The following is a 72,089-nucleotide window of genomic DNA, read 5'->3' on the forward strand; positions in this document are numbered from 1 at the left end:
GAAATATAATTACAATATTTTTTAGATATATAAAAATTTATTTAATTGGAGTTTTGAAATTTCTGAAAAAACGATATTATTAAATATTATATAAATAAAAGTAATTATAACTAGAAAGGTTACCCCCGCTATACGGGGGCCAGAAGCTTTCAATGTTGTTTCCGATTGATAAATATGACAGACATAGAAAGTGCAAGGATGAAAAGTCCGGGCTTTGGTCCGGACAAAAAATGTAAAAGTTTTGACTGGAAGGACCAGAAGTGTGAAAATTGCTAAAGAATTAAAGGGGTAGGAATTAGAAACTTTTTAGAAAAGGGATCAAAGTTGTCAAACCGTTAAAGTTTTGTGGCCAAACTTTAAATATTAAAAGGTTCCAAAAAAGTGTAAAAATATTGATTGCAAGGACCAAAAGTGTCAAAATGGGTAAAGAATAATGACCAAAGTTGCCAAAAAACATCTAAATTTAGTATTCCTAACTTCCAACAATAATACAGGAACCAATTCTGCCAAAAAAATAGGAAGTTGAATGGAACACAAACAAAAGGACATGAATAAATTAATTAAAAAAGTACAAGGACCGGATATGTAAATCAATGGACCAAACCTGGACAAAGTATCCAAACTTTACTATTCATTTCTTCCACAACTTTAATATATATATATATATATATATATATATATATATATATATATATATAATAATTACAAAACATATATCAGTCCATTTGCATGACTAACTGAAAAAAATATCCCTCCCACATGGAATGAAAATCAGTCACAAGAAGGAATAAGAAGAAGGAATCACATTCCATAATGAATGCTTCATTCTATTTCTTATGAAAACTAAACTTGATTTTTTTTTATTCCGTAGTAATGCTACTTTTCATTCTCTTTGATTCCTACGTACCAGCCACTTCCTTAACCTTTTTTCTGTTTGCACATTACCATTAATTTTTTTTTTAATATATTTGTTATCTTGAAATCTGAAAATCTTAAATTCAAGTGTGTCAAAAATTTTAACATTGTGAAAATTTGTTTTCATTTTTTCTGAAAAGGTTTGAAAAGGAATGAACTTTTCATTTTCAGTTTTCAATGAAAAACTAGAAAATATGTTTGTGTTTTGGTTAAAAATTAATCAAATGGATATGAACCAAAGTGTATGAGAGACTATGATGTTGTAGCTAATATAAGTATCAAATTGAGATCGAAATGACACAAGTGGTTTACAAGGAAAGTTCTAGATCATTGATAAGATCTCCGTCGTAAAACCTTGAGAGGTGATAATGATCACATGTCTTGTTTGATCTTATTGATTTGAATGCAAATTACAAAGATGATGATAAAAAAAATGCGACTACAAGTGTTTTCAGTAGCCCTTGGCGTGTGTGTATGTGAATAATACATGTATAGTTATAATCTAATCTGAATAACTAAAAGTCCGATATTTATGAGATCCTTTTGAATAAGTATTCACACGTTGTTTTCACTTGGTATTTTCGGGTCTTAAGCTTCATTGAAATGATTCTTCGGACTTAAAGAGTCTTTAGCTGACTATTTATGCATAAATGAAGAATAAAAAAGAAATATAGTCATTAATCTTGTTAGGAAATAATGATAATGATCAGGATCTTGGTGTATGTTTTGGGATCTTGAGATTCCTTTAAGATCTGGGATCCAAGGTAGGGTTAAGCATCTTGAATACTAACAATTTCCCCCAAATTATACCTATAAAATATTTTGGATTAATTCCGAACATTTGAAAGAGTATAATTTTATCATATAATTAAATTAAAATAAGGATTCCGAAATTCAAACTCTAACGAATAGAATTCTAGCCATTAACTTAGGCATGATTATCTGTCAAATCACTTCTCTCTCATTTGTTATCTTCGAATAAATAGGGCACGTGGGTTCCCGATTCTTCTTTACTTCTTCTAGATCTCATTCAGATGTTACGGGTTATCTTGAAGGTAAACCACTTGCTCATTTCTTCTTATTTTTCCTATTCGTTGATCATGGGCAAAAACCACTCCGTTCTCGTGCTAGCATCATCACCCCTTCTGACGAGGATTTCATTAACCAAAATCCATGAAAGCAAATGGGGATTTTCCTTCCGGTACTATCTTTAAGTCTTTTGATGCTCTGGTTCAGCCATATTTCGTCTCCTCTACTTAGGTTTGTGTAATGTCTGGTTCCTGGTACGCATTTAATTATAATTTATTCACTTTTGTAGAGCTACTCGATGAGTTGGGAGCCCCAAACTCGTCAAGTAGAAACCATAATTTGACGCGGGTTTTAAGTAATCTACTCGACGAGTTGAGAGCCTCGACTCGACGAGTAGGGCTGCCAGGATGAAACCCTAATTTCGGGGTTTTGCACCCTATTTAAGCATCTTAATCCCATTATGCCAACCTCATTTCCAGCCTCCAAGTCCCAAAACCCTAGCCACGAAACCCTAGAGCTTTGTGTGAGTTGGTGAACCATTTTTAGTGAACTTTGTGTGATTTGAAGCTTGTGGAAGAAGAAGAAGAAGCTAGAGGATTCAAGGAGAAGTTAGTAGATCCAGAGACTTCCTTCCATCCTCATCATTTTCTGGTAATCAAGTCTCTAACTTGCCTAGTAGTTTCTTAGATCTCCTTGTTTTCACTTTTGTTAAGTCTTTGGTCAAAGTAGCTTAGTCCTTGGGAAATGGTCATCCAAGTGATTTACCTTTCAGATCAAGGGTCTAGAAGGGGTTTCATGGCATAAAGGTGCAAACTTTATGACCATGGAAGCCCCATGCAAGCTTTAAGGTGTTATTTTGGCCTTTTAAGCCCCAAAAGGCCATGCATGGAAGGAAAGTCTGAGACTTTATGTGTTCATTTGGTGTCTAGAACCTAGATCTCAGTTTTCATGCTTTGGTTTGGAGTATTATGGCTTTTGGACCAAGATCTAAGTCTTAAAGAACTAGGGTTTGAGATAAACCCATTAAGAAGGACTATTAACGCGTACAGTTGGAAACTTTACCCTTAAAAGGTCTTTTCCAGTATGTAGATGAAGTATGGAGCTTAGATCTGAAGAGTAGGGGCTTAATCCTTTAAGATGGCCCAAACAGACTGAGGAACTCGACGAGTCCAGAGAGGGACTCGACGAGTTGTGTCGTTTTGTCCCGATTTTGTACAAGGAAGAACTCGACGAGTCTGAGAAGGGACTCGACGAGTTGACTCGCCAAATCGCGACTATGAGTAGCCAGGGAACTCGGCGAGTCAGGGGGATGACTCAACGAGTTGGATCACGATTTCAGGATTTTTGATGTATAGAACTTGGCGATTTAATGAGTCAACTCAGCGAGTTGAGTCAGCCCAGGACGTTGACTTTGCCCAGAATGTTGACTTTGACCAGGGGTAAAATGGTCATTTTACCCTAAGAAGAATTATCAGATTTTGAGTAAGTGTTATTGTGATAATGATATTCGGGGAGTCGTTGGAGCAGCCATCAGAGATTGCTCACGCGAGATTTCACAGTTAGCTTACGAGGTGAGTTTTCCTCCAGTAGGAACGGGTTGAAGGCACCAATGCCGGCCTGTTATAGGGTGTTCAGAAGTGATTAGGAGTGATTAAATGCGAAAGAGAGTATTCAGATACGAATAGGGGTAACTGGATGCGAACGGGAGTAATCGGATGCGATTAGTTGTATCCAGATGCGAACGAGAGTAATCATATGTGAATGGGATTATCTGGATGCGAACGAGAGTGATCAGATGCGATTGGTGGTTTCCGGATGTGAACGAGAGTGATCAGATGTGATTAATAATATCTGGATGCGAACGAGGGTTCAGATGCAAACGAGGTTACTCGTTGTAATGGGTGTTCCAATGTGAACACATGGTGGTTGTTCCAAAAATAAAGAGTACGCCGTGCGTAACTTATTCCTATGCATGGTGTAGCCTGAGAATTGGGACGCGAGCTTTTGGTGATTTACGCTGGGTGTACCTGGAGTATGCAGGATGTATACCTGCAACATTCAAACCCTAATTTTTTTATGGTTTAGACCCTATTTAAATGACCTTAAGTCCTTGAGGCCTTCCTCATCTTCAGCCTCCACATCCAAAGCATATGGGTGTGACAAAAGACCAAAACCGAATAAATGAACCAAACCAAACGATGTTTGGTTTATTTGGATCGGGTTATTCGGTTATTTGGTTAATTGAACTTGGTTAACCGAATAAGGATACCTTATTTGGTTTGTTTTTGGTTAAATTTACATTATTTTGGTTAAACCGAAAAAACGACTAAGTTTTTAAATTAATATATTTATATCTATAAATTAGTATTTTATATTTAAATAGATGGATTAGTTACTAAGAAGAACTTTGATAACTCATTATTTTAGTATTAACTGTTATAAATTTATAATTGTTTATATATTAAATTAAAAAGCAACAATTAATTAGTTAAATGTTATTTAACCTTAATTCATTTCTTTTCTCCTCATATATGAGTAAATCTATATTAAGTCGCATCTACAAATTGGATGACTACATTGAAACTTTAAGACAACATATCATGAAAGACCGAATATAATATATTTTTTATTAATGTATTTTTTTTCATTTGGTAAAAGTTGAGTAAGTTTTTTTTGTTAGTTTAATATTTAATTTTATATGCAAAAATTTATTCGGTTTAACCGGTAAACCAAACCAAATAAACTGTAACTGAATTAACCATAACCGATTAAACCGAACCTTATTTGGTTTAGTTTTGCTGTGTTTTATAATGTAAAAAAACCAAAAAAACAGAACCAATTAAACCAAAAACCAAAAAACGACCAAATAACACCCCTACCAAAGCAGTCATTTCAAAACCCTCGCCCCATTTGTGAGAGTTTAAGGCCTTAATGTGGTTCTTGTGTGTTCTTGAGGAGAAGGAATACATTGGAGAAGCCTTGGTGAGCTTGAAGCTTGAAGATCTAGGATTTTCTTCATCTTTACAAGCTCCAGAAGGTATAATGTTCTGAACTTGATGAATACTTCATTAGATCTTGCTAGCTCTTGAGTCTTTGTGCCTTTTTGTCCCATAATTTTTGTATATATGAGTTTGGCTCACTCTAGACCAAATGATCTATCCTTTCAGATGTTTTGGAGTGCTTGTAGTAAAAAAAAGGTGATCTAGGTCCCATTCTCCCATCTATACAAGAGTTATGAAGCTTGGGTTTTGGGTAGTAAGTTAGGGTTTGGATTTTGAGCACTTCCTAGCCATGCAAAGTCATAAAGTTGGAAACTTTACGATTAATGAGGTTATTTGGGGATTGGATCTGAGTTTTGGACGTAATAACTTAAGGGAATAAGCACTTAATGGGAAAATAGGAGTTGACCGAGTACGATGGGCGTACCTTATGAGTATGCAACACATACTAAATGGAGGGCTCGTAATCTGGAAGGCACCCTCTACGCTGGGCATAGAGTTGGAGTACGTAGGTCGTACTCCGCCTGTGTTGACTCCTTGACTTTTTTACTTTGACCTTTTGACCATTGACTTAACCAAGTTTAAATTAAAGGAATTTTGGATAATTTGAATAGTAGTTTGAGATTTAGGCCCCTATTATTTGTATAAGTGATCTATAGAGGCAATATGGAGTAATGATCTGTTCGGCTATTTATCAGACTGTGAGGTAAGTTCTCCTCACCATACTTGTGGGTCGAAGGCACCAATGCTAGCCTACTAGGTCATGTATCCTGGTATTTAGGATGATGCTATGCTGTAGTGATCTGTTAGATATGTATGATTATCTGTTTGCTAGTTATATATTTATCTGTTGCATATGTCGACACAGTGCAGTTGGGTTGAGGCAATACTGCTCTATGCCAAGGCCAACAAACATAGGAGCAAGCCATACATAAGTTGTAGGCTGGAAGAGCAAGCTAGACTTATGCTGTGGGCTCGGGAGCAATCTAGACATTAGCTGTGGGCCAGGTGGGCAAACTAGACTCATGTTGTGGGCTCGGGGGTAATCCAGTCTGATGGTTATGGACCCAGTATGCATGCTGTTATATGTTGTGTGATAGTATTTTTGGGGAACTCACTAAGCTTTGGCTTATAGTTTGATTTTATGGTTTCAGGTACTTCAGAGGACAAGAGAAAGGCGAAGGCTTGATCGTGCACATCATCTAAGATTTTATGTGTTTTGATGATTTTGGGATACTCTGATTCACGATAATGATTTTTTGAAACTTGTATTGTAAAACTTATGGATTTTGGGATGATTTTTAAAATAAAAATTTTGACTTGATTTTTAGGATGTTCTATGTGGCGATTTTAGTATGATCCCAAGGCCTGTTCCTCAGAAGTTGGACGCTCCATCTATAAAGAGTGTCCATTTCCCCATGTTTTCTTCTTCCAAAAGTTGTCGAGTTTCTAATTCTACTTTAGGTTGTAGATCATCACTAAAGTCAGCCACAAAATCTGCTAGTGCTTGTGATATTATTGTGGATCTTGTCTCATATTTAATGTCATATGTACTGAGATTCACCGACCACTTAGCCATTCTACCTGACATTTATGTTTTTCTCATAACATTCTTAATAGGATAGTTAGTTTTTACATGTATAGTATGAGTTTCAAAATAATGTCTAAACTTGGTAGAAGTTGTAACTAGTGCGAGTATTAATTTTTCGAGATGATAGTACCTGGTTTCAAGATCCAAGAGACTTTTACTTACATAGTAAATAGGATGTTGATCCCCGTCAAGATCCTTAGCCAGAAATGCACTTACAACATTTGAATATATTGAAATATATAGGAGGAGTGGTTCCCAATCTTATGGTGTGAGTCAGTCTTTTGTGTCTCAGTTCTTTAGTAGGATTTTTGAAATGAATCTCAGAGAGTTGGAGTGTCCGTTGCGAGTTTCCATTGCCAACAAACATGGGGTTTCAGCTTTGAGCATTTTTCGGGATTGTACCTTGGAGATATTCGGGGTGTCTTACCTGATCGAGTTGATTCTTATCCCTATGAGGGACGTGTTTGTGATAGTAGGGATGGAATGATTAAGCATATTTGGTGCCATGATTGACTGTAAGGGACATCGGGTGGTAGTTCGAACCCCAAGTGTGGGAGAATTGACTATTTATGGCGAGGGTACCAGGGTTGGATCAACTTTTTGTTCTATTGCCAGGGCTCGATAATATCTATAACATGGGTGTCTGGGATATCTCGCATATGTGGTTGGAACTCGGGTGGAGAAGGGGCTTTTGATTTCGGATGTGTCTGTAGTCAGAGAGTTTCCAAATGTATTCTCGGAGGATTTACTCGGCGTGCCTCCCACGAGGCAAGTGGAGTTTAGGATCAATCTGATCCATGGTGCAGCGCTAATTGCTAAGGCGTCGTCGCCTGAGATGCACTAGTTGTCCTATGTAACGCCCGTAGATCCGGGCTAGTCAATTTAGAGATAATAGGGGTCGAAAACGACTTTTCGACAAAAGATTATTTAGAATAAATAATATTAACCAAGTTGTAGAATACGTCTCAAGGTTTCCGTACATATAAAGAACACCGAAATCCGAGTTATAACGAAGAAGTTATGACCCGTCGAAGTTTTACGGCAGAACCGACACGGCACCGGGAGACGTAAATAGTGAATTTACGATAGAGCGACTTTTAGCCTTAACGATCTAAACGAAAGTCGTAGAAAACGTTAAACCGAGAACATACAAAAAAAGTACGCCCAAATCTGACTTCATATGAGTAAGTTATGAATTTTCTAAGATTTGGCACAACAGTGCACGACCCGAAACTCGAATTTTAGATCGAGCGGTTTTTGGCCTACGTGACCTAAAGGAGAATTGAAGATCTCATTAATAGGAACTCAACGGTAAAAAGACAGATAAAAACGGAGTCCGTATGTAGAAGTTATGAATTTTACGCGGACATTTAACAGTATAATCTCCTCGTACTGTTAAATTTAAGATCGGTCGAGAACTAGCCGACGGAGTCAAAATGAAAGTTGTAGATCTTATTTTTACCTACGCGTGGATATAAAGAGCGCCAAAACGGAGGTCGTATGTGAAAGTTACGGATTTTAGAAGTCGGAAGTGTGCTGTGCGAAAATGGGTGATGTGGCACAATCTTGGCCATTGCTTTCTCCCAAAGTCTTGCCACTAGATGGTGACATGTGGCACCAAGTTCAGCCATTTTTCACCCTATAAATAGAACCTCTCTCACCCTCATTTTCTTCACACCTTTCCCATTCTTTCTTCTCTTTACTCTCTCTCTAGAACCTCTCTCTAGCCCCGAAACCCCCCGAAAAGCCTAGGGAACCTCCCTAGCACGAGGCGGAAGCCCCAGAGTGCTCGACGGCTCCGAGAAGAAGAGCTTTTCGGCTCGGGAACGCTGCTCCAAGCAAAGCCCGATTTTCTATAAAATCCGCTGTAAGTGAGCTACGCCTACGCTATTTTTAATATATCGTTTATTTAATTATAGTAGCGTTATTAGGAACTTATAATAAGTACTTGGGCTATTATTATGGGTTATATAAGTATTGTTTAACGCTTATATAATAGTAATAATAGCTAGACTATTAATTAGTCTCGGCGAATAATAGACTAAACTCTAGTGGTAATAATACTAGGTTTCGTCGAAGGAAATTATTTTTAAGAAGCGAAGCGCTGTCTGAGTTCGGATTCACCACCTTTTCAGGTGAGTGCATAGTTACTTTCATCTTACACATAGATATGAAGTATTTTAAATAAATTACGTGCTATGTGTGCATATTATCTGTATACTTGCTATCTATGCTGGATGAACGATTTTATACATGTTTTAAATGATTTAAACTGTATATATATATATATATATATATATATATATATATATATATATATATATATATATATATATATATCTACGAGAATATGTTGGGTAAAACATGGGTAGATGTAATAGATGGAATATGAGTTGGATGATGAGTTGAGAGGTGGTATAGACCACGAGGTGAGTGTGAGAGGTGGACGATGTGAGAAGCCTTTCCCAAATGATGGCCCCGTCATCTAGCAGAGTATGGATGACAACCACAGACTATTCTAGACAGTCCAGTGGAACACTGGCAGGCTCGCAACCTGTAGGTGTGGTGAACGCTGTGTTCACCGGTGTACTCTAAAAACCCATTGACATGTATTGCGAGTGGACTCTCGAAAATGATACTGTCAATAAACGAGATAACTCTAGCAGCTGTGCTCGAAGGATAATACTGGTAGCTGCGCCTCACATAGAATGTCACAATTCTGGCAGCTACGCCTAAGTGATAGAACTAACAGCTGTGCTTGACAGCTGTGTCATTGACAACGATGGACTTCGTGTCGATTCCTTAGGATGATCCTTAGGAATGAATGAACGAGGAATAATTGATTCTTAGGGTAGATCCTTAAGAGTAAAGAAGATAATGGGGATGGGTAATTGGGTTGATTGTTCGATGTTTAAACATAATAATTATATTATTGTGGGTTGAAAACCCTATGTACTCACCAGGTTTCCCAACCTGACCCACTCAGTTTATTTGTATCACAGGTGTCGATATGAAGTTACATTACACTGAGAGATTTAAAAGAGATGTAGATCACTAGTGTAAATGAATGTAAGTTCTGTTTATGCTTATGTTTCTGTATTAACGATGACATCCCAAATGTTTTAAAATGAATAAAAATACATTTCTTCGGAAATTCTTTGATAACGTATTTATCATGTTTTTCTGGGAACAAATTCCGCAAGATTTTTATTAAAAGAAGTACTCTGATTTTTATAAAGCATAAACAAAATCGGTCTTTTCTGGCCGTGAAAATGGGGATGTCACATCCTATCAGTTCCAAGAGTTGTTGGGCAAGTAGTTTATCTGATCGAATAGTTCGACATAGGGAGAACTGATTTTTTTTTTGTGAAGAAGAAGGATGGTTCACACTGAATGTGCATTGATCATCGAGAGCTGAACAAGTTGAAGGTGAAGACCTATCACCCACTTCCAGGGATTGATGATCTCTTCTATTAACTGCAGAGTGCATCTTGGTTCTCCAAGATCGACTTGAGGTCAGGGTATCATAAGATGAGGGTCAGAGAAGATGACATGGAGAAGACAGTAATCCGAACTCGTTATGGTCATTACGAGTTCATGGTGATGCCATTTGGGCTCACCAATGCACTGACGACATTTATGGATTTGATGAATCAGACATGCAAGCCGATGCTCGGTCGTTCGGTCATTGTCTTTATCGATGATATCCTAATCTATTCCAAGACGAGGAGTAGTAGGAGGAGCACCTTCGAGAGCTGCTAGGAGTTTTGAGGAGGGAGTGGCTTTATGCCAAGTTCCCGAAGTGTAGTTTTGGTTATAGGAGGTCCATTTATTGGGACACCTCATTGACCAGAATGGGATTTTGGTCGACCAGGCCAAGATAGAGGCAGTTATGCAGTGGGAGGTCCTGGAGTCTCCTTCGAAGATCAGGAGTTTTCTGGGTTTATTAGGGTATTATCAAAGGTTTATTAAGGATTTATCCAAGGTTGTTGTACCTTTCACTCGTTTGATGAGAAAGGGCGTGAATTTTCGTTGTGGGCCTGAGCAGTAGGCTACGTTCGAGATCTTGAAACAGAAATTATGTGAGGCCTCGATGTTAACCCTTCCAGAGGGAATGAAGGATTTTGTTGTATATTGTGATGCTTCTATCACCGGTTTGGGGGCAGTACTCATGCAGAGAGGGAGGGTTATTGTGTATGCTTCTAGGTAGATGAAGCCACATGAGGTTCGGTATCCGATGCATGATATGGAGTTAGGGGCGGTGGTGTTTTCCCTCATGATTTGGCGACATTATCTATTTGGGGTTCGGTGTACCATATGCATGGATCACAAGAGTCTGAGATATCTCATAAATCAGCCGAATCTGAATATGAGACAATGTAGATAGCTTGACATGGTCAAGTATTATGACTATGAGATTCTGTATCATCCCAGGAAAGAGAATTTGGTTGACGACGCTTTGAGTCGCAAGACGGATAGTACTTCTGTTAAGGGTTTATGCATGAGGATTTCTATTGATTCGCCGCTTTTATATTGGATCAGGGAGGCGCATGCCGATGGAGTCAAGAAAGAGAATTGGAAGCAAGAGAGAATCAGGGGTGAGATTGATAGGTTTTCTACCGACAGTCGTAGGCTATTGACCCGATGTGGTCGGGTATGGGTGCGGTTTTCCGGCGGGATGTGGCAGATATTTTTGGAGGAGGCTCATAAGTCCAGATTTTCGATTCACCTTGGAGCCACCAAGATGTGTCGGGATTTGAGACTTAGTTACTAGTGGGGATGCATGAATAGAAGGATTTCATGGTATGTGGAGAGGTGCTTGATCTGTCGGATGGTCAAGGCCCGACACCAGAGGCTGCACGACAAGTTACACCCTTTGGAGGTTCACATGTGGAAATGGGAATATATCACCATGGATTTTATCACCAAGTTACCCTGGACGGTTAAAGGATTTGATGCGATTTGTGTCATTGTGGATCGTATGACCAAGAGTACCTACTTTCTAGCTATTTGGGAGAGTTCCTCTGTCGATAAATTGGCCGATGTGTATGTATGCGGGATTATTGCTCGCCACAGGGTACCAATGTCTATTGTATCTGATCGGGATGTTCGATTTACTTCACGATTTTAGCAGAGGTTCCACGAGGAACTGGTTACGAGATTGCACTTTAGCACTACTCATCATCAACATACAAATGACCAGAGCGAACAGACCATCCAGACGCTTGAGGATATGCTGAGAGCATGTTTCATAGATTTCGGTGGGAGTTGTGACTCCTACCTTCCCCTAGCTGAGTTTTCCTACAACAAAAACTACCATTCTAGTATCAATGCATCGCCTTTTGAGCTTCTCTATGGGAGGAAGTATCGCACACTAGTTTTCTAGGGAGAGGTCGGCCACAGAGTTATGGGTAGGACCGAGGTAGTTCTTTGGGCTACAGAGCATATCCAACAGATTAGATAGAGATTGCAAACAGCCAAGAGCCGACAAAATAATTATGTTCACTGGTGACAATCGGATGTCGATTTCCAGGTGGGGGATTTGGTGCTTCAAAAGGTGTCACCTTGAAAGGGTGTCATCCAGTTTCGGAAGTGGGGCAAGACAGGCCTCCGATTCATCGGTCCCTTCAGGATTATCGTCCGGGTGGGCAAGGTTGCATATTGACTGGATTTTCCTGAGGAGCTCAGACATATCCACAACACTTTCCATGTCTCTCAGTTACGGAAATGTGTAGCCGATGATTCTGAGGTGATTCCTTTGGACAACTTTGTGGAGAGACCGATTTCAATCCTTGCCAAATTAAAAAAAAAGACTCTGTGCAACAAATTGGTGAACCTGGTGAAGGTGCAGTGGCATCAGCGGAAGGGTTCTGAATGGACGTGGGAGCTGGAGGACGAGATTAGAGAGCATTACCCCGAGTTATTTGCGGTGACAGACTTCGAGGATAAAGTCTGATTCAAGTAGGGGAAGGTTGTAATGCCCAAGTCCTGAGGTACTTCACATTTTCAATTTTTGGCATTTTAGGGTTTTCCACAGCATGGTGGAGGCACCACAACATGGCAAATCAAGATAACATCGCGGGTTCATTTAAGGCGCCACGGCGTGACAGTATATAGCCACACTGTGGTAGCTGACAATTGACAAACCCTATTTTCTGGGTTTTTCTACCTATTTAAAGGAACGAGGAGGCTAGGGTTTGCTCACCCTTAGCCTCCATCAGCCTCCTTGAAACCTGAGAAACTCTAATACCCTTGCTCTTTTATTTAATCCCTTTTTGGTGTCATTTAAAGCCATTGAAGAAAGAAAGAAGAAGAAATGGGCTAAGATTCAACAAGAAAGTCCTCATCCTTTGTTGTAGCACTCTTCTAGACCTTTGTAAGTGTCCAAGACTCAATTTTTATCATGATAGGTTGTTAGATCTTAAGTTTTGTCCCTAAATCTTCATGTTCTTGTTGGTTAGAGTGGTGAGATCTCATAAAGTTTGCAACTTTAAGAATCTCTAGGCCATTGAGGGTATTTGGTGCTTTGGATCTGGGTTAGTAATGAGGTTTGGTGTCATGCATGGATTTTTGGCCATAAACCCTATTTTTGACCTAATGGGAGTTCAAGACATTCATTGGACATGCATGTCTAGAAAGCATGTATTTTTATGTTATTTATGATGCTAGAAACTTTTCTGGAAGTGTTGGACTAGAGGTCTTCAAGATTAAGTGCTTATTGGTTTAAGCCAAGTGGTGTTTTTCCCCTTTTTGGACCTAGGAGTGAGATCTCTATCTCTTGGAGAGTCTAAAGGGATAAAGTTGGAAACTTTATCCACTTGGACCATAGAATGAACTAGATCTAAGCTTTTAAACCCTTAGAATCAAAGAAAACGACTTAACCCATTAAGATATTAGGAGCCCAATGCCAATGGTGTGGCCTTAGGTCGCCACGGTGTGGCGACTAGGCTAAGGCTCGTCTTTTTTTTTTAGAATAACGACCATGGCGTGGCCAATGATGGCCAAGACGTGTCGACCGGCTGAAGGTTGACTCATGACCAAGTTTGACTTAAGGGAATTTTGAGAAATTTGTATAATAGTTTGATTTTGGGTCCCTGTTAATTGTATAGGTGATCTATAGAGGCAGCATTTGGAGCAGGGATCTGTTCAGCTATTTTTCAGTTTGTGAGATGAGTTTTCCTCATGAACTTGTGGGTTGAAGGCACCAATGTCAGCCCACTAGGCTATGTATCCTAGTATAGGATGTAGCTATGTTGTAGTGATCTGTTAGATCTGCATGATTATCTATTTGATATTATGTGTTTTATCTGTTGCATATTTCGACATAGTGAGGTTGGGTTGAGGCAATACTACTCTGTGCGGAAGCCAACAAACTTGGGAGAAAGCTAGACATAAGTTATGGGCCGGGAAGGCAAGCCAGAATTATGTTGTAGGTTCGGGAGCAATCTATAAATAAGTTGTGGGCTAGGTAGGCAAACCAGACTCATGTTGTGGGATTAGGGGTAATCCAGTCCGATGACTGTGGACCTAGTATGCATGCTCTTATATATTGTGTGGTGGTATACTGGGGGAACTCACTACGATTTAGATTACAGTTTGATTTTTATGGTTTCAGGTACTTCAGAGGACAAGGAAAAGGCGAAGGGCGATTGTGCACATCATCCAAGATTTTATGTGTTTTGATGATTTTGGGATACTCTGATTCATAATAATGATTTTTGGGAATTTTTTTTGTAAACTTATGGGTTTTGGGATGGTTTTTAAAAATGAAAATTATGCCTTGATTTTTAGGATGTTACAGGATCTTTGTTACCCGTAACGACTCCAAGGTCACCTATGAAGTTTCTGATCTAGGTGTCTTCCTTGGATGCTTCATCTGCAACAATATATTCAAACTCGCAAGTAGAGTCTGCCACAGTTTGGAACTTTTCCAGGTTAGCACACTACCATTCAACACGAATACCCATCCGAACTGCGACTTTGAATCATCTATATTTGTCTGGAAACTCGCATCACTATATCCCTTCATAACAAGATCTTCTTCACCACCATACACAAGCAACATGTCTTTCTTATTTCTCAAATACTTAAGAATGTTCTTGATAGCTTTCTAATGACTTAGTCCATGATTTTCCTGATATCGAATCACCATGCTCAAAGCATATGGCATATTAGGATGAGTACACATCATATCGTACATGATAGATCCTATAGCTGAAGCATATGAGTCTCGACCCCTTCGATCTTGTTCATCACTAGTACTAGGACACTAAGACTTAGTTAATTTAACACTATGATGAATAAGAACATTTCCTTTCTTGGAATTTTCCACATTGAATCTTTTCAATATCTTATCCAAATATGTACTCTAACTAAGTCCTATTAAACGCTTAGATCTATCTCTATAGATTCTTATACAAAGTATATACGTCGCTTCCCCTAAATACTTCACAATGAAACATTTCCCGAGCCAAGCTTTTACACTTTGCAACTCAGGGACAATGTTTCCTATGAGTAGTATGTCATCTATATACAATACTAGGAAGACAACGACAATCCCACTAGCTTTGACATATATGCAAGATTCATATGGACTTCTAGAAAAACCATACTCTTTGAACTTTTCAAGGAAGCATAGATTCCAGCTTCACGATGATCATTTAAGTTCATAAATGTGATGGGTTTTGAGCAAAAGAACATCCTATATGCACATGCAAAACCCTAAAGCTTTGGATCTAGGTTTCTCTATTGTACATGCAAATTATCCAAAGCTTGTAAACCCTAATCTAGCATACTATGTAAATTGAGATCTATAATAAAACAAGTTTAGATGATACCTTCCAATAGTTGCAAGAATCTTCAATCTTCGAAAGCTTAGTATCACAAGTGTAATACATCTAATGGCTTACAAACACAAAGGCAAGAAGATTATTGAGAAGAGAAGAGGAGGATGCACAATTTCGGCTATAGTAACTCTAGGGTTTCTTCTGGTAGCCAAAAACTGTAGCCCTGGGGTCCCTTAAATAGCTGAGCAGTTGGGTTTCAGTTAAAACCCTAATTGGACGAGTTAGGCCCTAAGCAGCTCCAAGAACCTTCTGGAATAAGGCCCCTTGGACGAAATTAGAGTGGGCTTCCACTCTACATTTCGTCCCCCTTATTTCCATAAGAATTCACAGCACAAAATCAATTATCTTATAATTGACAGTTTCAGTCCCCCTTATTTGATTAATCTCTTTCAGTCACAAAATTAATTCTTAATTAATTCTTGACCAATATTAATTAAACTATATGATTTCTCTTTTAATATATTTTTAATATAATATATTAATAAACCATAATAACCTTTCTCTTAATGGTTTTATGTACAACAAATAAACTAGAAAACAATTCCTAAGTTCACATGCAACCTACTTTGGATCTATGTTTTAACTATTGAACATACAACTTTGAATTGCAAAACAAGAACCCTAGAGGAGAGAGGCTAATTTCGAAATTAACAAACTAGGGTTTAGGGTTTACATACCTTTCAATTGTTATAGCAAACAATTGATATTCCCTTGGTCTTGATCTTGATCTTCTTGGAAGCTTTAGCACCACAAGTGTAATGCCTCTAATGGAATCACACCCAAACTAGCAAGAAGGAAAGTAGAAGAGAGAGGGGAGAGGGAGTATGCAAAATCTCAGCCTTAGGGTTTCTTCAAAAGAAAGAGTGACCAAAAACATGAACCAGGAGGCTCCTTATATAGCTGAGGGATCTAGGGTTTAAGGGAAAGCCTAGTTATCCTTTGCTTAGGGCCTAAGCAAACCCAAGGGCCTTATCCAAGCCCCTATGGACGAAATTATTAGGGTTTCCCCTAAAGATTTCGTCCACCCTCTTCCAAGGGGGTTCTAGAGCCTTCCACTCAACTATTAGATAATTGCAAACTAGTCCCTGCACTTTATAATTAATTCTTTTAACCACAAAATCAATTCTGATTAATTTCTGGCTAACAATTAATTAAACATAATGATTTCTAATTAATATATTAATCCATTAACATATTAATAAATCATTTATATATATATTAATTTATTAATCTTATAAATTAATATCTCTCCTTTCATAATTTCCTTGTCCAGTTGCTAGGTTGAGGGCAACCCAAAAGGACTGTGCTGCTATCAATTCAAGTACATACCAATTATAGTTATGGGCTTAGACACCTAATCCAACAGTCTCCCACTTGGATAAGTCTGTAACTATAATTGCTGGTATGCCTTCTAAATTTGACCATCAAATTGTAGCTTCCAAAAGCTGCTGCCGAACTCTGACCCAGTCAGTTACGTGTCCTAAGATAAGTGATCATATAATCCTTCGTTCTGCTGGATATCCCTAGACATAAGACATGAAATGTAATCAATCTCTTTGTCCAGAATTTATGTTTCCCGATTCCTGATTTGTGATGATGTAGGACTTCTAATTGAACACATCAATTTAGTCCTGGCTGGGCCCAGCACATAAGTCAACACCAAATCATCGAGGGGCCCACAGATATCGCTTTTCCTGTTAGGGCAAAAGGAACGAATGAACGTTGACTCATATGCTTGTATCTTTTACTCATCAAATTATACATGACAATACGTTTTATAACACCAAGTTACTGATGCGGTTTCGTATCACCAATGTATTACCGACTTTGTAAATTACAACTCATATATCTTCGTTTCAAGATTATAAGATATTATCGTCTCAGTATTACTCGTGATGAATTCCATGAAGTGATACTCTGAGCGAGGGTTTATCCAATACTCAAATCTCAATTTCTGAGTACTCATGAACATTGCAACAATTCTATTGCCATGTCTATCCTTAGACAATCTGCAATCCAATTCATGACAGTCTTAATTCACTACTTACTTCCAAGAGTACGAGCGACTGTGGAGTTTGAATGATCTCATTATTCAGGAAGTAAAACATGCAAAAATGAAACACAATAATAAACAATTGACAAAAGGCAGAAACCAAACTTATAAATAATACTTTATTATTTAATCACCAAAAGTCAATTACATTTACTTTGTTACAAGTTTCAGAATAAAACTAATCTAACTACTAAAACTAATATCATCTTTCAGTCCTATGCTCCGAGCATGCTGAATATGCTTAGCCCTACTCAGACCCTTTGTGAGGGGATCTGCTGGGTTATCTTCAGATGACACCCTCTTTACTATAAGATGGCCTTCTTCAACTCTATGTCTGATGAAATGGTACTTTCTGTCGATATGTCTGGTCTTACCATGATCTCTCGGTTCCTTTGTCAAGGCAACCGCTCCTTCATTATCGCAGAACAGTTCCATAGGCTCCTGGATGGTTGGAACAACTCCGAGATCCCCGATGAAGTTCCTCAACCAAGCTGCTTCTTTCGACGCTTCACTTGCTGCTATGTACTCTGATTTACAAGTAGAATCAGCCACCGTATTTTGCTTGGAACTCTTCCAAGTAACTGCTCCTCCATTCAGTAAAAACACCCAGCCCGACTGAGAACGGAAGTTATCTCTATCCGTCTGAAAGCTGGCATCACTGTAACCATCTACTCTCAAAGTGTCACTGCCACCAAGCACAAGGACCCAGTCCTTTGTCCTTCGCAAATACTTGAGTATATTCTTAACTGCTATCCAATGAGTTCTACCTGGGTTTCCCTGATAGCGACTGACCATGCTCAAAGCAAATGCCACATCAGGACGAGTACATGTCATAGCGTACATGATCGATCCGACAGCGGAAGCATAAGGTACACGACTCATGTCATCTATTTCAACATCTGTACTCGGGCATTGAGTCTTACTCAATTTGGTATTGCTCCGGATAGGTAGCTCTCCCTTCTTGGAATTTTCCATACTAAACCTCTTTAGTACCTTATCCAAGGATGTGCTCTGACTAAGTCCAATTAGTCTCTTCTTTCTGTCTCTCAATATTCTAATCCCAAGAATATAGGCAGCTTCTCCAAGGTCTTTCATGGCAAAACACTTTCCAAGCCAAGACTTAACTTCTTTCAAGGTTGGAACGTCGTTACCAATGAGTAATATGTCATCGACATACAACACCAGAAAAGTTACTATACTCCCACTAGCCTTGATATACACACAGAACTCATCTTCACTTCTAGAGAAACCAAACTCTTTGACTTTCTCATGGAAGCAAAGATTCCAACTGCGAGATGTAAACATCTATTGGATTTCTCAAGCTTGCACACTCTATTGGGGAACTTTGCATCAACAAAACCCTCTGGCTGACTCATGTAAACATCTTCAGCCAACTTCCCATTAAGGAAAGCAGTTTTGACATCCATCTGCCAGATTTCATAATCATGAAAGGCAGCTATGGCGAGCAATATCCTAATAGATTTAATCTTAGCCACTGGCGAGAAGGTCTCATCATAGTCAACCCCTGGGGTTTGAGTGAAACCTTTTGCAACCAGTCGAGCCTTGAATGTGTGCACATTTCCATCCATGTCTGTCTTCTTCTTGAAGATCCATTTGCACCCAACTGTCTTACGACCTGGTGCACTGTCAACCAAATTCCAAACTTGGTTGTCATACATGGACTTAATCTCGCTGTCCATTGCCTCTTTCCACTTGGAAGCCTCTGGGCCTGCCATTGCTTCCTTATAAGTGACTGGTTCATCTAAGTTTACCAGTGTTCTGTCACTTATGAATGTGTCACCATCTGAAGTAATATGAAAACCATACAACTCAGGTGGCACACTTACCCTAGTGGATCTTCTAAGAGGTAATGAGTTATCGATTGGTTCAACAGGAACTGTTTCCTCTGGTTGAGTGCTAGTGTCATCTAAGGTTCCTTCATTGGCTGACTCTTGAATTTCTTCAAGGTCAATAGTGCTCCCACTGTCCTCTTTGAATATGAGCTCTCTTTCAAGAAAGACTCCTCTTCGTGCTACAAAGACCACGTTCTCACTAGGCCTGTAGAACAAATATCCAAAAGACTGCTTTGGGTAACCAATGAAAACACATTTCTCACTTCTAGCTGCTAGCTTGTCGTGAGTCTCTCGTCTTACGAAAGCTTCACAACCCCAGACTTTAATATGTGCTAACGAGGGAACTTTCCCTGTCCACATTTCGTGAGGTGTTTTGGCAACCTTCTTTGTAGGGACAAGATTGAGGATGTGGGCGGCTGTCTCTAAGGCATACCCCCAGAAGTGAATAGGAAGCGAAGCCCGACTCATCATAGAACGAACCATGTCTAACAAGGTTCGATTGCGCCTCTCAGCTACACCATTTAACTGTGGTGTCCTAGGAGGAGTCAATTGTGAGACTATCCCACATTCTTTCAGATAGTCGTTAAACTCGATACTAAGATACTCCCCGCCTCTATCGGATCTAAGTATCTTTATCTTTCTGCCCAATTGATTTTCGACTTCATGCTTAAACTCTTTGAACTTTTCAAAAGTTTCTGACTTATGCTTGATCAAGTAGATATATCCATATCTGCTATAATCGTCAGTGAAAGTCACATAGAATCGATTAGCATCACTTGTAGTTGATCTGAAGGGCCCACACACATCCGTGTGTATGAGATCCAACAGACCTTCACCTCTTTCACAAGACCCTGTGAATGGTGATTTTGTCATCTTTCCCAAAAGACAAGATTCACACATGTCATCTGACTTTAGGTCAAATGATTCCAACACTCCATCCTTTTGGAGTTGGGCTATGCGTTTCTTGTTGATGTGTCCAAGACGACAATGCCACAAGCATGCCTTGTCTACACTATTAGACAAGTCAATATTAAGTACACTATTTCCTAGGCTATCAACACAAGTCACTGTTTCATACACACCATTACAAGGTAAAGCTTCAAACATAAAAACACCATTCTTATAAACAGAAATTGGACCATTCAAATCATTAAAAGAATATGTAAAACCTTGTCTGAACAATGCATGAAATGAAATAATGTTTCTCGTCATCTCAGACGAATAACAACAATTTATTAAATCTAATCTAACATCATTACTAAGCAGAAGCTGATAAACTCCGATCTTGGTTACTGGTGAAGACTTTCTGTTTCCCATGATCAGGTTTATCCTTCCTCGCTCTATCTCCTCACTTTCCTTTAGACCCTGCAAATCAGAACAGATATGAAAACCACATCTTGTATCAAGGACCCATGAACGAGAAGATAATGAGTTATTAGCAGAAATAATGTAAATACCTGCCGAAGATGGCTTCACTTTGCCATCCTTGATATCTTGTAGATATTGTGGGCAAGATCTCTTCCAATGCCCCTTTTGGTTGCAGTAAAAGCAAACTGCCTCTTTTGGATCAGAAACATGGGGAGTGGAACCATTGGGCTTAGCCTTTGGGCCATTACTAGATGACCCAGCTTGAGCCTTGCTCTTCCAGTTTTGTTTGGGAGGACCTTTCCTCTTTTTCCCCTTTCCCTGTCCAATAGCCAAAACAGGGGCACTCGTAGGTGTGGAGGGTATACTTTTACCCTTCATCCCTGCCTCAGCTGTCTGCAACAAGTTGTGCAATTGGGCCAAGGTCTGCTCTGTATTGTTCAAATGGTAAGTTAGAATAAACTGACCATAACATTCAGGAAGTGAGTTCAAAACCATGTCAATGGCCAATTCCTCATCAAAGTGAATATTGAGCTTGACCAAACGCTCTATGTAGCGTTGCATTCTTTGCACATGTGACACAACTGACTCCCCATCTTTCATCTTGCAAGCCATGAGTGACTTGACTACTTCGAACTTTTCTTGACGAGCTCGCTTATGGTACTTTTCCATAAGGTCCTTGTTCATCTCGAAAGGCCAGTAGTCCTCATAGTACCTCTGCAGTTCTGGGGACATAGTTGCCACCATGATGCATGCCACTTTGGTAGCATCATCGTAATGTTTCTTGTAGGCAGCAAGATCTTCAGGAGTAGCTTCATTCTCATCAAGCTCTTTGAGCTCCTTTTCAAGAACATATTCTTTGTTCTCGAAACGAAGAACCATCTTGATGTTGCGCATCCAATCGTTATAGTTTGAGCCATCCATAACGACTTTGGAGCATATATTGAGCAAGGAGAAGTTCTGGTTGGAGGAGGATGAAGTAGAAGTGTTTCCAGGAGTAGACATCTGAAAAGAAAGAAAGTTTTAGTTAGATTTCAAGATACCTTAATAGAATAACCCAAAGATATAATATCAAGGTTAGGATCCAACTATGAAGATTCACAACTCAGAAATGGGATGCCGAGATCCAAGTGCAAATTTCATAAAGGTAGGCGAATGACGATTCACCAATTCCACCATTAGACGAAACAAACGAAGTGAAATTCCTAATTCTTTTGAGATACATTGAAACTATTCAATGGCATGTTTTAATCTCAGATTATGCTCTTCTATTTGTGACTGGGATGCCGAGGATCACAAACAAGATGTGAATAACCATGCAGATGTGCTTGGTAACCTCATTGTCTTTATCATTAACTATTGATGTGCTGGTAAACCACACACGCTCCATCAAAATGACAATTATGAGATACCCATTACTACTCTTTATTGGTGCCTTTTAGTGTGCTGGTTAACCACACACGCTCCACTAACGACCAATAAAGCATAATGTGCAATTTCATGGATTAGCATACTTTTCACATTTTTCCTAAAGTAACTAGAGTTGGGATTTTGAAAATAATGTTCTAGTACTTTTAATATCATTATACTTTTAATGAGAAGTAGTTGTCCTATCAAATCCGTTCTGCTAACGACCCTCCACTAATCAAGGAAGCGGTGGGTGAGAGTGGACACCCATTCAACTACCATTTTATAGGCAGTTTCCTTATACCTCCCTTATAGATTAGCTTCGTGAATGAGGCATACTAGCGATTTGACTGACCATATTCTTATACATATAATATTAAACCTTTAATTATAATATATATATAAGGTGTGTTTTAAAACTTTTTAAAACTTCAAGGGTTTATATAAATTTCGAAATTTAAGCTATTAAATTCAAATTTAAATAAACCAATTAACTAGATTTAATATTTATCTATTAATTAACTATTAATCAAATTATTAAATCTTGTAAGGATTATCTAATTAAATTAATCAATTAATTTAATCCTAATCCTTATCCCTCTAATTTCGAAAAATAGGGTAAGGATAATTATCCAATTAATCTAATTAAGTAACAATTATCCAAAAACAAGAAACCCTAGTTATCCTCTTAGCATATTTCGAAATTCATAAGGGAGGAGGCTAGGGTTTTCAAAACCCTAACCCTAATTTCGATTAGGGTTCTTTGGAGGCTAGGGTTTTCGAAAAAACCCTTTGATCCAAAACCCTAGAAATCGAAAAATTGGCCTTTAGGGTTTAATAGCTATAAACCCTAATTTGCAATTCAACAATTGTAGCAATTCAATTTAAAACAACAATGTCTCTGATACCACTAATGGGTTTTATGTACAATAAATAAACTAGAAAACAATTCCTAAGTTCACATGCAACCTACTTTGGATCTATGTTTTAACTATTGAACATACAACTTTGAATCGCAAAACAAGAACCCTAGAGGAGAGAGGCTAATTTCGAAATTAACAAACTAGGGTTTAGGGTTTACATACCTTTCAATTGTTATAGCAAACAATTGATATTCCTTTGGTCTTGATCTTGATCTTCTTGGAAGCTTTAGCACCACAAGTGTAATGCCTCTAATGGAATCACACCCAAACTAGCAAGAAGGAAAGTAGAAGAGAGAGGGGAGAGGGAGTATGCAAAATCTCGGCCTTAGGGTTTCTTCAAAAGAAAGAGTGACCAAAAACATGAACCAGGAGGCTCCTTATATAGCTGAGGGATCTAGGGTTTAAGGGAAACCCTAGTTATCCTTTGCTTAGGGCCTAAGCAAACCCAAGGGCCTTATCCAAGCCCCTATGGACGAAATTATTAGGGTTTCCCCTAAAGATTTCGTCCACCCTCTTCCAAGGGGGTTCTAGAGCCTTCCACTCAACTATTAGATAATTGCAAACTAGTCCCTGCACCTTATAATTAATTCTTTTAACCCCAAAATCAATTCTGATTAATTTCTGGCTAACAATTAATTAAACATAATGATTTCTAATTAATATATTAATCCATTAACATATTAATAAATCATTTATATATATATTAATTTATTAATCTTATAAATTAATATCTCTCCTTTCATAATTTCCTTGTCCAGTTGCTAGGTTGAGGGCAACCCAAAAGGACTGTGCTGCTATCAATTCAAGTACATACCAATTATAGTTATGGGCTTAGACACTTAATCCAACATCTCTCTCCATAAATCATCCTGTCCAGTTGCTTTGGTGAAGGAAACCCAAAAGGACCATGCACAATCGGGTCAAGTACATACCAAATATAGTTACGTGCTTAGACACTAATCCAATAAAATGGATCTTTTAAGCTTACACACTATATTTGGATACTCAACATGTTCAAACCCTCCGGTTTGTGTCATGTACACATCCTATGAAAGTTTCTCGTTAAGGAAAGCTATCTTAATTTGCATTTAACATGCCTCATAATCATAAAAAACAGTTATGGCAAGAAGTAACCTAATAGATTTTATCTTAGCTACTGGTGAGAATGTTTCCTTATAATCAATTTCTCGAGTCTGAGTGTAACCTTTTTCCACCAACATAGCTTTGAATGTGTCTACATTCCCATCCATGTCGATCTACTTCTTAAAGATCCATTTACAGCCTATTGTCTTAAGACCAAATATTGGATCAACCAAATTCCAAACTTGATTATTGTGACATCCCCATTTTTATGGTCATTTTAAAACTTTTTATTTATGCTTATTTAAAACATTTTTTTATTGCGGAATTGGTCCCAAAATATCATTGACATGATATAATATCAAAATCAAGGCATTTTAGAAGATATTATATTTTAAAAGCTTGGGATGTCATAACTGCTACAAAACATAAGCATAAACAGTCCTTACATTAATTTACACTATTGATCTACATCTCCTTTAATCTATCATCATAATGTACCTTCGTATCGTTACCTATGATAAAAAGAAACTAATTGGACCAGGTTGGGAAACCTAGTGAGTACATCGGAGTTTTCAACCCACAGTAATATAGTTAATATGTTTAGTTATCGAACAATTAACCCAATTACCCACCCCCAATTTCTTATTTATTTTTCCCTAATGATCTATCGTAAGGATTCTCTATTTCATCATTACTGACAGTATTGTTACAGGGGTTTCTCCGCGATATATGTCAATAGCTTTTCTTTTTGTATTTATTCCTAAGGGTTTGTCCTAAGGAATAGGCACGAAGCCCATCGTTGCCTAAGTTCCACGGGACTATCAAATAGGTACGAAGTTCATCGATACACGTGTTTATCAAATAGGCACGAAGTCCATCGCTTCCTGAGTCTATCTATTAGGCACGAAGTCCATCGTTTCTTGGGCTCATCAAATATGCACGAAGTCCATCACTGCTAGTGTTCCATGGGACGGTCATGAGTAGTCTGGTGGTTGTCACCTATACTTTGTTAGGTGACTACATCATTGGTATACTAGTACCATTCCTACATCGTTGGCACACTAGTACCATTCCCATATCATTAGTACACTAGTATCAGTTCTAAAGTTCTGGCATTCTATTATTGCCTACATCTTTCATCGCACTATGGCATCCTATTTTTCGTCATACTACGACATCTTTCACTACCCTTCGTTACCCAATGTATAGCCAGAGGGTTGTCCCACAGTTAATAAGGAAAATCTAGTGTGCAGACTAAAGAAAAGTCTGAATGGATTGAAGCAAGCTCCAAGGAAGTGGTACTTGAAGTTTGATAGCTTCATTCAAATGAGCGGGTATCATAGAAGTAAGATGGATCATTGTTGTAACTTGAAAGATATTTAGCTCCTCATACTGTTAGGCGTATCAAGCCCAACAAATAAAGGGGTACAACAGAATCCAAATACTCTGCTTTAATGCACTAAAAAGGTAGTACAGGGCAAGCAGGGTCGAACCACAGAGACACGGGACAAACTTCTATACCTTTTTGCGTAAGGTACTTTGGTCACAAAGGGGGGGTTTTGTTTGTAAAGGTCAAACAATGAAAATAACAATCAACTTTGAAGCATGCAGAAAATGAAATAGATTTGTAAACAAGTTGTAAAAGTGCTTCCAGTTCTAGTTCTCAATGTTGTTGTTCAACTTGATTATGACTTGATGTAATTCAAGATTGCTATTCTAAGTTGGTACTGAAAGATATTAACACGCTCTAACACCTCTCGCTTGCCAAATTATCTAACCAAAACACGCTCTTTGACTAGACCTAACTTTACTAATTCAACATAAACACGCTCTTAGATTGTATTGAAAAACTGCATTGAGTTTTAAACAAGCTTCCCAACAATGTTCATTTCTTCTCATACGTTTGGAAGTGTGAAAACATGTGATATATGTTTTACAATAAGAAAACTTATTGCTTGTTACCAATTATTAACTTAATAGAACGATTAGGTGCCCTAAAAGTTAATTAACTGCACAAAAATTCAATTCATGAAAGTGGCCAATCAAACACAAATCAAATTTAAGGGTTCTAGTTTAAACAAAAACATAATCACTAGAATAGAATCACAAATCAAACATCAAATCATATGCTTCAAGTCAAGCACTCAACATGTTTTGAACAAGAACTATAAACTAGGGTTTCTTAGCCACACATGACTAAGAACAAATCACAAGAACAAAAGATGGAAAAATATGTGATTACAACTTACAAAATGTTAGAAATAATGTTTCCAAATGATTCTAGATCAATCCCTTGCAATAACCTTCGAATTCCCTTCTCAAAATATGCTCTCATATGTTGTGTGTATCTCTAAATGCCCCTCAACCCGTAATATGAAAGATAGGAAAAACTGCCAAAAGTTGGTTTTTGGGTCGAACACGGCCCGTGTTAAAATAGGCTAAACTGACACGGCCCGTGTTCAGCAGCCAACACGGCCCGTGTTAATTTGCACTAAACTGACACGGCCCGTGTTCAGCATGGTCAACAACTCCCATTTTGGTCAACACGGCCCGTGTTGATTTTTCAGTGTAAATCCAACACGGCCCGTGTTCCCCTCTGACTCCTAATCCAAACTTGATTTTTCCAACTTTTTCGTTCTTCGCCCGATCATCCCGAAATCTTCACCAATGCTTCCCGGCACCTCCCAAAGCGCATTCCAAGCTCCGGTTTACCTGAAAAAGACATGAAAATGTGCAAATAAGGTTGTTCTAGAGACTAACATGAAATATGATGAAATGCAAGACAAATGAAGAACAATTATGCTAAATAGATGCATAAGAGGGACTAAAATATGTACAAAAAGGTGCACAAATTGCACCTAACAAATCTCACCAAGCTTGAACCTTTCTTGCCCTCAAGAAAGAACAAGAATCAAACAAAACAGGACGATTTCTAGATGGCAAAAAGAAACATAGAGCAAAAAGGGACAGAAGGATCCTAAAGGCTAGGAATGAATGCATGCAATGAAAACCATAGAAAAATATGTACAAAGGATACTTAAGGACAAAAATGAACCAAAGAAAAAAATTAAGAACACAAGTAATTTTTTTTTAATTTTTGTTTTTTATTTTATTTTAATTTTTTTATTTTTTATAAATATGGACATATACGATCAGACCTTAAATCAGTGGGGCTCCAATCATTAATACATCAGCGACCATCCTGCTACCTTCCACATATCACAGACTCCCAAGGTGAGGAAGACCCTAAACGGTGTAACCCAATAATCCAACCATAGTTTTATTTAAACTTCATACCTTAATTAGCTTTATGGGCGAAAATAACACAGTCCGAATCTCATTTCTTTAAGACTAGATGGCCAAGAATCAGAATCGACGCATCCTTAAGAACCCGACATGGCGAATCAGCTTTCGCTGAAACAGTGAGCCCACCCGAAGGGGCCCAGATCCTATGCTTTCACTTTTTCGAGAGCCACAAGTATCATATCACACAGTTCTTCATTCGCCAGATTTGACTTTGAGGCGGTTTTTGATTTTGATTGAACTTGGATTTGTATCTTCATTTTGAGCTTTGAATTCTTCAATCAACTTTTGACTTTTTGAAAGTTTCTTCGTTTTGGCACTTGAATTTATGATTGGGGTACTGGATGTGACAGTTGTACCTTTTCTTCTTTCTTGATTGTGTGGATCTGATACTTAAGCTCTCTGTTACCGCGAGGGTAACGCGTGTCAACAAATAGGTCCGCGTTCTGTGGGTCCAGAGTTGCCGATAAAGATTCTTTTTAAACATTCAGAAGCAAATCATCCTAAAGTTGTTATTACCGCCCACAAAAACGTTTCAGTATTTCATTTTTTTTATTATCTAAGGCTGGGGTCTCGAATTACGGTGTTTGGGTCCCCTAGTTATGATAGTTGATTCTACACTTCCGGCAACTATCCGGTCACTTCAGTATTTTTTTTTTCATTTTGATTTGAGCTCTCGATTTCCCACTTCATGGAGCTATTGTATGTAAAGAGTGTCATCATCTCGTATAAAGTTTTTTTTTTTTTTTTTTTTTTTTTTTTTTTTAACAATGTATGAAAATGATGGAAAGAAAAATATTTTTGGGTTTTATAAATGCAGAATGCAAGGAAATGAAAATAAGGAAGGTGCTTTTTTTTTTTAAAAAAAACAATGCATGCATGAATATGAAATATGAAAATGCACCTAATGTACAACTCTACCCCTCCCCAAGCTTAAAGATAAGCATCGTCCCCGATGCTCGAAGAGGGCGGAACAACCTGTTACGGAGGAGGAGACGGGTGGTGCCCGGTTGGGTAAGAGTCCAAACAATCACAAGTGCACACAAATTGAATTTTTAAGCAAAATATGGACGATTAAAGATATGGAAAGAATTTACCGAATCGTTCTTGGAGTCTTACAGTTGGTGGTGAGAACCTCCTCTTCAACCTCCCCAAGCTTGCCTACATGAAGTATCAAGCCCAAAAACACAAAACAAATTGTGAAAATTTCGGACCTAGGGGTTCTTAGAAGAGAGAAATTGTTTTGGGGGTGAGTTATGGGTGTATGGGGTGATAAAAGCCGATTTTTATACTTAAAACACATTTGTTCTGCAGCACGAACACGACCCGTGTTCTTTTAGTTTAAAATCATACGGCCCGTGTTGGGGGTTTAAAATTCTGAAAATGGCTGAACACGGCCCGTGTTGGGCATAAGGGAAAAATGACACGGGCCGTGTACCCCTCTGACTGCGAAAATGTTTGCCTCGCTTGAACACGACCCGTGTTCAATATAAGGTAAAAATGAACACGGGCCGTGTACGGCTCTGTTTGCCACTTCCCACTTTTTGAACCCAAAAAATCCCCTGTCATTCAAACGAAATGGTTTTGCATCCCGAGGTCCGCTTGGTGATTTAAAAACATGCTTAAATGCATTTGGAACATTAAAAACCAAAAACTCAAAGAAATGGAAATGCTTTTAAATAAAAAGACAAAAATACCCCCGGGTTGCCTCCCGGTTAGCCGCCCTTGTTTTAAGTCGTTGGCTCGACGTTGCCCCCGAATATGCTTCGTTCTAAGTATGTGGGCCTCTCCAACACATCAATCTTCTTGCCACCTCCTTCAACGGAACCTTCAACCTTCCTTTGGCTTTCTTTTTGCGCATAAACCAAAAAGGACTTAACCCTTTAATATCAGAGATTGTCCACTCAATCCTTTTTTGGTATTTGTTCAGCAGGCTTATCAACTCACTCTCTTCCTTCTTCGATAGTTTATTTGAGTTGATGACCGGTTAAGTGCTCTCCTTCTCGACATGTATTAGCTTTAAAGGGTCCGGTGGAGTTTTTGCTCCCGAATCTTGTGCTTGCTCCACCGGTGGAAGGAATTTGGCTTTGGTGGTAGGTGGCTTGGGTTTCATATCATCAATCCTCACGTGCTTCGTGTCATCAATAACTCCAAAATCTCCAGCACTTCATTATTCATATCAAACTCCTTTGCAATCTCCTTGGCTTTGTCCCTGTCTAGTTTTTGTGACAAAACTAACTCTAGAAATTCATTGTTAGACAAATTTAAGCCCTTTTTAGTTGAGGGCTGGATCAAATTCACAAGATTGACAGACTGAACATCAGAAGGACCCTTTTTTGCTTCATGAACATTGAAGTTGATAAGTTCACCATCAAATTCCATACTCAAAGTTCCATTGTAGACATCAATTTTTGTTTTAGAAGTTTTAAGAAAAGGTCTACCCAAAAGTATGGAACTTGAACTTGGAGAGTCATCATCTCCCATATCTAAGACATAAAAATCAGCCGGGAAGACAAATTCATCGACTTGCACTAACACGTCCTCTAATACTCCCTTTGGGTGTACCAAAGACAGGTCAACAAGTTGGATGATCAGACCGGTTTTGCTCAATGTTCCTACACCAATTGATTTGAAAAGAGAATATGGTAGGACATTTACGGATGCACCTAGATCAAGCATAGCTCGGGGTACATAAAGATTCCCCAACTTGCAAGGCACGGTAAAGACACCGGGATACTTGCACTTCGCGGGCATCCTCTTTTGCAAAACCGCGGATACATGCTCCCCAACTGTTACTACTTGATTTCCTTTTAATTTCTTTTTAGATACACAAAGATCCTTAAGGAACCTTGCGTATCTAGGTACCTGCTTGATGGCCTCGAGGAGTGGAATGTTGATTTGAACTCTCTTGAACATTTGCATGATCTCACTCTCCTCCCGTTCTTTCTTCGTGCTCTTTAATCTTTCGGGGAATGGAGCAGGTGTGGCTTTAGACTCAGTGATGAAGGGCTTCTTTTCGATTGTTTTCTCTTCCTCCTTCTCTTCTTTGGTTGCCTCTTTGACCACTATTTCTTCTTCCTTTTGATTAACCGACACTTTTGGACCATCATAGCTCTTTCCGTCTCTCAATGTGATGGCACACACGTTGTGCCTTGGGTTTGCTTCAGTTTGGGCAGACAACTTTCCTTGAGATTCTAGTTTGCTTACGGAAGTAGCAAGCTGTGAAACTTGTTTCTCTAAGTTCTTTATGCTTGCTTTTGTTTCTTGTTGGAAAGCTTGTGTACTAGTTGCCAAACTCTTCACTATGTCCTCTAAGGACATATTTGATGAACCCGCTTGTTGAGGAGGGTGTTGTGGCTGCCTTGGCTGAAAGTTTTGTGGTGGAAAAGGTGGTCTTTGTTGGTATTGATGTGGTTGACTTGGTTGATAACTCCCTTGTTGATTTCCTCCCCAACCTTGATTGCTGTTCCATCTTTGGTCACCCCGTGGCTGATCGTATCCTCTTTGATTTGATCTGGAATAGCCTCCCATGGCTTTTGCTTCTTCATATTCCTCATCTTGAAGTTGAGGGCACATATCGGTTGGGTGCCCCACTTGAGTGCAAATACCGCACGGGCGGGGTGTGGGCTGCACACCTTTATCTTTGGCTAGCATCATAACCACTTTCGTAAACTCGGACAATTGAGCTTCAATTTGAGTAGTCTGGACTTCCTTTACACCTCGGGGTGCATCCGTGTACCATTCTTCATCATGGCTTGAATGTTTAGAATCTTCAGCCATGTTCTTGATTAAGTTGCGGATTTCGGTTGGAGTCTTATCGGGTAAAGATCCGCCACTCGAAGCATTAAGAAGCCTTCTTTCCATTGGGGTCATTCCTTCAATGAAATATTGGAGGAGTTGGTACTCGGTAATTCCATGCTTGGGACAACGGGCACAAAGCTTTTTAAACCTCTCCCAATATGTAGGAAAGGCTTCTCTCTTGTGTTGTTTGATTCCAATGATTTCCCTCTGTAGGGCTGAAGCTTTCATCTCCGGGAAGTATTTGTCCAAAAAGAGTCGTGCAAGATCTACCCAAGTGGTAACCGTCCCTGGTGGAAGGTCATAGAGCCAGTCTTTTGCTGCGTCTTGCACTGCAAAGGGGAATGCCCTAAGCTTGATTTGATCCTCCGTGACATTGTGTGGCTTCATGCCCACACACACAACATGGAACTCAGTGAGGAACTTGTGAGGGTCTTCATTTTCCAGACCTCTAAAGGTTGGGAGTAAGTGGATGAGCCCGGATTTTAGTTCCAAGTTTGTGGCAGCTGGATATGTGATGCAAAGAGGTTGTTGAGTAACCTCTTGCCTCGACCATTGACGGAGAGTTTCTTCGGGTGGGGGGTTTGGAGGTGGATTCCCTCCATGGTTATCTCCCATGGTGTGAGTAGTGGTTGAAGTTTCTGTGGGTATAGTGTTTGGGGTATTATAGGTAGGTGAAGATGGTGGAGTGGTATTTTTGGGTGAGGATGGTTGTGATGAGAGTGAGAGACTTTCTGTTTCTGATGCGGATACACTTGAGAGGGGTATATCCTCCCAAATGTTGATGAGCGGAGGGGTAGATGATGAAGAAGTTCCGGAAACCGGTTGCCTCTTACGAAGCTTGGCTTGCTTCCTTAACTTCTTTGCAGTCTTCTCTATCTCCGAGTCAATTGGCAATGGTGTACTTGTACGGAAAGATCTAGGCATAAACAATTAGTAACACCGTGTCCCCGGCAACGACACCAATTTGTTAGGCGTGTCAAGCCCAACAAATAAAGGGGTACAACAGAATCCAAATACTCTGCTTTAATGCACTAAAAAGGTAGTACAGGGCAAGCAGGGTCGAACCACAGAGACACGGGACAAACTTCTATACCTTTTTGCGTAAGGTACTTTGGTCACAAAGGGGGGGTTTTGTTTGTAAAGGTCAAACAATGAAAATAACAATCAACTTTGAAGCATGCAGAAAATGAAATAGATTTGTAAACAAGTTGTAAAAGTGCTTCCAGTTCTAGTTCTCAATGTTGTTGTTCAACTTGATTATGACTTGATGTAATTCAAGATTGCTATTCTAAGTTGGTACTGAAAGATATTAACACGCTCTAACACCTCTCGCTTGCCAAATTATCTAACCAAAACACGCTCTTTGACTAGACCTAACTTTACTAATTCAACCTAAACACGCTCTTAGATTGTATTGAAAAAATGCATTGAGTTTTAAACAAGCTTCCCAACAATGTTCATTTCTTCTCATACGCTCGGAAGTGTGAAAACATGTGATATATGTTATACAATAAGAAAACTTATTGCTTGTTACCAATTATTAACTTAATAGAACGATTAGGTGCCCTAAAAGTTAATTAACTGCACAAAAATTCAATTCATGAAAGTGGCCAATCAAACACAAATCAAATTTAAGGGTTCTAGTTTAAACAAAAACATAATCACTAGAATAGAATCACAAATCAAACATCAAATCATATACTTCAAGTCAAGCAATCAACATGTTTTGAACAAGAACTAGAAACTAGGGTTTCTTAGCCACACATGACTAAGAACAAATCACAAGAACAAAAGATGGAAAAATATGTGATTACAACTTACAAAATGTTAGAAATAATGTTTCCAAATGATTCTAGATCAATCCCTTGCAATAACCTTCGAATTCCCTTCTCAAAATATGCTCTCATATGTTGTGTGTATCTCTAAATGCCCCTCAACCCGTAATATGAAAGATAGGAAAAACTACCAAAAGTTGGTTTTTGGGTCGAACACGGCCCGTGTTCAGCAGCCAACACGACCCGTGTTAATTTGCACTAAACTGACACGGCCCGTGTTCAGCATGGTCAACAGCTCCCATTTTGGTCAACACGGCTCGTGTTGATTTTTCAGTGTAAATCCAACACGGCCCGTGTTCCCCTCTGACTCCGAATCCAAACTTGATTTTTCCAACTTTTTCGTTTTTCGCCCGATCATCCCGAAATCTTCACCAATGCTTCCCGGCACCTCCCAAAGCACATTCCAATCTCCGGTTTACCTGAAAAAGACATGAAAATGTGCAAATAAGGTTGTTCTAGAGACTAACATGAAATATGATGAAATGCAAGACATATGAAGAACAATTATGCTATATAGATGCATAAGAGGGACTAAAATATGTACAAAAAGGTGCACAAATTGCACCTAACAAATCTCACCAAGCTTGAACCTTTCTTGCCCTCAAGAAAGAACAAGAATCAAACAAAACAGGACGATTTCTAGATGGCAAAAAGAAACATAGAGCAAAAAGGGACAGAAGGATCCTAAAGGCTAGGAATGAATGCATGCAATGAAAACCATAGAAAAATATGTACAAAGGATACTTAAGGACAAAAATGAACCAAAGAAAAAAATTAAGAACACAAGTAATTTTTTTTTAATTTTTGTTTTTTATTTTATTTTATTTTTTTTATTTTTTATAAATATGGACATATACGATCAGACCTTACATCAGTGGGGCTCCAATCATTAATACCTCAGCGACCATCCTGCTACCTTCCACATATCACAGACTCCCAAGGTGAGGAAGACCCTAAACGGTGTAACCCAATAATCCAACCATAGTTTTATTTAAACTTCATACCTTAATTAGCTTTATGGGCGAAAATAGCACAGTCCGAATCTCATTTCTTTAAGACTAGATGGCCAAGAATCAGAATCGACGCATCCTTAAGAACCCGACACGGCGAATCAGCTTTCGCTGAAACAGTGAGCCCACCCGAAGGGCCCAGATCCTATGCTTTCACTTTTTCGAGAGCCACAAGTATCATATCACACAGTTCTTCATTCGCCAGATTTGACTTTGAGGCGACTTTTGATTTTGATTGAACTTGGATTTGTATCTTCATTTTGAGCTTTGAATTCTTCAATCAACTTTTGACTTTTTGAAAGTTTCTTCGTTTTGGCACTTGAATTTATGATTGGGGTACTGGATGTGACAGTTGTACCCTTTCTTCTTTCTTGACTGTGTGGATCTGATACTTAAGCTCTCTGTTACCGCGAGGGTAACGCGTGTCAACAAATAGGTCCGCGTTCTGTGGGTCCAGAGTTGCCGATAAAGATTCTTTTTAAACATTCAGAAGCAAATCATCCTAAAGTTGTTATTACCGCCCACAAAAACGTTTCAGTATTTCATTTTTTTTTATTATCTAAGGCTGGGGTCTCGAATTACGGTGTTTGGGTCCCCTAGTTATGATAGTTGATTCTACACTTCCGGCAACTATCCGGTCACTTCAGTATTTTTTTTCATTTTGATTTGAGCTCCCGATTTCCCACTTCATGGAGCTATTGTATGTAAAGAGTGTCATCATCTCGTATAAAGTTTTTTTTTTTTTTTTTTTTTTTTTTTTTTTTTTAACAATGTATGAAAATGATGGAAAGAAAAATATTTTTGGGTTTTATAAATGCAGAATGCAAGGAAATGAAAATAAGAAAGGTGTTTTTTTTTAAAAACAATGCATGCATGAATATGAAATATGAAAATGCACCTAATGTACAACTCTACCCCTCCCCAAGCTTAAAGATAAGCATCGTCCCCGATGCTCGGAGAGGGCGGAACAACCTGTTATGGAGGAGGAGACGGGTGGTGCCCGGTTGGGTAAGAGTCCAAACAATCACAAGTGCACACAAAATGGAAAAAGACAATTTTTTTTTGATGAAATGTTGATCGCTAGATTTGACATGCAAGAGATCAACCAGCTTAGAAGCAATTATCCAGAGATTTCGAAATGAAGGACCTAGGGGTTGCTAAGCAGATATTGGGCATGAGAAAAACCTAGAGTAGAGTTACCAGTACACAAAAACTTTTACAAGATAAGTTCATTAAGATAGTTTTAGAAAAGTTCAACATGGTAGATGCTAAAGCGAGAAGTACACATTTGGGAATTCAGTTGAAACTCTAAAAGAAGCAATCCCCAAAATGGAAGAAGACAAGGAACATATGGCTAAGTTCCCTACACATTTGTGAGTGGTAGCTTGATGTAGGCTATGGTATGCACCATACCATATATTGCTCATGCAGTGGAAGTTGTGAGCAGGTTCATATCAGATCTAGGAAAAGAGCCTTGAGAAGGAGTAAAGTAGTTGTTACATTACTTGAAAGGAAAGACTAAGATTTCCTTATGTTTAAAAAAAATGGAGATTTGGGTGGATGTCTGGATTCAGGTAAAAGAACAACATGTTATGTGTTCGTGATCAGAGGTACAACAACTAGTTGGATGTTTAGGTTACAGAAGAATGTTGCTCTCTCAACTATAGAAGCAACGTATACGACTATTGTAGAAGCATCCAAAGAGTTTATATGGATAAAGAACTTCCTATTAGAACTTGGAATGTAGCAGGAGGACTGTGTACTACATTGTAACAACTAGAGTGTAGTTTACTTGGCAAAGAATATGGTGTTTCATAGTAGAACAAAACACATTCAACAGAGGTACCATTTTATTCGAGAGTTGATTAATGATGGAACTCTGAATCTGAAGAAAATCCTTGGAACAAAGAATCCAACAGATATGTTCACCAAGGTGGTTAGCATTGAGATTTGAAGCTTTGTATGGTTTCAATCGATCTATCAGAAGATTGAGGAAAGGCAGGCCAATGAGAGAGAAAGAGAGTGATTAAGGAATGTTGCAAAGTTTTGGATGACAGAGATGGAGTTGTTCAAGCTTCCAAGTGGGAGATTCTTAAGATTTGTGAAGTCATGAACAATATGACAATTTTCTTATAGTCTAGGGACCATAAGTGTAACTTGGCATGTTTGATGGAATAGGAACTCGGTGGTGGCTTCAAAGTCAAAGTTGCAGAATATATATATATATATATATATATATATATATATATATATATATATATATATATATATATATGTAGGGTTAGGTTCATGTGAGACAATAGTATTTTGTGAGACAAGGGGACCAAATCTTGACAACTCATCTTGAATAATCTAAGGCTAAAATAAAATCAGATTACACAATAAGGAAGAACAAGGAGACGGTGACCTTTTTGCAATTAAATGGAACTTCAGGATTAGAATAAGGGTGCGGAGGGGCAATAAGGGGATTTTACTGTCTATTTCATTCAGGTCGTAAACTTTTTATATCCTCTTCAATCTTCTTCATTCTGATCTGCAAAACCCTAAGTAACCTCGATACGAACACCAAAATTCGTCTTATTCAATCTCGATCATCAACATCTTCTACTTCGTTCTGATTCAGAGTTTCAACATTGTTATTTTGATTCTAAAATCGGATCAAGTTCTCGAGCATCAACATTCCTGAATCAAATGAAATCGAAGCTTAATTTTACAACAAATGGATCATTCTACAGAATCGGATTCATATTTTGCATCAAGAGTTAATCCAGGTGACGTATAATACTATAATTTCTTCTTGATTTTATATTTGTGGGTGATTTTGAGTTAAAATATTCTAATTGTTGATTTTATAATATGTATGTGATTATGAGTTGATGTATTCATCTATGAGATTTCTTCTCATTCTGATTCTACTTTGCACCAATCTTCCAAAACCCCCAATAAAACCCTAAAAATCGATTTTGATTCACTGTCATTTTGATTTTAAACGTTTTTATTCATATTCTGATCTTGAATCATGTTTCTGCCAATCCTTCAACTGCTACTTCTTCTCATGATTCTTAGTTGAGGAAAGATTCTTCTCATCAGGTAATAAAAGATTCCATTGACTTATTTTTGGCTGTTAACAATTTCAATGTTAATAAATCTACAATCCAAGCTATGTTATTATGCATAAATGAAGTTATTCACAAAATCTGTAGAGATATTCTTGGAATTTGAATTATAATTTGATTCAAGATCTTAGTTTGTTTGGTTTATCTTATTAGTTTCATACTTCTAGTGTCAGTTAGGTATTTGGTAAATTTAGTGATCGCCCGCTAGGTGTTCAACATAATGCACTCTGTATTGATTTCATATTTTCTGCAAGAAAATTGTTATTGAAAATGATAGAATGTTATGCAAACATAACTTGCTTCCTAAATTGATTTTAGATGTTATTTTGTTTGAGTAATTGGATTATCTAGTAAATATTTAGTGAAATGTTGTTTGATAATTTGATATTCTAAGTATTCTAGTTTGATAAGTAATATGGTACTTCTTAATTTGATTCAGATGTTACTTTGTTTGATAAGTTAGATGATCCAGTAAAATATTAGTAAAATAGTCTTTAGTAACTTAATATTCTAGGTATTATGATTTGTAAAGTTAGGTGTTACTTCATAAATTTGATTTAAGATATTACTTTATTGATTAACCAGATGTTACTGCTTACTTTGATAAGTCAAAACTAAAATTTTGAGAATTTGTTATTCTATCCTGACATAACTGAATTCATCTCTTTATGTTTTAGTTCGATAATATTTGATTCAGATTTAGATTCTACATAATGTAGATTCTAAATCATCTCTTGTAATAGGCTTTAGGAAGTTGTTAAACAATTTATTCTAATTTAGGAATTATTTTTCTAAAATTTATATTGTAGCTATGGTTAGTGTTTGATCCTGATTCACTATAGCTTGGACTAGAAATGAACTTCTTTATTGTAGTTTCGGTTAAATATTTTTGAAATTCTTTACTGTAGCTAGGATTAGTGTTTGATACACATTGAAAGCTAATGAAATTTATTCTGATGTGTTCTTAATGCGACAGATGGAAATTTATTCTGGAATAGTAAGTGGAAATGTGAAATATTGACTTGGGTAAAGAAGGTTTTCTGTAGAATAAGAAGCATATAAAATAGTTATGCTTTGACCAATCAGATTCCAATTCCATAAGAAAGTAACTGACGAAGCAAAAGAATAGGGAAAGGTTGATAAGGATGGTCATGAAAAATGATGAGGGAATGGATCGATGCAAGAAACATATTGGAAGGACGTGAATAATTTTTTTAGAATATTTGAAAGTCTTTGATTATGAATGACATGGTAGTGTTTTGTTTGTTTGAATATTGGTTATCTTTTTTTAGTTTTGAACAATAGGTATGGTTGTTTCAATGGCCAGTGAATGTTTCACAGAATAACAATCATGGTTAAAAAATAGTTATGCTTTGACCAATCTGAAATATCATGCTTTTATGATCAAATGTTCATTTTTTGTTATAATTCATGTACAATATTCTAATAGAATGATGTTATATGTTTTCTGTACATTTATAATATTCTATTAGAATAATGTTAAATGTTGTTTTTTATAGATTTATATGTAATGACATTTTACAATAATATTTTAGAATTTATAGATATATGTAATGTTAATAAAACCTACTTAGTGTGTATATGAGGAATATTCTAATAGAATAATTTTATAGGTTGTATGCTTATGTATAATAATTCTATTTGAATAATGTTATATGTTTTAGAATATTAGAATATTACATATATTATATTTTTATGAACACTGAAATATTAGAATATTTCACTAGAGAAAAGTGGTATAATGGTCTTAAGGTCTCAAAAAAATTGACATTTAGAACATTCTATTAAAATAGTGTTAAATTTTGTTGGTTTTTATAGATTTATATGTAATGACCTTTTTACAAAAAAAATGAATTTATAGTTATATATAATGTTAATAAGACTTATTTCCTATGTATATGTAGAATATTCTGATAGAATAATATTACAGGTTGTATGTTCATGTATAATAATTCTTTTGGAATAATGTTATATGTTTTAGAACATTAGAATATTATATATATTATATTTTTATGAACACTAAAATATTAGAATATTTCACTAGAGGAATGTGGTCTCATGGTCTCATGGTCTCATGGTCTCATGGCCTCACATATTAAGTTCATCTCATTTGAATCTAACGCATCATGTATGATGTTGATAACCTAATTGAATAATTTTATAGGTTTCTTGTTAAATAATTTCATTTATTAAATAAAAATAATATGTATATGTAGAATATTCAAATAGAATAATGTTATGTGTTATTTGTTTTCATAAATGTATATGTAGAATATTCTAATAGAATTATGTTATAGGTTTTTAAATAAATAAGTTAATTTATTACATGAAAATAATGTGTAGTATATGTACAACATTCTATTATAATAATGTTATATGTTGTTACTTTTCAGAGGTTTATACATAATGAGCTTTTTAAAATATAACACTACTTGATTATATCAACAACAAATATCAATGTAGAATATAACACATAACAATAATCAAATCTAGAATATTAGTCATAGTAAGAAAACACATTCAATTACATCATCATTTATGAACGTGTATTAGAATATTACACTTATAAATTATTAAAAATAGAATTATACACTTCAATAAGATATCCGTATCATCAATATAGAACATATAATAATAGACTATATCATTAAATATGTGCACTATATCATGTATCATATTCTAAACGAAATATGGAACTAATTGAGTAGTTCAACAAACAAAAATCAAAGTAGACTATAACATTATATATATGTACATGTAGAATATCTAGAATCCAAACTAAATAATCATAAGTTGAAACGAGTTCATTGCTTGAGTGTGATTCTTCAGCACCATCATTAATTTGACCTACAAAAAAGTATTCCATTAATATTAATTATTGTATAAATATTTACAAAATTGTATTCTAAACTTAATTTTCTGAATATAGAAGGACGTATGAGTAATGTTTTTCAATTATTCTAATCAGAATAATATACTATTTACTATGTAATGTAATAAAAAATATGATGAAATGCGACCAAGTACCACTTCTGCTTCATGCTAAACTGGTCCAAATTCATCTTTTACTGCACATGCTACTGACAAGGAGGATAGTAACTAACCTAAACCTTTCACTCATATAATCAAAATAATAAAAACAATGAGGAAACATCTTTCAAGCTTCAAGCTTTAAGCATCAACATAGTCTGAGATTTCCCTACAACGATTACACCAATCTTTCATATATGCACCATTTAGTGTACTTGTCTAAATATGATGGAAAAAGAACAACATTTATATCAACAAGAATATGATTTAATCATTTAGAGGCAAACCAATGATAAAACATGCTCCAAGCTCCAAGCATCAACATGGTCAGATATTTCCCTACGATGCAAGCACCAATCTTTCAAAATCTTTCAAACATGTATAAATATACATCATGATACTTAAAATAAAACATAAAACATACTATTATTCTAATCATAATAATATACAATTCTATCAAGATTTAAACAAAATTATGCTAAAATCAATCTCCAACCTTTTGTGTTTGAAAAAAAAAATCATATTTAAACAAAACTGTAGTGAAGCTAATATGAGAAGCAAACATTATATCATTTTTCACCAATTGTGACTCATATTTTCTAGGTATACACATATTCTTAAAGAAGACTTAAGTTGTAGGAAGGAGGGAGTGATACATCATACTCATTATTCATTCAAGACTTTCATCAAACAGGTAGAGTGCATTTTTAGTTTAAGAGAATTTGCTCAATAATAATAATTTTTTTGTACATACCTCATTAATTTATAGAAAGAATGCATATTAGCTCAAAGTTCGTTGTTGTTGCTTGCTTTTCTTTACATAATATGTGCTCGAATGCGCAAAAAAAAATACATCTTGAAACAAATTATTAATAGCTGAAATCAAAGCCTCTAATTGAGAATATATCTAAGATGATGATGAATTGCTGAAATCATAGATTTGATTGTAAAAAAATCAAAGCTTGAAAACTGTTGGAAATCGATATTAATTGATGATCGATTTGTTGATGATGATGATCTGATGAAAATCATTGAATAGACTAACAATCGAAACTTGAAGTTCTTGAATATCATACTTTTAGTTGCGATTTCATCAGGTGAAAGAGATAACTTTCTGTGGAGGATTTGATCGATTTGGTTGCGATTGAGAAAATCATCAGATGAATGGGACGGCATCTTGTTACGTTAAATGATGAATAGGAGATAAAGCATGATTAGTTATTATGATTAGAACATTGACTAAACTGCCCCTAAAAACTTAATTAGGCACCTTAATCTGGATTATTTTTTAGCCACAAGATCAATTTTGATCAAAGGTTAAGATTTGGTCCTCATGTCTCACAAAATATAGATGGTCTCAAATGAACCTCTACATATCTTTATACCTTAATAAGCATTTAGCCTCAAATGCTGAATTTTAAGAGGTACAAACCTTAAAGCAACATATACAATAACATTATGCATTATGTAAATCTTATCTAATTGAAAAAGTCGTGTTGCCTTTCAACTGGTATTTCTCATTTTCAGCCAAATGAATCGGTCAACACCAACTACACTTTATATAACATCTCCCGTTCTTCTTATAATTATCTTTTCAATGGTTTGTTGCTTCGATTTCTTGACAGGTTCAGTTTGTTGCTTCCATTTACAGCTAGGAATCGATGAAGCTTCTCAATCACAACTCACCACCACCACCATATTTATCTTTCTCTCCTTCTTCGTCACTCTCTAAGAAACCAACAGAACCAGTCACCCACCACACCACCACTCTCTGGTTTGCCATAATAGACTCACACTCACACACCTAGATCTAAATACACACATCTGGTTCTTTACGATTTGCCTTTTTTTATTTGTTTTCACAAAGGATGATGAATTAGAAACTGGGAAACAACTAGAAACCCTTACATCAAGTATTCATTTTTTCCTTCTCTCTAATGTTCTTTTATTGCTTCAAAGTTTCGTTTATTAATCATACTTTTCTTGAAATGTTGATCTTAAAAAAACTAACAGAGTATTGGTTTGAAGATCAGATATGCATTTGGATTTGGAAAAAGGAATCGACCGGAGAAAAAAAAAGGGTAGAGGGACAAGGCCATTCGATCATGGTGATTTGGGGGAAAAGGGTATTTGTTTCAATTATATATTCTTTATTCAATATGATGTTTAATTTTCTTCTTATATTTTTCAATTTAAACATGTTGCAGAGACAAATGAGGAATCAGAAATCGATTGGAGAGAAAGGGTGAAAGGAAACCCTAGATTTTTATGCCTTTTACTTTTTTTCATGTTTTATGCCTTCAGGAAATGAAATTCCTGGATCATCATTGTTGACCTCAAAAGTTCTTCCTTTTGACATAACCATGGGTGTTAATGGCATTTTTATTGGATTTATCAAGTAATTAACACCGGCAGGTAATGTACCCCATCCTAATACGTTGGAATTAAGTGGTTACAAGGAGTTTTAAACAAAAATTTGCTAAACTCTTTAGTTTTGCTCATATATTATGTTTCAGACCATCACCTACTATATGGTTCCAACATGCCCCTGATCTTGATTGATATTGGCTAACTGAAGTATAAGAGAAATAGGTATTAAAATGAATTGATCTGATCCGTGTGTTCTCCAGATTTTCTTGCATTAGATGACAATTTGATGTTTTCCTCTTTATAAAATTTAGTTAACAGTAATTACTATCTAATTCCAAATGGACCACACCTTACCATGGAAGGAGGAGGAGAGGATGAGGTAGCTAATTATCTGCATCTTTTTAACCAAATTACAGGTATGTATCAAAAAATAATTTTATTGGCTTTATTGTTAATATGTGTTTGCAAAGCAATTAAAGTATTGTCAAATTGCATTTGCACCCAATCCCGTCATGATGAGTAAGTTCAGATTCTGTGGTAAACAACATTCCCCTGTCCATCTTTCTGGTATTTTTTTTATCACACGTACATATAAGATCTTGTGTTTTTTTGACAGATTGAAATGTTGTAATGGGTTTCTTATCTTATATTTTGTGAAATTTTCTTAAATCCTTAAACCCACTTTGGCTGATTTAAAAAAGAAGCCCAAGAAGGTAATCTTACTCTCATGTATTACTTTCTTCAAGAATCCTGATTTGTTTTTGCTTAACATGAATTTTTTTGTATCCTTATTAGGAAAAGCTACATTTTTAGACAAAAAGGAGTTTGTTTCACTAATTTATTGGCGGTTGATGGCTTCCGATTACCTAAGTGTCCTGTTGATGGACTGGGGGTTAAAGTTTATAAATTACTACCAGAAAGTTTTAACATCAAACCATGTTTGGGAGTTTGTGAAACATGACTTGAGTTTACTTGGTCAAAGATGATTCCAGTCTGTTTGTGGTAAGCTAAATACAAGTCATACTCATTGTGAATTTATTTACTGGTGTTTTAAGCACTGCGTAATATCATGAAATTCCAAATAAATGATGAAATAGTTTCATTAAACACTTATTTGCTAAAATTGTTTCATTTTATCGATCAAATTAGATATAATAATTAATGTAAATAAAAACATTATAATTAGTAGACATAAAGTTAATTGATGCAATAAAAGTGACAAGTGTGTTGATTATAATAGCAAGACTTTGGATTGATATTTGTCTTTTTTTTTTTGATGTGCACCAGAAGCTAAATGATGCTACATCCCCATGTTTCAAGTCTTCAGAATATCCTTTTGCGCTCTATTCGATCTAGAGCCAGTATTCGTTGCATCTAACTCTAAAAACTGGTGGCTATAAGTACAAGAAATAGCAACTTACTTTTTTTTTAATGATTAATGACATTGACGATTTGGTAACTTGCATTGGATTTGGTCAAACGAAATTGTTGATAATGGTTTTGCATACCGGAACTCAATAACGAATTTGATCCATTACCATAATCAGTAATGTAATTTCTAGCTACATCACAATGATTGTAAAGAAAAAAACCATTATTGGCGTTTGCAATCGGTCTGTACATACATATAAGCAAATATCATCATATAATTATTAATGACTATGCAATCTGTGTTTGCAGCCCAATGACGTAGATACATAATCTTTTATTTTACGAAAATAGTTTTTAGGAGCTTGGACAGGAGAAATCATATGTTAGTGAGATAGTTTTTACTGTATCTTCAATGTGCTCAAGCTAATCTGTCCAAATTCCAAAAGATTGGTAATAGACCTATAATAAGAGCATGTATCAAGTGTTTTGTTTATACTTCAAGGGCAAATTTGTCGACAATGTTTATCATTTTATTGCCACTTTATGCTATAACAAATTAATAATTTTCGTTTAAATTTTAGTTACCAAATATAAATATTCAACTTGGGTCAAACTTGGATCAATCTAAATAAAAGTTCTACTACTTATAAATTTCATCTAGAGTAATCTATAAAATGCTCCTTGTGATTTTTGTTATCACCGTTTAGTTGAAAATTAAAACATTTTTTAAATCTGATCATTTTTATATGTTTCATATCGTTTTCTTATTAGCAATCGTACCTCTCTTACCAATAGATTTTTTAAAAATACAGTAGAACAAATTCTATACAGAAGCATACTTAACCGAAATAAGTAAAAAAGACACTTTATGTACGAATATATAAATAAATTCATATACGAATATATAAAAAGGATATTTTAGGTTTAATAACAACCATGTCATCTGTAATACTGTTAGTGTCTTTACATATTTTTATTTTTAACCGAACCCAACAACTTACAATATAGATTTATACAATAATATTAATGTTATTTTCCGATACATTGTTTGTTTTCTGAAATAAGATATGATTCCGAAAGTTCGATTCTTAATTTATACTTCGGGAGAGAACTTGACTGTTTCATTTATTTATGAATAATAAACACGAAAGGAAAGGATTTGTAGAAAAGTAACTTGTGTTCCTTGGAATATAACATGTTTCCGAATGAAAATAATTGTCGAATTAAACTATGTGCACCCGTCGCTTGGCGCGGGTAAACGGCTAGTATATATATATATATATATATATATATATATATATATATATATATATATATATATATATATATATATATATATATATATATATATATATATATATGAGGATGGTTCAAATAAAAACACTAAATAATGTGAGAACGATTCTCAACCAATCATTTCCTTTAGTTAAGTTATTTTTGGTAATTAGTAAAAACATATTATTGAAAATTGTATTAATAATATGTAGGGGTAAAATGGCCATTGTATTTTGAGATAATTATGGAAATAAGAGAAATATATGAGATTTTTAAATTTTCGAAATTTAAAATTTAAATTTTTTTAAATTTCAAATTTTTTAAAATATTAAATTTTAAATTTGAGTTATAATTCATCATGGAATATATTATTTACTTGATTAATACCAATTAACAATGAATATTCACAATAGAACATATATACATAAATTCATACAAATTAATAACATAACGAATTCTTTATTGAATAATGATATAAACCAAAATTTGTATATACAAAATCCGTAACAAAATAATAACATACATACAAAAATGAACTTATACAAAAAAATATGTATACATACAATTCAGGACGAAGATAATGACATAAGTTCTATGTAATCTATTAATATTCTTATGCTTTTGATCTTGACTATGTTTCTTTTTTACCCTTGACTATTTTCGTTCTTTGAGTTCTTTTAACCTGTAAATACAAAAAACCATAAACAATAAGGTGTATGCAAAAATTCATAACGGAATAACAACAAAAATACTAAAATGCATGTGCAAATTTAAAACAAAATAACATAAACACTAAGTTGTATTTAGAAATTCATAATAGAACAACATTATATACCATTAAAAACATGAACTTTTATTCGAATGCAAATTCGTTATTTAATAATGAAAAACTTTTATTCCAATGCAATTTAACCAACTTTTATTCGGATACTAAATTCATTAATGAATATTACATAAACTTTTATTTCAATACAGGTTCATTGTTGAATAATGACAAAAATTCGTTATTGAATAATGACAAACGTTTATTCCAATGCAATTTAACCAACTTTTATTCGGATACTAAGTTCATTAATGAATCTTACATAAACTTTTATTCCAATACAAGTTCATTGTTGAATAATGACACAAATTGAGTAATGACACAAATTGGAATACAATGAAATTAACATAAAGACATCCATATAACAAAAAACACATCTAGTTCAATATCTACATTATCATCTACTGAAAATTTGTTTTTGGAGCATTTAACAAAAAAAAACATATCAATTATTCAATTAATTTAATAGAAAATTGAACATGACAAATAATAAGAACAATGCAATGATATGAAAGATAATAAGAACAATGTACTGATATCAATCACCATACAAATAGACATATAAATATATGATAATTGTTCTCTCAAAAAATATTACTTAACTACATTTAGTACCCTTGTAACTCAAACCAAATTTATGCAAGATAACACACAATTTTATGTTGCATCAATAATAATTACTCAAACAGAACTTTGTAATTTAACACATAGTTTTATGTTTTACCCTACATGTAAATAAAGCAAAATTGCAGTTTGGATATGTATTGGCAAATCAAGCAACATAAAAAAAGAATTAGGAGACTTCCATAAACCATTTAAAATTATAGAGAATGTGTAGGGATGAACTTAAATTGTCGTATTAACCTACTAAATTAATCGTGGTTAAATTTGCTATATGTTTATAGATTCAATAAAATGCTCCAATTCCTTAACCAATAAGCAAATCATAACCAAAATTAAATTAAGAACACATATATAGAAATAGATAAGGATTGAGAAACAAATTAATAAAATAAAATCAAACCAGCAAAGTAACTTACGCTGTTGATGAAATTAGGGAAGTTAGTAGTTTTGTCCATGTTTAAAGAAGTAATGGAGATTGAGAACCAAATTCATAAAATAAAATCAAACCATCAAGTAACTCACCTTATATATTTTGCTATGTAATAAACGTTACCGGAGAAGACAAAGGTAATCGGAGGACGACAGTGGGGCTAACGGTGTTGGTTATCGGCGATATGGTTGGTGATGGCTCGTATGTCGGCTGCGGACTAACCGAGTAAACAGGGATCGATGGTGGATCGGTGATGCGAGACTCAACGAGTGACAGATCGCAAGTTGGCGAACACCGAATTGATTTCTCGAAAATGTAAAGTTCGTTTAATGATCTGGAGCACAAACCCTCCTATGTTCATGTCTTTTAACTTGGTGGGCGGTGGCTAAGGTTTTGAGGCCAAAAACAAAGATGCAACGGAATTAGGGAAGCGACGACGTTATAAAAGAAAAGAGATAAATTTGTTTCCATAAATTGTTGGAATATTAATTGGTGTTGATATTAATTATTATGTCTATTACCGAATATGCCCTTGAATGTACATAATCATAATTTTATTTTAATAGACAAATCAAATAAAATGATTGGCTGAGAAGTGTCATCACAATAATTCTTGTTTTTATTTGAACCTATATATATATATATATATATATATATATATATATATATATATATATATATATATATATATATATTACTCATGTTGTAAATGTGAAAACTTGAACATCACAGGTCAAAAAGGTTGCATCAACATTTATATCTATGTGTGTATGGAAGAAAGAAGTTACGTCTCAAAGCCTTTAAATAGGATCTCCGTCATTCTTCCTAGATACAACGAAACACAATAGAGCAATATATAAATACCATAGTAGAAAATACAAGTGTTCTTGAGTGGTATTTTCTTTTTGACTAAGGTAATGTTTCTTTTTGACTTAATTTACTTAATATATACAAAACTTAAAACTTAAACTATACATACTTGTTTCTTTTTCATTTTATGTTAAGAAAATATCTTAATAGATTAGGTTGAAAAATAGATGCTATTAAGTTTAATAATATTGTTACTGGGTCCATTATGTTTAATAATATTGTTACTTTGATAAAAAGATGTTAAAACATATAAAAGGGTAGAATCGGTCATTTTCAAAAATCTAACAACCAATGAGTAATTGCAACTTTAAAAAAATATGCATTTGAGTAGTGAAATAGTAGTGTTAGAAGGGTATTTGAGTATTTTTGAACAGATAGGATATGCTGGAAAGCGAACTTTCATTGGTTTAGGATGGGATGTCGAAATCCATCAGTTGAAGATTCCTATGAATTCCAACAGAATTCAATTCCAAAATAATTTGCAACCAAGTCTGGGATAGAAATAGAATTGAATTCCAATTCCAGAAAGAACTGTTGCTGAACAACTTTTGTTATTTGCTCTATTAGAAACAGTTAAATGATTATTAGAAACTTAAATATTAATAAAAAAGTAGAAAGTTGAAAGAAAACATTGCAGCGGATATGACAGAAATCAAATATATCACAAGTGAGATAGGAAACAAAAACATTACTTTGTTAAATTGGGTATAAAATCACGTTGAAGATTATCAATTTAACCCACATATAACCATAAGAAACCCAGGAAAAAATACCTTTAAAAAATAGAGGGGTTGGTTGTGCAGATGGTGTGTGGTAGTATTGGAGGGGGAGGAAGTCGTCGGTGGAAGGATACTCGATCAAATGCACAAAACAAAACCAACACATTAGTTCCTAATCCTTTAAATTTTAAATTCAATTTTGTAGTCATTAAACATAAAACAAAAAAGGTAAAAATCCAAAAATGCTAATGTTGGTCATATAACTCGTTTAAATAATCGGATTCATTCAAACACTTAAATAGTGACTTAATTTTTTGTTATAACTCATCATCTAATGTGTGATTATAGTTTAGGAAATACATATTAGTTGCTTAGTGTTAACATACTTGTTTGTAATGGCGAAAGAGAGTATAGATCTGCATGGTCATTTGGGGTAATCTGTCATTGTAACTTATGTATTTGTGCTTCCCTTGAGTACTTCTACCACTGTAAACACAAACAAAAGATTCAAGTATAATGAAAAAAATACCCATGGAAGCACAGTAAACTTTTGGGTTTCCTGTGCCTCACAGTGAGCCCAAAGTTCATACCTGTCGAATTCACTTTCACAGACATGTCTGAACATGAACTTGTTGTGTTGTTGTAGTCTTTTTTGGTTGACGACCACCACCACCCCTCACTCTTCTCAGTGCATGATGATGGCTCGGTTTATGAACATTAGGCTCTAAATTTATAAAGATAAAATAAAAACCTATAAACTTTTCATGTTAGGGTATTGCACATCTAATAACACTCAAGATATAAGACTACTGTATTTCTAAAAGTATTTTATTATTATTACAACTTTATGTATATTGATTTCAGTTAGCCGTGTCAGATTAGACTTCCCACAAAAGACATTCTTTTTCTTTTGTTGTTAGCGTATTCAAAAAAGCAGAAGACATGATGTTTGCCTGATGAAAAAATTTCAAAGCATTGCAATCTTTCCCAAGTCCATAGCCATATTCGCCATTTGTGATAGTAAATTTTCTAAATTTCAAAGGTTTAAATACGATAATTATTTAGTTATCAACAATAAGAGCTCCAAAATTTTATTGTAATAGGTTGTTACTGACTTGTGAAAATGGAATTACCTCAAAATCTTTTTGGTTCCTAATTGTAAAGCTACCTGAGTCGATATCCACGCGAACATGAGGTGACGCAGAGACGCGTTCGTCTTTGACAGAAAGAGAGAGACAGACACAGAAGCGAAGCTGAAGATATGGGCGGAGGGATGATTTTAGGGATTTTGATTGGAAAAAGCAGGTTCCAAAATCTTCAGCAAATGGCAATCAAAACTGCATACAAAATAAAGATTAACATCTTAACACAATTAATAGAGTTCGGTCTGGCTTAGGAGAGAAAAAACGCAGATGCCAATCAACCTGAAGAATAGCAAAAACAGTGAAGCAAAACACAGCAGAAACAGTGATTCACGCTGAAGCTTAGCTTTGATTTTGTCAACAAAAAGAAGGAGAAGCAGAAGCGAGACTTCGATTGCAGCATTATAGAAAACCTAGGAAGATCACTTTGCAGCAATGAAGAAAAAATCGGGGAAGCAGGTGGTGCCAGGAGAAGATGATCGTCTAAGAAACACATTGACATTGGATGACCCTAGGGAACCACGCAGAGCATGAATTGACACTCTTGGCTTGTCAGTTTTCTTGGTTTAAGGGAAATCGCCAGCAAACGAAGCCACACCGATGAACAATTAGGGTGTTTGAATGAAGAAAAGGGGCTTGGACCCAGCGAGAAAAGGAAATCGGTGGTGTCGGAGGTCGATAAGAAGTTAGAAGCAAACAGAAGGAGGTGTAGGGATATTTCAAAGCAATCAAAAGCGGTAGAGATTATGTGGCAAAATCAAAAGGGATAAAAAATAAGTGAAATGAAGCAATGACGGTGATGAGGTTATCGACGACTTGAGGCGGTGATGGATATATGTTGTCCGTACCTAATTGGCAGCAGTGGGCGGTAGAAGTAGGTGTTGTATCACACGTATCACCGACAAAACACATATAACAATTCCCAAGACCTACTAAGGTAGAAAACTAAAAAAAGGGAAGGAGTAATATGAAAAGATGTAAACTTATGGACCAAATATGGCAAAAAGGCATCAAGATTTACTGTTCCTAAGGATTGTCCTTTTATTTATATATATATATATATATATATATATATATATATATATATATATATATATATATATATATGAAAATGATCAAATGAGTATACCTAAAAGGTTGAGAACGCAAGAACAAATATATTCATTTGTGATTCCATGTATTCATTTGTGGAAAAATGATAAATTTTTACACACAATCAACATTAATATGCTTTTTCTCTTCAATTGAAATTAAAGGCGTAAAAATTTATCATTTCTCCACAAATGAATACACGGAATCGTAAATGAATATACTTTGTTCTCGTGTTCTCAACTTTTTTGGTGTTCTCATTTGATCTTACTCCTATATATATATATATATATATATATATATATATATATATATATATATTAGTGGTTATTAAATAAATGATTATTTTGTATACTTATATTTTATGATAATAATTAAAGAAATGATAATTTATTATTTTTAAATAGGTGGGTAAAATAGTAATTTATTAAGATTCAGACAACCTATTCATTCCAAAAAAGAAACAACATTTACGTCAACAACACTTTATCAATTCAGTCATTTTAAAAATTCTGGACTTAACGGAGAAAAAAAAAAGAAACAGGGTCTAAGTCTTCTTTGAACTCTAACCTTAGCATAATCGATTACACACATTATTCATACCACAATATGTAAGAGGGGTATAACCATACCATGTGTTAAAAGACCATAACCCATGAGTAACATGGTCGATAAACCTTTAAAATATTAAATAAATTATTTGACATATAAGTATATCACGTTTCTACATCAACCATTATAAAAAAATGCACATATAAAATCACGTTGAAGATTATCAATTTAACCCACATATAACCATAGGAAACCTTGGCAAAAATACCTTTAAAAAATAGAGGTGTTGGTTGTGCGGATGGTGTGTGGTAGTATTGGAGGGGGAGGAAGTCGTCGGTGGAAGGATGGTGATGGTGCTAGGTATGGAAGAGGGAGGGAGAGAAAGTGGTCTATCACGATGGAGAATATGAGGAGGGTTGTAACATCCAGATCCCAAGTTACTTTATATGTTGTCCGTACCTAATTGGCAGCAGTGGGCGGTAGAAGTAGGTGTTGTATCACACGTATCACCGACAAAACACATATAACAATTCCCAAGACCTACTAAGGTAGAAAACTAAAAAAAGGGAAGGAGTAATATGAAAAGATGTAAACTTATGGACCAAATATGGCAAAAAGGCATCAAGGTTTACTGTTCCTAAGGATTGTCCTTCTTTTATATATATATATATATATATATATATATATATATATATATATATAAATATATATATATGTGGAAATGATCAAATGAGTACACCTAAAAGGTTGAGAACGCAAGAACAAGTATATTCATTTGTAATTCCATGTATTCATTTGTGGAAAAATGATAAATTTTTACACACAATCAACATTAATATGCTTTTTCTCTTCAATTGAAATTAAAGGCGTAAAAATTTATCATTTCTCCACAAATGAATACACGGAATCGTAAATGAATATACTTTGTTCTCGCGTTCTCAACCTTTTTGGTGTTCTCATTTGATCTTACTCCTATATATATATATATATATATATATATATATATATATATATATATTAATGGTTATTAAATAAATGATTATTTTGTATACTTATATTTTATGACAATAATTAAAGAAATGATAATTTATTATTTTTAAATAGGTGGGTAAAATAGTAATTTATTAAGATTCAGACAACCTATTCATTCCAAAAAAGAAACAACATTTACGTCAACAACACTTTATCAATTCAGTCATTTTAAAAATTTTGGACTTAACGGAGAAAAAGAAAGAAACAGGGTCTAAGTCTTCTTTGAACTCTAACCTTAGCATAATCGATTACACACATTATTCATACCACAATATGTAGGAGGGGTATAACCATACCATGTGTTAAAAGACCATAACCCATGAGTAACATGGTCGATAAACCTTTAAAATATTAAATAAATTATTTGACATATAAGTATATCACGTTTCCACATCAACCATTATAAAAAATGCACATATAAAATCCCGTTAAAGATTATCAATTTAACCCACATATAACCATAAGAAACCCTGGCAAAAATACCTTTAAAAAATAGAGGTGTTGGTTGTGCGGATGGTGTGTGGTAGTATTGGAGGGGGAGGAAGTCGTCGGTGGAAGGATGGTGATGGTGCTAGGTATGGAAGAGGGAGGGAGAGAAAGTGGTCTATCACGATGGAGAATATGAGGAGGGTTGTAACATCCAGATCCCAAGTTACTTTATGTTTACAATTCTTTTTGGCATTTTAAGGTTTGTGTAACAACGGGAATTTTCAAAACTATTTTTCATTTTAAAACATACTTTCATTCGTACGATAATCATCAAAACACAATGTGTCCACTGTAACAAAACAAGACATGTCCCAAGATCTCATATACATAAATCCTCTCAGTGTGTACGAATCATGCCGACGCCTTCCCGCGATCCTCGCTAGTACCTGAAACACATAACACAACAACTGTAAGCATAAATGCTTAGTGAGTTCCCCAAATACCACATACAACACATACGCCACTCGAGGCTATAATACGACCCTTCGGTCGATGTGTCTCAGCGGGACCCCCCCAGTCCCGTAGCTTGTCGGACCCTCTGGTCCAATCATAGCTCGTTGGACCCATCGGTCTGGTCTGTATCGTTGGACCCTTCGGTCCGGTCTATATTGTTGGACCCTTCGGTCCGGTCTATATCGTTGGACCCTCCGGTCCGGTCTGTACAACACATAGCATACATATATCACAATGCACATAATCTCATACAACACATAGCACACAAGACCCTCCGGTCTACACATAGATACCACTCTAGGTAATGTATAGTGAGAAGACTCATCTCGTATGATGTCTAGTAACTCACGTGCTCGATATCCCTGAATCTCGAAACAACGACCTAGCCCCGCCTAATCACATAAAGTAATTATTTCAAATCATTAACGGCTCTCAAGGCTAGACTACATCCCTTTTCTACAATCCCACAGAAGGGTAAAATACCATTTTACCCCTCCCTGACCCAAAGTCCAAATGTTGACCAAAACCCTAAAAGTCAACAAAAGTCAACTCTCCGGGTTACGCTGCGCGTACCAAACCTGTACGCTGGGCGTACCCGGCAACCTCACAGAATCGGGGAATGCAACCCCCTACGCCGCGCGTATTGGGATTACGCCCAGCGTAATTCCCAGTTTCAGACTTCTTAGCTTTTAGGGTCTTAATCAGTTAAGACTTACGTCTAACTTCTAGATCTGACCTTTTCTAAACCTCTTAATCCATAAAGTTGGTGACTTTAAGCCTTTGCATGGCTGGACAAGTCACTAACACCCATAACATTCCATTTCCCAACTCTAGAAAGCTCATAACTCAAGCATGACTTCATAACAACGACCAAGATGGAAACTTTATGGATCTATAACTCATATATCACTGAAAAGGGGCAGATCTAGGTCTATGGAGTCCTTTATGCTCATAAAGTCTCCACCTTTGGGACTTTAACCCTAGAAATGGTCCATGAAGCACAAATCAAAATAACACGAAAAGCTTTGAGCTTTATACCTCCAAGTGAAGCTCTTCCCTCTGTAGAACTCAGATCCAAGGCTTGCACTCCAACTTCTAGCCTCCACAAGAATCTCCTCTTCTTCCTTACTAACACACAAAGGAACTTTAGCTCCAAAAACACTCACACAAGCTTAGAACGAAGGTTGGCTCTCTTTTAGGGTTTCACTCACTCAAATGGTGGCTGAGGATAAGGCCATAACCTTCTTTATATAGGGCTCAAGTCTAAATTAGGGTTTTGCATCTGGGCCGGTTACGCCCAGCGTACCTCTAAGGATCCGCGTCCATTTCAAGCGCACGCGTACTCTTGAGTACGCCCAGCGTACTCATTTGCTACAACTTTTCACTCAAGGGCTAACTTTGACAATTTGGTAAAAGAGAAGGGTTAAATAGCTATACCTGAATTTTCGGGATGTTATAGTTTGCCATGACGTGGTGTAGGCACCACGACGTGGCAAGTCAAGATAAGATCGTGTGTTTCATTTAAGCCGCCATAGCGTGGCAGCTGGAAATTGGCAAACCATATTTTCTGAATTTTGCTCCCTATTTAAAGGAATTAGGAGGCTAGGGTTTGCTTACCCTCTGCCTCCATCAACCTCCTTAAGATCTAACAAACCCTAATTCCCTTCCTCCTCTATTTAAGCCCTTTTGGTGTTCTTTGAAGTCCTTAAAGGGAGAAAGAAGAAGAAGTGAGCTAAGATTCAACAAGCAAGTCCTCATCCTCGTTGTAGCACTCTTCTGGACCTTAGTAAGTGTCCAAGACTCGATTTTTATTATGATAAGTTGCTAGATCTTGGGTTTTGTCCCTAAATCTTCATGTTCTTGTTGGTTGGAGTGGTGAGATCTCATAAACTTTGCAACTTTATAAATCTTTGGCACATTTGACATGATTGTTGGTTTGGATTTGGTGTTTAGTTATGTTTTTGAGCCATGCATGCGATTTCTATGGAAAAACCCTTATTTTGACTCATTATGACTTCAAGACATGCATGTCTATAAAACACCAACTTTTATGATGATTTTGGTATTAGAAACCCTTCTGGAGGAAATGAGCTAAAGACTTCTTGGAATAAGTGCTTAATGGATGAAATCATGTCTTACATAGGTTTTTGGAACCCATGGTTTGAGATTTTGACCTTTTGGGAGGTCTTAACAGGTAAAGTTCGAAACTTTATCCTTCTAGACCTTGTTTTAGACCAGATCTGAGCTTTGGAGCTCTTGGGATTGAAGAAAATTGCATAACCCATTAAGTTGTTGAAGACCCAATGCCCATGACATGACATAAGGTAGCTATAGTGTGGCGACTGGGAAAATCATGACTATCAGGTTGTTTGAGGGCCACGATGTGGCTATGGGTAGCCACAGCATAGCGGTTGACTAAAGTCAACGTTGACCCTTGACTTTGGCCATTGACTTTTGACATGAGTTGACTTCTGGTCAAACTCCTAGTTTTGGAAGAAAAACAAAGGGCTTATCTGGTATAACTGTATAGGTGGTACGTAGCATTAGTATTCTGGCAGTGAGAGCAGTGACTGGTGAGTCTTCTCACCACACTTATGTGTCGAATGCACTAATGTCGGCCTACTGATTTGTATATGTAGGAGATATGTGTCTATGTAACTATTACTGGTATGATTGTATGTTGTATGCATGGAGCCGATATGGGCTCGGAGTCACTATGGACTCGAGGTTGATACGCACCCAACATAACCACGTGCTGTTACATGGAGTCATTATGGACTTATGGTTGATACAGACTCGACCCAGCCATGTGTTGTTATATATATATATATATATATATATATATATATATATATATATATATATATATATATATATATATGTTGTATGTAGAATTTTGGGGAAACTCACTAAGATTTGTGCTTACAATTTATGTTTATGGTTTCAGGTACTTCCAGTATGAAAGGGAAGGGCCCGACGTGATAACACACCATCCCCCTCATGTTTCAACACTTATGATATTTTGTACTCTGATGATTTTGATGTTTTGTATCACAGTTGACTTTGAGAAATCTAATATATGGAATCAATGATTTTATAAAATGAAATTTTTTTACCACTATTTTTGGGTCGTTACAGGGGTGTTGGGGATTTAGGGATTATGTCTTATATGATTATAAATAAATATTAAATTAAATGAAACATGTTTAAAAAACTTATCATTAAAGATAAATTAGTGATACGAACATAGACCAAAACGACAAAGAACGTTACCGAAAAGGACGTTAATTTTTATTTTAAATGAAACTTTTTGGACTTAATTCAAAAAAGAAGGATACTCCCACGACAATTCTGTAGTTTTTTTTATTTGGGAAATCTGCAAAAAGAAAAGTCTCTATATTTTGGTTCTATTGACAAAAAAATCACCCATGATTTTGTTTTTTGCAATTTAAACATTGAAACCAGTAAACACTTGCAAAACAACCATTATAACCGGTTAGAACCATTTTTACGGGTTAAATTACAAAAAAAAAAAAAAATCATGAATGACTTTTTCGTTAATGAGGTTAAAGTTTAAGGATTTTTCTAGAGAATTTGTTTTATATATAGTAAATTTATTTGAAGAAAGCTTATATTTATTTATTAAAAAACTCAAAATAAATATATATACTTTTATTAAAAAAACACAATATTGATATTGTCTATATCGTATATAACTTAAGTAAAACTTTGTTGATTTGTTGTAAGAAGTGTATTTCTATGCCAAATTCTACTCCATTATTGAATTTTTAAGTATTGGATGTAAAACTTTTACCATAAAACTACAACTTACCGAAGATCCATTTACAATCGAACGACACCTTAGAAAATAAAAGTTTATCAGATGATGTTATTCATAAATAAAGCTTTATTATACACACTATGTGGTCTAGAAACGCATTTCTTACCATAAATCAACAAAAGTCTATTTTTATGTTCATTAATGCTTCATATTTCTAAAAAAATTTCATTATAAAATTTTATCAGGTCTTGCACCCTCTTAGCCGCTCATCATTGCTATAACAACCCTCATATTTATACATCACCACCACTACCAACCTTTTTCCACCAACAACACCATCTTCACTACAAAAAACCAGTAGCCCCCATTAGCACCATCTCCGACCCACCTTCTATATTCTTCATCTCTGACCCACCATCATCACCGTGTTCACGTACTGTTCTTTCTCTTTACAACACGATAAAAAAAATCCAAAATGAAAAAAATTACCTAAAAGTGAGACATTAACAGACACAAATTTAGACTTAGGATATCACCACACATTTGTCGCACGGAGTGCGTTTCTAGACCACATATATCATGAAACTCTATTTAGGAATTGTATTTAGATGATATCTATATGATTGTACTAGTGATATTTATTAAAGATTGTCACAAAAAATGCCAAAAATGATATATAAATTATCATTATTGTGTTTCTTAATAAAAAATATGAGTTTTTTAGGGGCTGTTTGTTTTTCAAGAAAAACCACTTCTGACCAATTATGTATGGGCCGCACAAGACTTGACATTTCACAGCTGTTTGTTTTTTAGAAGACTTTTGAATTAAAAACTGTTGTGTGTGTGTGTGTGTTGCGCAACTGCAACCATTTGGTCCACCTCTTCTACTGTAGAGGGTTGTAGATGTGGTTCACAGACTTCAAACGTTTTCGCTTCGAAAAAACAAACACCACCTTAGTGAAAGGGATGTAAATGATATATTTATTTTATGTTTTTTAATAAATAAATATAAGATATTTTCAAATAAATTTAGTATATATAAAAAAAATCTCTAGAAAAGTCCTTAAAATTTAACCTTATTAACGAAAAAGTCATTAATGATTTTTTTTATATAATTTAACCCTTAAAACCGACATTAACTGGGTACAAGAGTTGTTTTGAAAGTTTTTATTGGTTTCGATTGTTAAATTGCAAAAAAAAAAAAAAAAATTAAAAAAAACCTAGGTTTGAGTTTTTTGTCAATAGAATCAAAATATAATGACATTTTGTGCATATTCCCCCCCCCCCCCCCCCCCCCCCTTTTTTTTTCTTATTAAGCTATACGGTGTCAATGGTTTTTCACCGGCGGTAGTCCGACGTGGACTGCTTTACTGCCGGTGAACGCCACGCCCCACCCCTATTTTTACCGGCGGTGGGTTTCCACCGATGGTAAAATTCGAAAAAAGTGAATGTTGGGAAGGAATGAACCGTTGGCAAACAGCTTTGTGGCTGTTTTCTTTCTTTACTTATTTTTTTTTATTTTATTATTTTTTTACAAATTTACCACTATATATAAACATATTTACCATTCATTTGAAAATACGCACAATCAAAATGTCTTCCAATAATCTAAACTCTACCAACCAAAATGCTTCCAACCCATTTGCACTTTTCGGTTACGATCCGACATCAACACCACGTTACCGATCACAAATGGATCCATCAATTTTATCTCAAAATCAAGTGTTTGTAGGTGGAGTATTATTCACAATTTCAAATCCCACAACAATTTCAATTCCAATCCCCACCACCCCAAACAACATCCCAAACCCAAACGCAAACGCAATTCCAATTTCAATCCCAACCGCCTTTCACACCCGCAACCGAAATTTTTTTCGATGCCAAGCACGAAGGGAAAGCTCAACAAAAAAAGGGAACTCCGATCCGGGAAGATGGAGTAAAAAAGAAGAGATAGAATTAACAAAGACATGGGTCGACATATATGAAGATAACAAAACGGGAAAGGGCCAATCATGTGATCAATTTTGGTTACATGTTATGGATCGGTTTTGTAAGGGTATGGGTCGAGATTTAGATTACCGGATATCCGACCAATGTAACTTGAAATGGAATATTGTTAACAAACTCGTCACACATTGGAATAGAATTTACAAAAACTTTGAAAATCAATGAGCTAGTGGAGAAAGTAAAACGAGTTTGTTGAAAAAAAATGCATGCAACATTCCAAGTTGACATGTTAAAGCCTTTTAAGTTCATTCATATGTGGGAAGTTATCAAAAGAAGCATTAGGTGGAAGGAGCTTGCAATACATGAAGATGTTGCTAATTCATCAAAAAATAAGCCGAACATCTTCATATTCGAGCTCATAACAAATGTTATCGGATGGTCACATTGGCGTTGATCTTAATGATGATAACGACGACATCGAAGAAATGTGCCCGTCTCCTCGTCCCATCGGAGGGGACAAAGCAAAAGCTCAAAAAAAAAAGAAAAGGAAAAGCGACATCGTCAAATTTGTCGGTCAGAACGGAGTGGTCAACTAGATAAGAGGAAATGATGACACAATTGAATACAACTTTGGAGAAACATATGGCTGAAATCGTCCAACTCATAGAATATTCGTTGTTGATGCAAGATGTGAGACATCTCGACCCCAAAGATCAAGAGGTGACTAAAGCGGTAAAGACGTCGATTCGAGAAAAATATAATCTGATAAGCAAATGAAATTTCGATGTTTTTTTTTTTTTTTTTGACTTCATGGCTTTTTTCTTTTTTGGGTTTTTAATGTAATTTTTAATTTCATGTTATTTTTTAGGATTTCTAAAATGTACTTTTTAATTTTATGTTAATTTTGATTTTAGTATGATTTTTATTTAAAAAGTTCTTATTATTTTTTTTTATCGAAATTAAAAAAGAAAACTTCATAGGTAAAACCATCACCACATCGTATGTAGTTCATAGGTAAAAATTGTAAAAAAATATAAAAAATGATATGACATCTATGTGATACACTTTTATCATTGGAAAAACATCACAGCACCTTTTACCTAATTTAAACAAATGTCTAGCCTAACTTTCAGTTTTTCCTACATTTTAGATGTTTCCAACCGGTAGGAAATGAAAATATTAGTTTTTTTTAATGAAAATGCGGTCAAAGTATTGTGTCTTTTTTTGAAAGTAAGCACATATATTATTTGAATTAGGTTATAACCCGTGTAAACACGGTAGACACAAATAAAATAACATAAAACTATCAAAATTATAATCATGAATCATAAATTTGCAAACAATTATTTTTTTTATTAATAAATATATCATCGTTATTTAAATTAATGTAAATTCCAAATACTACTTTGTATACATCATATATAAGAATAATGATTTTTAGTTCTATTAATCGAAATGAACATATAAAATAACCTAACTCTCATGAAGTTCAATTTTTTTTGTTACAAATAATTATTTAAATTAATTTTTTTTTAAATTCTCAAATGTTATAAATAAGCGGTATAAGGTCTTATTCATTTAAAATCTTACTTTATACACATGCAAAATAAAACAACATTTAAATTCATATTTACTCATACAATTATATTTATTAAATCATTTTTAAGTAACAAACAACCAAGTTATATACTAAAATTTATGTGATGGCTGGTATATTCAAATAACGATCAAATAAAAGACTAAATTAAGCAAAAACTTAAAAAGAGTTTTCATTTGAATTTTATAGACGTGGAATTTCTGAAAGTTCTTTTGCTTGAATGTAAACTTTGTAAAGCAACCTCCTTGAAAATGAATCGTTGTTGGGTATCTTAACCTCCAAAGAAGTAGCATAATTCAAAAACAATACTTAAACAATGCATTATTTGACATTAGACCATACGTGTGATTTGTACCGCATAGAGCGTATGCGGGAAACACCCCCTTGCTCCTCTGTGGTTAGTTTGTCGTGCGTTATGCTTTCACCGAAGGGTATATTACTCAAAGGTGGTACTTTGTGCACAAAAATGTGTAATGTGGTGGGTGTGGTAATGTGTGGTATGTCACCTAGGGTGAGAGAAAAAATTAAGTGGCAATGTAAAAGTGTGGTATGTGTCGTATGCCATCTACCAACCTTATAATGAATAAAAACTAAAACTAAAAATATCAAATCAAATCAACCAAAAACATCAAAAACTCTTATAAAAGCAAAAAAAATTAAAAGACGAAAACTACATAAAAATGAGAAGTTACAACAAATAAACAGAGACTTACACAGAGTTACCATGATAAGACCTGCAACCATTACACAACTTATGGTTTTTAACTTGGAACAAAACTCAATGAAATTATATACAACTCGGAGGGGGAAACATATTTGCGACTATTATCTTTAAAAATCAATAGTCAACCAAGATGTGCATCTGCAAAAGTAAGGCACATAAAAAAAACTCCATCGTCAACCTCAGAACTACAATGAAGTAGATGGGATATAAACATCAGAAAAACCACTAAAAACATCATACATGATGGAATTTCATTAAAAAAAGAGGACCACATTTGATTCATTCATTAAAGATCTACTTTCAGATCGATCAATGATGACCCGACGAATTCCCCATTTCACAAGTGTCTTTGCACTACATATACAAAAAAGATATTAATGAATGTTTTTTGATATGTAATTGATTAAATGCATAGAAACATACCTAAGTTCACCAGTGAGTGCACCTCCTTTATTAACCCAACAATTTTGGTAAGCGATTTGAAATTCAGGCTTCAGTTCGGTTTTAACAGAGAGATAAAGACAAAAGGAGGGTTAGCCACAACCTCTGAAAATGGAAAATGGAAAACAGTTGAGTTTGAGATATTAACCAAGAAATCGTAATATCTTATCAAAATCCAAATAGGAATGAATTATTAATAGTGCTTCACTTTAGAATGAAATCGGAACATCATATAGTTTAGGGCTTACCTACAGCATCTTGACCAACATTAAGTGTTGACACAATCTTCTTAACATCCTCCCATGTTCCATTCTACAATGAAAAGATGGTTAGATCAATTAATTAAAAAAAATAAGCAATTTTGTTAGTCATATCAATAAAAGGCATAAGATAATCCTTGAAGGGCTACACGATATGGACCGGTTAATGAATATATTTATTTGTATGATTGTTTTTTCATCCAATCGAAGAAATCGAATTTCAGAATCCATTGAAAACAATCAAAGAATAAATCAGTACTCAAACAAAATATAACATATTCTAAATCTGATTAGATATTCGAAAATGATGGGCAAAATCAACACAATTTAGATGATACAACCATTGTGTGCTCACTCAAAATAGGCTCGTTAGATAAACAACAAACAATGGCTTATTATGAAATGGAAGATTAAACAGATTTAGAATTTCAATGTCGGATTCATCTCAAAGAAATAATGAAGGATGAAGAAGGGGTCGTAGATGGTAACTAAGGGCCATTGAACATGAAGCGTACCTTAAATGAAGATTACGGTGAAGGGAAGGGTCAGCCTTAGGCAACTGATTTTCTGGTTCACATCAAATATTGCAGCAGCCAAAATGGAGATTGCGAGAAGATACGTTTTGTAGATTTTACAACCGGATGAAGCTAGGGATTTTGAATTTAAACTATAGAGAGATTCAAGGAATAGAAATTTAGGGAGATATTTGGGGACAGATATGATTGAAAATTTCGAAAATAAATTCCTGATTTTTTGGATTTTGAAACATCTATTTGAAGAGGAGAATATATGAGCGGGAAAACATAATGTAGAGGGTCCAAAAGAATGACATGTGGCAGGTTAGGTGTTTAAAAAAATGACAAGTGGCAAGTTTAAGAGTCTTTAATTAGAAGAGAAGATCAAAGCTTTACGTTTGTAGCTTTTGAGTGTAGCACCCAGTTAAGTTAATCTATAGTATTTAATTCATAACTATAATTGTTGATCCATCTTGTTATCCATTTTAGGAGTATAAAGTACCACCATTAGGTATATTAAATGTTGACATGAATTTTTTTTAGTGTACTTTGTATTAGTTTAGGATCATTACAAATTGATATCATATGTGTGGTTTAACTTAACTAGATATCTAGGTAACTTTTGAATTCCGATCTAGAGCATGTTTGAGATTCTTTTTAAAACAACTTTTGATTTTTTATTTTTCTAAAAAGTTAAAAAAAAGCCAAAAGATGTTTGGCTAATGGAAAATATTTTTTAAAATAACTTTTTGTGTAGAAAGAAAAGTTGGTTTTCAAAAGTTACAAAATCTTATTTTTTTGTGACTTTTATGACTTTTAACCTGAAAAATTGGCTTTACCCTTAAAAACTAACACAAACACATTTTAAAAAAATTACTTTTGGAAAGAATCACCCGTCAAAAAATCCTTTTACAAGAAGTACCTGTAATCTCAAAAAGTAATCCCAAATACTTCCCTAGACTTAAACTCCAAGAAAGAAAGGTAGTTGACTTTGCCCTTGACTTTAGATTATTCAACTATAGACATGGTTGTGTAAGGATTAGGGTGGACGGAGCCGCTAAATGGTGGTAGTGGGCTCATGCCGATACCGCCGGCTAACCATTCCAAGCATGTGTTGGTATAGCCAAATGTGTAGAAGGGCGGGTTGGGTAAGCCGCACCTTCCAACCTCTCTTTTGTTCTTCCTACTTGTACTCTATGCATCTAACTTTGTACCAAAGTGTGTGGTTTGAGATAGATAGATTTTTATGTGTTTTTACCTGTATTAATTATAATTACTTTAAATCGTGATCCTCATTGATTTTTTCAATACCTTCGTTTATTCTGGTAACCACTTTCCCTCCTATATTGCCTCAACATGTTCAGATTACCTAAAGATTAAAAACATTGGGTCCCACTCAGTTTGAAAAATATGCAAAGCTCTGCGCTAACCGAAAGATTCATCCTGCAAAGCCTCGTTAGATCATGATCAGATGAGAGGGAGCCTTTTCTATATTCATTAATCAACCTCCCCACTCTTCCATATTCTCCTCCTTTCTATTCTCATTGCCACACATGCATATGCTTCCTTATCCCCACTGCATTTCTTTCTTACATTCTTTAATTTACCCTACTTATTGTTAGCACTTGCTTTACATGATTTAGCATATCATTAATTCTTGTGGCTGGCCCATGTCTTTAATTTGCATATTGCCATCCACCACATTCACATAAACAAGTGCCCCCAGTTTGTTAAAATAGTAAATGTTGCAATTATCACGAGACTAAGATATTCATCAGTCATTTGCCTTTGAAAAAAGCATCTACTGAGTACCTCATTAATCTAAAGAACAGAAAAAGGCTGAAAGTGTCTTTATGTGCTTTATGACTTTATCTTTGATTGATTCCCACTACCTGCAGTGTACATATTAGGAAAATATTAGATTGCATCTTTGAACCTTAACAATTCTATGTGCTATCAATTGGTAGTACAACTCATCAGAAGGTAATCATTCTATACAATCACTCGTATATGTAGACCTCAGGAGTTCGTTTATCTGCCTAATGCACACTCTACCCCCCAATACACGCATACATACATGCATACACACGCCAGCATGTTTTGTGAAGCACATTCCAGTAAAAGGGATGATGGAAATGGAACAAAGGTTGCAGGGAGTTGCAGATTTCTACCCGAAAGGTCAGAGTTATCACCCATAAAATGCATTAAACATCTGGCTGATAAGATGATAGCAGTTGTTCGTTTCATTGGTGCTAGAAAGAGAAGTTGCAGAAAGGTTACATCCTCTGGAACACCAAAACAACCCACGGTAGCTTCCATTGATTCTCAAAGAGCAGAAGCTATTGATGACTGCATCGAGTTCATCAACTCTAGTTCTTCCTTAACAAGGTCTAATTCCGTTTGTTCTTAGATTATTAACCATATATGATATATGTGGGTTAGATCTTGTAATTATCGGTGTCATTTCCCTAGTACTGATCAATCATCATATAGTTTGATTAGAAAGCCTACCTGTAATAAGAATTAGTATGAAATGCCGACAGGATCTTGTGGTATAATGCAAGGAAGGGAAACATCATCACATTAATTCCTTTTTGGGTTTTTACAATATGTTTGTTGAATTATGTCGTCTTCCGTACCAAGTTGTTTGGGACATGCTTGATTTGTTGTGAAGGTTTGTTAGTGGTTTACATATATATCAGTACTGGACGTAAAACTTGTTTGTACCCTGTGCGTGCTTAGTTGTAATGCTGGATCTTTTCACTAGTCAAATTCCCAAGTGAAGTGCAATTTTTATTGCATGAATAAAGACCTTATTTTGTTTCTATTTCTACAAATAAGAACACTTTTGAATCTTAAAATATTGTTTATGATAAATGGTTGATATAATCGAGCTTTTGATCATGCGGCTATTTGGAAGGCTATAGCAAACTACTTTGAAATATATATGGGCAGATTCACTATATAAAAGCCAGTGTTGCAGAAATCGGCCTTGACGGCCGATTAATCGTTTGACAGCCTTGAACCGATTACGATTAAGGTGTTTGACGGAAATTGGTCAAACTCGGGTTTGGCGGTCATAGGCGGGAAATATTTAAAAAATTCAAATTTTTTAATTTTCAAATTATACATCAAAATTTTTAATTTTCAAATTTTTAGATATTATACTAAACTTTTCAAATTTTCAAAAATTTAAAATTTAAAATTTTCAAATATTTATTTTTTTTGGGATATATTAGTTTTTTAAATAATTTTATTAATAATTTAGGGTCCCCGATTAATTCCCGTGGAGTCCGATTAATCGCTTAAGGCCAGTCGACCGCCGAGCTACCGCCGAACGATTTTCACAACTTTGATAAAAAGTTATATTTTATAAGAAAACAGAAAAAAATAAAACCATATAATCATCGTTTTTTTAATGGTTGAAAATTATATTAGAAAGCTAGCAAGCAACCAGGAAAAAACTATTACAAAAAAGTGTACAAAATAGGGTTCATCAACCACATAGTCTAAACTACATTGCATTTCTTATTCCTATTCTTGATCCAATCAAACGAACAAAGTACAATTTTCCTAAAAATAGTACTTTTAGGAAGTATGTTAATCGCAAAAACCACCCCATTTCAATATGTCCATAACACCCACATAGTAGTCATGATAACATTTTGCTCATTCCGGACTCCACAGAGACATTATCCACCCAATAGAGCATATCATGAGTCGTGTGAATCAAAGGGAATGGATGATTAATCCATTTAAAAACCTTAAGCCATACCTGATTAACAATCTCACATGCTAAGAATAAGTGGTTACCATCTTCAGCTTCTTTATCACAAACAGGACAAAGGATAAAAGGAATGTCAATCTCTCTAATCTACAAGTTCACTCTAGTAGGAATCATGCCTAGCAACACCCTCCAAATAAGCACATTAACTTTGATATGCGCAAACCTATTCCAATGAGTCTGATTCCCACTTTCACCCATAGACACCTCATCGATATAATATCTTCTAAAAGCAACAGTAAACAACTCATCAGGACTTAAATCCCACAACCATGTGTCTTGTGATGAGGTCGAAGTAAAGGTTGCCAAACAATCCTATAAAGCCGTGAGTTGGGTATGCTCGGCTCCACCCCTAACAGGTCTTCTCCAAGCCCACTCCCACACACCATTAATCCATCTATCTATGATCTGCCAATCTTTATGCATTTCTAAAGCATAAACTCCATTATATCTATCCATGAACTTCAAATCCCCCATCCAACAGTCATGCCAAAATCTAGTAGAAGATATGTCTCCAACCTTTCTCCTCAAACTATTAACTGGAAAAATATTATTTGAATTAAGACGTTGCATGGCAGCCACTATAGCATTCCACACCCCTCACCCCTTCGGTTTTTTCTCCTCACAACCGACACACCACAAGGACCGTGAATAGATTCGGTCACCTTAATCCATAAAGCTTTCTTGTCAACATGAAACCTCCACCTCCATTTTCGTAAAAGAACATACTTAAAAGCCGAAATACTCCCACTCCCTAATCCACCTTTCTGTTTAATTAGAACATAAATCTTTGTTCCACTTGACCCATGCACATTTTCTTTCATGATCATCCACTCCCTAAAAAAACCTGACCTGATTGATTCAAGTTGTCTACAAACCGCTTCCAAAGCTTTAAAAAAAGGAAAAAATATAAATACCCAAGCTGCCTAGCACAGATTTGATTAAAGTGAGCCGACCACCAATTGATAACATCTTTAATTTCCATCTCGCCAACCTTCTTTTGCAACGGTCTATCACAACTTGTCAACTATCCACTATAGACATCAAAGAACCGATGAGAACTCCATGGTATTTAAACGGTAGATAAGTTGCACTACACCCCGTTAAGGATGGCAAAAATCTCCATACCTGATGGGAACCCGAAACCCGCACCCTTTTAACCGGAGAATCCGAAAGTTGACCGGGGAAGGGGAATCCTCGAATAAAAAGTGGGGATGGGATACCCCTAATATCGACCCTGGACCCGGCCCCGGTATATATTAATATATAAAAATAATACAAAACATATATTTATAGTACAATTTAAAATACATAAAATTTGATCCAAATACTTAACTCATTAGTAATTAGTCGGTTGAAATTATACTTTTTCTTTTTCTTTTATGTATTTAACCTCATGTATCATTTTTTTTTCTCTTTGGTTTATCTATTTTACCTCAACTATTACTCTGTTAATTTTTTTTTCTACTTGATTTTTCATTTATATATTAAAATTTGATAGAAATTTGTTTATAGTTTTTATTCAATCTATTGATATTTTTATATTTTGTAAAATTTTTAAACTTATATTGATAAAATTGAAATTTAGAGTTTTTTCTAAGTAAAAGTTTCATATTAAAAGAGAATAAAAAATCCCCGATTCCCCGTTGGGGATCCCCAGTGTCCGTTGGGGGGGGGGGGGGGGGAGGGGAGGGGTATGTGGGTTTATTTATATTCCCAGATAGGGATGAGGATTGGGGTCCCTGTATTCCCCGTCTCAATTACCATCTCTACACCCCGTAAGAATTGCAATATCGTCCACCACTGAAAAATGGACACCAATCTCGAACAAGTTGGACTTTTGTAAATTGATTTTAAGACCCGAAACACAATAAAAACAATTCAACACGGTTACAAGGTTTGCCACATTTTCTTCGTTCCATTCTCCCATGAAAAGGTCATCGTGAACATAAAATAAATGAGAAATCCATAGATCATCACTTCCGATACAAGCTCCATGAAACAACCCATGAATCATTGCATCTTCCATGGTGACATGTAAATCTTCCATCACCATCATGAAAAAAGAGCAAAGATAAATGATCACCTTGTCTAAGGTCTAGATGCAAATGAAAATCCTTCAAAAGACTACCATTGACGAGAATTGACGATTGAGACGAGAATAAAAAAGCCTTGATCCAATCAATCCACCTACATCCACACCTCATGAACTCCATAATAGTGAAAAGGTGATCCCAACTGATTGAATCACAAGCCTTCTTAAAATCTACTTTAAACACCATCAATTTCCTCTTGTTCTTGTACAGTTCTATGATTTACTTACCATAAGAAGCCCATCTAAAATATATCTACCTTTAATAAAAACAGATTGCTCTGGACTAATAAGATCATCAATCACTCTCATCAGACGATTAGCAAGAAGTTTAGCAACAACTTTGTATTGCACTCCTATCAAACTAATCGGTCTATAATCCTTCACAAAAATATGATTTTCTTTTCTCAAAATCAACGTAATAAAGAAAGTGTTTCAACCAACTGGAATATTTTTGTTATCAAAGAACTGATTGACAAAAGCACAAACATCACCTTTCCAGAAGCTCCCAATATTTTTTTATGAATAGGAACGAGAAACCATTCGGCCCCGATGCCCAGTCACTAACACACGGCCACACAACTTCCCCCACTTCAGCCTAAAAAAACTCACCATTTGAACTTGCAGCTGTTTGTAGCGACTTCAAAACAGGGCTAGGATTTATATCTTAATAGTTGAAAAATGCTTAAATTTATTTTTGTAATACTCAAAAAATGCGGTTTTAACCTCTATAGCATTTGTGATCCGGTCTCCATCTACCATGACACTTTTTACGGCTATTGGACTTTTTTTTAGCGAAGTATAAAAAAAAACTAGTATTCTCATCTCTTTCCACTATCCACTTAATCTTAGATTTTTGGGCTAATTCCAAGGCTAAAATGTTATCGAAATCGGCAACTTTTTTTTTTTTTTTAATTTTTTTTTACTATGGAAAGCCTTTCAATATGAACATTGGAATCTCCAACTCCATTATCTAATCCCATATCAATATCTTCCAATTTGCACAGCTAGTCCTTTCTTTCTTTCTTTCTTTGCTCTTTGTTTGACTTATTCCAACTTCTAAGCTTATTCTTCAAATGCTTAAGTTTATTTTTAAAAACCAAAAATTTGTTTTCCTCACCATCAAATTCACGGTGTGACCAAGCCTCCCTCACAATTTGATCAAAACCATCTTGCAACATCCAAAAATTAACCATTTTAAAAGGTCCTGGACCATAATTAATCATTTCCTCTATTCCTCCTTCAACTTGATAGGACAATGATCCGACCATAATATCATAAGCACCATCGCATTAAGATTAGGAAATTTCTCTCACTACAAATAAAATGACATTTAGTTGCACACATCTTTAATGACATCTTTTTTTTATGCTACTATAATATGTTTTTAGTGGCATATTTTATATGTCACTATAAAATTAATAGATTTAATGGCACTTAACAATTTATGTCACTAATACTAAAGTTTATTAATGACATAAAAAATTAAATACCACTAAAAACTTTATATTTTGTGTCATATATTTTTTATATGCCACTAAAGTTTTACCGTATGATTTGAATGATTTGTTTTTATGCCATTAAAAAATTAAATTCATGTTTCTTATTCTCCACTCTCCTTAATGAATTAGCGTTTATTGTTAAAAAGTATATATGAAATTTGTTAAAAGTATGTGTTGGTTCAAACTTGACATGGCTAAATGTTGCAGGAGTTAAATATAAAGTAGTTAAATATTGTTTTTGATATTTATTTTTGTGGTCTGGGTTGTTTGTGACATTATTACAAAGTAATGGTTTGCAGTGCATAATTGTGATACTGATCCGGGTTAACACGCGGGTTGAAGGATTCGTTTACCCGAAGTATATATTGTGTTGTGCAGCTTGATTAGGATTAGGGTTTGTATACTCTCTTCTGAGTTCTTTAGTTTTTCTTAATCTTCATAGTATATTAGGTTTGAGTGGTTATAATGAGCGTAGATCACTACAAATAAAATGACATTTAGTGGCAAAGAAAAAGTGCCACTAAAAACCAAAAATGTGCCACTAAAGACCCATTCGGTAATCAGCGACACTAAAAAAAAGTGTCACTAGAAGCGCTCTCACTAAAGGCTTTTAGTGTCACTTTTTGGTTGTGTTGCTGCAACCCTTTTGGTTTTTAGTGGCACTTTTTTTATACCACTATAACATTTTTGGTTTTTTTGACATTTTTTATGCTACTATATAATTGCTAAAATAAAAGTAAATTTTATGCATTTTGATTGGTGGGATATCAAGTCCACCAAGCAAATTACACAATTTGTTTGCAAATAAAACGTAATATAATAGTACAAAGGGGTATCGATCCTCGGGGAAATGGTTGTATTCAATCACCAATGCAATCTAAAAGAACTATTATAAATAAACTAACTAACTACAATTAAACTAAAGGGGGGGGGGGGTGTTATGATTGCTTGAAAACTAAAAGACTTGAATAACTAAAAACTTATAATTAAGCAAGAAAGTGAGATGCTCAAATATTAGAGAGAATTGGTAAACCAAAGCAATTCAACACAATGAACATTTGTGTGTTTATCATTAGGATTTAACATGAAGCTTATCATTCATCCCAAATTGGTTATAACAATCATGAAGCATGATGTGCCAAGATTTCTCATAGGTAGTATGGAGGTTGGGGAAGCCCACAACACACCTTCTTAATCAAAATCAAAGATCCAATTGAAGCAATTGAACCCAAGAAGTTGATTAGCCTTAGGAATGAAGAAATCCCCAATTCCTAGAGGATGTCAATGCTTACACATCCATAAAGGAGTTATGATTCATAAGCTAGAGATGATTTCTACCATCATAAAGCCCTTGTTCTAAGTAAATTTAATGATTCAATGCTAAACCAAAGAAATAAACCAACAATTGCTTATTAAAGTACCAATCTCATGATCAAAGAACTAAACAAGCATAGGAAATATGAACTAGAATCATAGACATAAGATAAATGATAAATAAGCATAAATCCTTCAAAAACCCACAAACATTCAGTGGTTTTAGCCAAGGTCTACCAAAATAGAGAGTTTAGCCACTCATGGCAATAGAACAACAATCACAAAAGTCTAATTGCATAAAGAAACTACCAATAACTTGGAAAGATGAAAAGAAATGAGTCTTGAGCTCCAAAATCGCCTTCTTCTGGTCTCCAATGGTGTCAAATCGAGAGTATGGCTGCTAGATCTGATCCCTCAAGGTTATGGTGTGCCAAATGACCAAAATGCCCAAACTGGGCAGTTGCGCGGGTACCCGCGCGACGAAAATTCCACCCGTGCAAGTGTTGCTGTAATGATATTGGTCCTTCATTCCTCCACTCCACCCTTCCACTACCAAAGATTCCTTTGGTCCCCTCCATATCCATGTGATTTAAACCAACCAATCATCATTTAGCTTCAAGGAATGGATGCTCCAAGCCCAAGTTAAAAGTTTATGACCCATCTTTACAAGCCCAAAATATCCAAGTCTTTAACTCTTAAGGCCCAAATCTCCT

General features: G+C 35.4%; 1 protein-coding gene and 2 long non-coding RNA genes across 3 annotated transcripts; 1 reads left to right on the forward strand and 2 right to left on the reverse strand.

Moving 5' to 3' along the window:
• Nucleotides 1-29,491: 29,491 nt before the first annotated feature.
• Nucleotides 29,492-31,783, reverse strand: LOC145139103 (uncharacterized). The gene is made up of 3 exons (XM_079073046.1): nt 30,823-31,783; nt 30,298-30,678; nt 29,492-29,706 (listed from the first exon to the last, which is right to left on the reverse strand). The coding sequence occupies exons 1-3, from the start codon at nt 31,781-31,783 to the stop codon at nt 29,492-29,494; spliced, it is 1,557 nt and encodes a 518-aa protein (XP_078929172.1).
• Nucleotides 31,784-42,910: 11,127 nt separating this feature from the next.
• LOC145140759 (uncharacterized) lies at nt 42,911-44,235 on the forward strand. Its single transcript, XR_013722267.1, has 3 exons — nt 42,911-43,263; nt 43,346-43,552; nt 43,838-44,235. It is a non-coding gene; the product is annotated as an uncharacterized LOC145140759 (long non-coding RNA).
• Nucleotides 44,236-45,639: 1,404 nt separating this feature from the next.
• Nucleotides 45,640-47,508, reverse strand: LOC145138144 (uncharacterized). The gene is made up of 2 exons (XR_013721337.1): nt 47,166-47,508; nt 45,640-45,878 (listed from the first exon to the last, which is right to left on the reverse strand). It is a non-coding gene; the product is annotated as an uncharacterized LOC145138144 (long non-coding RNA).
• Between the last annotated feature and the right edge of the window lie 24,581 nt (nt 47,509-72,089).

The sequence above is a fragment of the Lactuca virosa genome, chromosome 9 (assembly GCF_052849685.1).
Source record: "Lactuca virosa cultivar CGN04683 chromosome 9, Lactuca_virosa_CGN04683_v6, whole genome shotgun sequence".
NCBI classification, from domain to species: domain Eukaryota; kingdom Viridiplantae; phylum Streptophyta; class Magnoliopsida; order Asterales; family Asteraceae; genus Lactuca; species Lactuca virosa.

Bases quoted from the DNA above. Each gene is read 5' to 3' on its own strand.
- LOC145139103 (XM_079073046.1), bottom strand. From the start codon at position 31,783: ATGGGAGATAACCATGGAGGGAATCCACCTCCAAACCCCCCACCCGAA. The intron at 30,679-30,822 runs GTTGGGGAGGAA...ATATGTCCTTAG, and splicing joins AAGATGGAACAGCAATCAAG to AGGACATAGTGAAGAGTTTG. The intron at 29,707-30,297 runs GTGAGATCATGC...ATGTTCATGAAG, and splicing joins GAAGAAAGAACGGGAGGAGA to CAAAAAAGGGTCCTTCTGAT.